The 72089-nt window shown below is 39.9% G+C and overlaps 1 long non-coding RNA gene across 3 annotated transcripts; it reads left to right on the plus strand.

The window, feature by feature from the left end:
* Window positions 1-27110: 27110 nt before the first annotated feature.
* LOC111930989 (uncharacterized) lies at window positions 27111-33986 on the plus strand. 3 transcript variants are annotated; one of them, XR_015289846.1, is made up of 6 exons: window positions 27111-27209; window positions 27380-27489; window positions 30329-30430; window positions 30546-30611; window positions 32249-32292; window positions 32456-33986. It is a non-coding gene; the product is annotated as an uncharacterized LOC111930989 (long non-coding RNA). The 3 variants fall into 3 exon arrangements; XR_015289844.1 differs by lacking the exon at window positions 27111-27209 and having other exon boundaries at window positions 27233-27489; XR_015289845.1 differs by lacking the exons at window positions 27111-27209; window positions 30329-30430 and having other exon boundaries at window positions 27237-27489; window positions 32456-33497.
* The last annotated feature ends 38103 nt before the right edge of the window (window positions 33987-72089 follow it).

Raw genomic sequence — 72089 nt, forward strand, 5'->3', positions numbered from 1 at the left:
AAGAAAATACAGCAAATACTCTTTTCTTTGACTTGGACAGGCTTCTGCAGTACACTGAGGCCCATTTGCAATAATAGGAATGGACAAAGCTTGCCAAAATCTTGTAGCCTAATTAGGCTGACATTCAAATGAGAGAGGTCCAGCTGCTAAAAGGAAAACTGTGAAGCTGAAGAGCTAGAAACAATCACAGGTAAGTTAGAGATCCCTGTATATATTGCTGAAAGCAAATCTGGCTGGCTGGCAGACCTGAAAGAGAATTGCTCAGTGAGTGTTCATCCTACTGAAAGATTTTACCCTGGGCTGTAACGCTTCCAGAATCTGCAGCAACAGATCCAGGGCCCTGGGGCAAGCGTGTCTTGTATGCTTGATGGGACAGAAAGTTTGAATTTTACCCCAGACTTTCATTCTCTCTTGGTCAACTTCATTTCATTTTTTCACGTTTTCAAGTTTTCTTTCCACCCTCCAGTCTTTGCTCTAACCCTGAAAATAGATTGGGTGTTTATGCTCCAACAAACTCCAACTGATTCAGAGCTACAGGGAAAAGTCTTCCCATCAGCCATGAAATCTCTCTGCCTATTGTCTAGTGTTTCATCTAGTTCTCCAAAGTTAATGTCTGTTCATATGTACATATTTGTGTAAATAAATATGTATACAAGCATATAAAGTTCACATAATAAATATCATCAATTACGCCTTTAAAAATTTAATACATAAAATTCACAATAATTTAATATACTTGAATATTTTTCATTTTCATAATCTGAGAAAGGAGTGCAGAAATATCAAGTTTACCTTGCACTGGGACATTAGTTCCATTACATATCTGCACATGTTGGTTCTTATTATTTTCCTAATCCTAGAATGCTCTCTTATGGAGATTTATGGATTATTTATAACAATATTTACTTTAATCATCCACCTGTGGAGGAGCTAATATTGCCAACATCCGCTTTCAACAGTCATGCTGTTGGTCCCTTAAATACAAATATGTCAAAAAATCGGTAGGTTTAGTTAGGTTTTCTTCTTCATCTGATTTGCACTGCTCTAAGGCTGTTGTAATAGAACAGAAATAATGGCAGGAAATTCTAACCTGGCAGTGTTGGTTTTATGGCTAAGAAAAAGTTGGAGATTTTGAGCAGATTTTTTTAAGCAATTCACAAGGCACAAATCTCTTAAAAAATGAGGGTAACCTCTGTCAGGATCTTATAGGAAGAAAGCTCTGAGCTTAGGAATGCTGTGAGAAAGTTTACCAAGAGCATAAAATAAATCTTTGCCAAAGTCTTGCATGTGACCATTAATTTGGCAGTTTTACTGAGTGGGTGATGGAAACCTTTCACTCTATGAAATAGCAATAAATATTGAATGGATTATCTGATCTTCAGTGTGACATCAAGTGTATCTTGTAGCCAAGACCTGCAGGGATGCAGCACAGATTTACTGTTTTTTTCTTGGATTTTTTTTTTGTCCTGCAGTTACTCCTCAAAAATTCCTTTAAAATCTGTCAAGCTGTTATGAATACAGTTTGATTAGCATCTTAGGAATTATGCATTCAGGGCCTATGTCCTTAGGCCAAGTTGCAGCAGCTGATTCTTACCACTTTTACTCTACTCAACCAGCAAAAATCATAGGTCAGTTAATTAAAAAAAAAGTCCTATAAAAGATAAAAATGTAAAGATCTGATCCAGTCTTATATCTGTGCACTGCTGAAGAGAACTTACTGATAGCTGATAACAGAACCAACTCCCATGAACTGGTTCTAGTCTGCTAGAACTTGATTAAAACCAGGAGTGTTATCCCTTGGCTTTTGCTATGGGCATTAGAAGCAAATTTTAGTTTTTCCATGTATCTACAGGCACCCTGCACAATTCCTATAATCACAGCTTTGATTTCTCAGTTCTAGACACAGACCAGATTGGCTTTCAAGGAGTACCCTTGCATCCTTCTAGTGCATTGCTGGCCACCACCTTGCTTAAAACTCTCTTTTCTGCCTTACATTTTTACTGGTTGTTTGTTACTGGCTTCCCTTTCCACATGGTCTCTGGTCCTAAAACATTGACCATGAAGTTGTTTTTCTCTTTTTCACTTTTAAAGTTTCTCTAGTAACCCTGTAAATGTAACATTTGTTCCAGTGATGTGGCACAGCATGGATTTTTGTAAAAGCTGATAGTGGTAAAGCAGGGAGGTGGGTCACCATCCTATCTCACTTTCTGGTGTGAAGCTGATTGTGAAGGTGGAAAATCAATATACAATAAAGGTGATGCATGTTGAAACTAAATTGGAATGATTGATTTTTTCTCCCAGGATCATTAGATTCTCCCCCAAAATATTTCTTTCTGGTTGTGGAGAAATATTTACTCTTCACTTTAAGTTCATGGTGTAATTCATTTATTTTGTGGGGAGTAAGATATTACTTGTACAGGAAAAAAAAATGCAGGAAATCACTGTACTTCCAAAGCATTCCCACAAGTCCCTGTAAACACAGAGCACTTAAAGGGATAGATATCTTCCTAATCCATGAACATCTTTAGCTGTTGCAAATCCCCATTCCATCCCTTGGAAAGTAAATTATGCAGTGCATTAGTGCAGCATCATTTGCTTTCAGAAGACTTTGGGTATCCTTCTGACGTGAGGCAGAGTTGGCCTGGGGCTTATTGTCAGCTTAATTGCAGGATGAGAAAAGAACTGTATTCATATTATGGCACCTGGCCTTGCTCAGGTGCTTGTCTCATGCTACATATGTGTGTGCCAGGCAAAATTTATAAATAAATCATGTTCTGTGTTCACACCCCTGGTGAGACTGCAATAAAGCCAATAAAGCCACAATGACTCTGCTATAGGGTAATTCAAAGAGCCTTGCTGATCTTCATGACACTGACATTTGAAGTCTCCCCATGTTTCAGGAAACTTGTGACTGGCAATTGAAATCATGCTATATGTGTCAAGTAGCCAAGTCCTTTTCTGTTTTGATTTAACGTATGTTTATGTACCACCTGTGGTGAATAAAAGATTTAGACTTCCTACATGTTACTTAAAGAAATGGGTCCTTCAGTGATCCTGATTAATATTTGTAGAAATTGACTATTGATATAAACTCTGCAAAGATTTTCAGCCCCCAAAGAAAAAATGGTTCTTCATGGGTAACAGAGCGAGCCACAGCTGGCCATGAAAAATCCCTCAGCTGATATCTGCCATGCCTGGTTCAGTCCTGTGCTCAGTGACCTTTGCTGTGAGGCTCTTAGAAATTCCCCACGTGCATGCTTCACTTTCTAATTAATTTCACCATCTGGAAGTGTTTCCTTCTATTCATTTCGTGTGGTCCTTTCTTAACGCTTTCCCATTGCTGATAATCACATTTCTGAGGCTAACCAGCTGCAAACTCAATTTTTTGAGAACATACACAGTGTGGTCACCATCAAAGCAGTGGCTGAACTTAGAAGCAAAGTGCTCACATCCCTGTCTGTGCTCATAATTATTTCCCCGAGGATTTTCCCATGGGATTCCATAAACTCTTTTTCATTTATTTTTAATTTACTTAGTTTCTCATCCTGCTTCTTTTTATACTATTTCAGTCTGAAAAGATCTTTCTGTCTCATTGACCCAGCCGTGATTGTTTTCTTAACTTAATATCCTATGATCTGCCTTAACTCTGACCACCACCCTCACTAAGCAAGTTATAACATTTTTACAGCTAAAAACTGATAATAAATCTCCAGGCCTACTTTCTCATGTGTAGGTCATGGTACTATTAAAACCAAAGATTCAAATAATCATCATTTCAATAGTCTCTAATGCTTCTATTTAAATTTATATATGACCTTTTTATCTTACTAATCTAAGATTTATGCTTGACAAAAGATTCCAATGCATTATCTATCGAATGTTTACCCTACAGCCATAGACATCAATGTCTGAAATGTCAAATTTTGAAGTACTCATTTAACATTTTTAGAGCTTCTTGCCCCCCCAAAGTAGCCTTTTTGCCTAGACTGTAAACTTTCAAAGAGCTCTCCCTTTCTTTTCCTGAGCATGTTCTCTGCATATTTTCTATCCCTTTTCTTTTGCTTTCAATGGAAAGATGAAAGATGACAGAGGAACTGGAGGAATTGGGGAGAAAAATGTATACCATATCTCTCTCCCTTCTCCTTGCTACCATAAAAAAAGAAAAAAAATGCACTTTCACAGGGGAATAATCAAGAGAATATCTGATTGAATTAATAACTAATACATTTCCCAGTGTCCATCCTGCAACATCGTTTGAAATGACAAGAACTCTATGTAAAAAACACTACAGTTTTTCAATCTCCCCTATTAGTAGTGCTTTGAAAAAATACAAATGCTTGCAAAAAAAGATATGGAGGCAACAAAGTTGCAACTTATCACAATTTTCTGACCACAGCAAAGAGTAATATTTAATTTTTTTTCCTCTGTTTTGTATGTGTTTCTCTAAAAACAAACAAGGTGTCTTCATCTGCTTGATCAGAGTATGAAGGGAAATGAGCTCAGAAGGGAAATACCACAAAAGCAATGCTCTGTTTCAGATCAGCTGTTGCTCAGCTCTAATGAATATCAGTGTTTGCAGCATGGGGCAGGCTCTCCCCATGGTCTGATCTAGCCCTGAAAATCTCAGAGTTCAGGTACAGATAATAAGACTGTCAGGACCAGTGTGAGAGCAGGTGCCTTTAAATCAAAAAATCAGACATTTTCCATTTCTGAACCAGGAAAACAATATGTAGACTAAAATCTGTAGGATGAATTATGCTGTTACAAACACCTACGAGTGCCCTCAGACAAATCATTATGAGGAAAACGGTGTTTGCTGTTACCTGTTTGACCTAATGAGCAACTTCTTCAAACTCTAGAGTTATTATTGTAAATCCTTACTTTACTGTGTACTTGCAAGAAGCACATGCCTTTCCTTGGAGGACTGGTGTAGGAAAGAACAGCTCCTGCTCCCAGCTCTGCTGCCTGTTGGCCCTGTCACTGCAGGCAAAGATAATGACTGTCCTCTTGCCCCCAGGGCACAAAATCTCTTTCTTTGTAATCAAAACATATATTTACCCTCTTGCAGCTTCCTGAATTATCAGATATCCAGTGGAGAATGTTAGCAGATGGAGAATCTTTTTCCTTCCTGTCACAGATGGAAATGACCATGTATTCCCTCAGAGGTTTGCACAGGCGTGTGACACTGGGGCTGTTCCCCTCAGGCAGTGCAGCTGAGTCCCCTTTTGCTGTCAAGAGGGGTCAGTTTCCAGCTGTTTTCAGGGTGTGATCTTCACTTTGAGAAGATCAAACATCTTCAGAGGCACCAGTTATAGATGAACCTTCACCTTCCCAAGTTGGAGTACCCTGCCATGGGGCCATCCTTGCTTCTGCCTCTATCTGTCTGACCAATTTCAAGTTTACAGGGGAACTTGGTTCCTCTCACTCAGAACAGGAGCTCAGAACAGGGATGTTAATATCTGGCTGCTCCTAGGGATATCTTTGATCTGCATCTAATTATAATTTTTAAAGTGCTTTCCAGTCCTCCAAAGAAAAGGCCTTGATGCTCCCCAGCAGAGCTGTTGGTTCATGCTGGGACACAGCTGGCAGGATGCCCTGCTCCAATGAGACTTCTTCATGGTTATTTTAAGATAATTAGCTGATCTGGTACCTAGTGTGCTTTCTGATTCCTATCTAACATGACTAATTTCCAAGTGCACACACGTGTGTGTGCACAGCTCTAACAGGAACATGTCCAGAGGGCTGGAGCCGCAGCGAATCTGTGGCCATGGCCAGAAATGGTACCAGGGGAGTAGTAAAATCCCCCTAAAAACATATCACTGTTCTGCCTAGGGCTAGGGAAGGCATCACCATGACCCAGGCAAGGGATGGGGAAGCTGTTACTCGATATTTTTTCCTTTAATATCATCTTGGATATACAAATGTCTGTGGAGGCTGTAGACAAAGTGCCCAGCTCTGGCTGGAGAAGGCTGTCACCTTCACACCTAGCCCTGTGCAGTGTGAGGCACAATTCAGATGGAATTTAGAAACAGCTGTTGCACCAGGGTTTATTTAAAGCTGTTTTTTTCTCTGGGATGACATTATTTGAAATAAATCTTGTCCATTAAATAGACACATTTGAGTAGTTACATAATGGAACACTGGGTTTGTTAAACTACAAAAGCATGTAGTATTCAAAAGCCTAATCTGGATTAAAAAAATATAGATATATAAAATTTTAAATGGAGTTCTTATGTATATGAAAAATAATTTTTTTTCTAATCCAAGTTTTAGTGCCTTGGAAGTATATTTTTCACTGTTGGGTACTCTCAAAAAGAGCAAACAAGCCATACAAGACCCCTGCCTCTTTCAGTATTTTAGACTGGGTTCCTCAAAAGAGATACTTCTCTGTTCAATGAGGATCTATTTTCTTATAAAATACCAGGTCTTCTTTTTATATGTTTATTAATTCACATTTTCACAACCAACTTCCCTCTGCATGAAGGCATGAATATGAAAGTAAGGCTATCTAAGTTTAGAGATAATGAATGAAAGAAACCCAGTCTGAAAATAATGACCAGAAATCTATGGAATTTGAATAAAGAAGAAACATTTTAATATTAGCATTACACAGAAAAGAAACTTGAAACCCTCTAGTTTGATGTCCTGACTCAGAGCAAACCCTCAACAGTAACAGGAGATTGAAACTAATTGTGGCTTATGTGTTTACCTTGGGGATTTGTTATAACCAGCTATATCCACCAAAAAATGATTGAAAGGCAAAAAAGCAGATGAAACTATAAAACTTTATTTATTAATATTTTTTTGTGTGTTAAGATGTCATGGTTCACATGTTCTTGATACAAGGATTGAAGTGCTCATTTTTAATTAAAGATGGAGTTTCATGTTTCTGCACTTTCAGAAACTCAGATTTTGTGGTGCAAATGCTCAGATTTGGTGGCATTTGATGCAGCAAGGTAGCATGGATTTGAATCATAAAGGTTATTTCACTAAAGGTTGCCTTGTGTTCCTGTTACACAGGGTGAGTTGGAGTGTCTCATGCTCTGCTCCCCACACTGTATTGTCAGGGCTGTATTTTCAGCTGGAACATGGCAAATTTAAGTGATGCACCTGAGATCAGAGCAAAAGTCTGTTGCAGTGGAGGAGCTCATGTAGAAACTGCCAAACTTCTTTTTAAGCTTCCTCTTGATTATATTCCCCATCCCACTGGAGCTACCTTCCATTAGTGGCACAACATATTATGTCTCGAGCAATACACTCCTGATTGTGTACTCCAGCAAAGTCTGAATATTATCTGGCAGATAGCTTATGATCAGTGCACATAAGCAGAGCCCAGAAGGATTGTTCTATTTTCAGCTGTGCTACCACTGCTTCTGATCCATGACAAGGTCGCCTGAGTCAATGAAATCCCTGGCTGGTTGTCTCCAATAATTAAGCAGTAAAACTTTTAAATGTGCACCCCAAATCGGGAGGTCGCTGTGCTGATTGTCTGTGTAAGTACTTTCGTGGGGAGAAAATACAAGATCCTAAAGGGCTCTTTAGTCCAGCCAAAAAAAATCTAATCAGAGAGCTGGCAGTTTAAAGTTGGGCATGTCTAGATGAGAGGCAAGATAAAGATTTTGAACACTGAAACTTGCACTGAAACAAAGTAAAAATTTGTAGAAATTATGGAGGGCATAGATTCTGCAGGTCTGGAAATCCTCTGAAGGATTATCTTTCCAGCAGAATTATCTCAACTGAGAGCTGGTTAGTGGGCTCAGTACAGGAACAACTCCATTTTAATGTCTATGGCTGTGGTGATCTAATAACCATGCTGACTTTGGCACAGGATTTTACTTTCACTTCAGATGTTTTTCTACTTAATGCATGGACTTCTGAAGAAAAGAACATGATTGCCTTTGATGAATGGCCTCTTGGAATAACAGTTGTGACTGGTAGTATATTTGTTGTTACTATTGATCCCAACAAGCTGAAGTACTTCTGCAAAGTGCAAAATGAGTAGAATCAATGACTTCAGATTTTTTCTGAACCGTAAAGTGACAGTGTTTTTCTCTCATCACCTCACAAATTATACAGCATTTATTTGTTTCCTGGTAGAGGCTTTTTATCCTTGAATCATCCCTGTATAATATCTCAGTCACTCGGTGATCTTCTGTCTTCCCTAATAATTTCATATCATAGTCTCTCTTTCACTTGTAGGCCTCCACAAAGAAGAATTTTGAAGAATTTTAAATCAGGAAAGGCAATGATTTGTAAAGGTGTTTGGTTAGAGGTTTGTCTTTATTTTTATAAAGCAGCAGCACAAAATGACTGAGAAGAGGACCTCATTTGTAGAGAGATGAACTGGGGAGAATCACTTAGGACAAAAAATGGACATGAATAAATAGTGTGTGCAAAAAGACAAATTGAATTAGGAAAAATAACAATCTGGTTCTGTTCACCAGGAATTTGGTAAATAATAATTTCTGTGATTACTTGATCTTTTAGTTTAATCGTTTGAGGACATCATCTTTCACTGTAAATGTGGTTTTTTTCATTCTCAGCTATTTGCCACTCAGCAATATGACAGTTTTATAAATGTTCCGACACCCCATGAAACATTAGCTAATAGGAAAAGACATGGTTTTTGAGGATAACATGGGAATTGAACAGCACCTGGAGAAGAACTAACATCATTTATCACCTCTTAAGACAGCTGAAGATCTCAATCAGCCACCTGTTACTTTGAAAATGATCATTAGGCATAAACAGGGGCAATTTGCAGCTTTTAAAGTTCATTTTCAAGCTTTTACTCACGGTTAATATTAATTCACTGTCAGCAAGTCATGAATATCAAGAAATTCTGAAAGGATCAGCTCTGCATTCTCTTTGAGTTTCTTCTTCTACATCTCAGAGGACAATCCCCATGAAAATAGCTTAATTGAATTAAGGATGGGAGGAGTTGCCTTAACTGGGCTTTCATCCTGTCTGTAGAAATATTTGAGAAGTCTGACTTCAGCTTCATTTGAACTTTTCACATTAACCCATTGCTTCAGGTAGACCATGGGGAAAGAATGTAGTTAAAGTGCAGAGAAGAGTGGACAACATCTTCCCAGGATCCTCCAAATACTGTACCTTAGCTGGGAATTGCTTAATTTTCATCAGATCTAAAAAAAGTCTAAGGGATTTTCTTACCATAAGGCAGAAATGCATCAGGATTGTTCTGGGTGAGGTCTTCTCTCACTCCGGATATTTTCCTGAATCTGTCCAAGTTTAGAAATATTAACAATTTTATGAACTCAAGAAGTCACTAAATATAGGAGTATAGGAAGAGGATCCACTACAGAGCACTAGAAAAGATTCTGTCTTTGAGGGTGTTTGGTATAACTTACTATGCATATTTCTTTTTTTTTTTTTTTATTCAAAGACCAATGTGGTGCATTTTTTGTTGGAGAGAAAGAAGAGTATTGTAATTGCATATAAAATTCAAACCATTTACAGAATCTGTTCCGATTACTAATTTCTTTGTAACTGGTCAGAGATGTAAATAACATTTTTGCCATAATTCCTTTATGATAGTTTGTGGGAGGAGAGTATAATAGGACCAAAAAAAAACCAGATACACACAAACACACACACACATACTGAAAGAAAGAAGGACCAGCTTCTTTTGAAGTGAAGGTCTGGGAAAAAAAAAAATCTAACTAAACATTAAATTTTACGTTCCAAATGATTTCTTTAAAAATCTATAAAAGGCAATAAAATTACAATCCATCAATTAAGTAATTTTAAAATCAAAATGTTCCAATCCAGAAATATCTGAATAGAATTGTGCAAAATTATCATGACTTTCTATTAGAGTTTATATAGATCAGATTTTGTTAGAATTGCCAAGTCTTTTTACGACCATTTTGCTGCTTAATAATAGCTTTTTTTAAAGGGCAATTAGGGAACTGTAAAATGGGGATTTTTAAAGGGCAATAGTCATTGCAGGAAATTCTTGGCCTGACATAAATAATAATCAGTCAGCACAGAAAACAAATGAGAGAACAGCACTGGTGGGGCAAGAAGTAGTGTAATATAAAGTAGATGGATTGAATATATATACTTTTTGATGAGTTATTCTACAGAAGTCAACAGCTACACAACTTAGAATTAAAGGCCTGGATGATTCAGGATTTCTTTAAAGAAGCAGGATGACATTTAACGAAAAAATTAAAACAAAACAAAACTCAAACCTAAAAATAATTTACTCCAAGGGATAAAAATTTGTAAACTCAAGCAGGTTTTGAAAAATGCAACAAATTCACAAAGTTCTCTGAAATCACTACCTGCACTTCCACTGCACATGTAAATAAAATAATTTTGCAAAGAAGGAGTTCCCAGGGGATGAGGAGGGTCATACTATGTCATTTAGGAGCCATAATAGCCTTGTTAATATGCAAAGCCACAGGAACTGTGACATTCTGCTTTATTGGCACCACTGGAGGGACTGCTCCAGAGGCAGCTCCAGCCTCAAGCAAAGCAGGCAGTGGCCTGGTGTAGCAGAAAACTGAGATAAAAAAATGGCTGTTCCCCCTTCTGCATACATTAAAACCCTACAGCCCAGGTTAGAGGTGCCAAGGGAAAAGTTGGGTTGTGCTGATAGTCTTCCCTTCTGAGAAAGAAGCACAGAAAAAGACAGGCATTTTTCCTTTGAAATACGGGTGGCCATCCTTGCAGCAGCAGTGTCTTCAGCTCCTCACTCCTGCCTTGTGGCAGAGGCAGCCCAGCCCTGGCTTGCTTGTTCCCACAAGTGAGGCTTTGGCTAAGTTTTTGAGAAGCACTGAGGCAGGATGTCCTGCACATTTGATTTTAGCAGCTGCTTCCCACACCATTTCTTGGTTCTTCTTCAGTTTCCAGAGCTGGATGTGACATCCCCCTCTCAGGGCCTCTCCACCTGTCCTCAGCCAAGGACAGCAGAGCATCCCAGAGCTAAAGGGAGTGAGCTACTCCAGCCCCATGGTGCAGCTGAGCCTCAGCCCCTGAACCTGCACTGTCCCTGATGCTCATCCAGCAGTGACAAGTGTGGCCACAGAGCAGTTCAGCTGGAGATGGCTGGGACTCTGCTCCCCCTGCTTTTCCTACCTGCCCTTTCCAGAACCACTGGGGGCAGGAGCAGCTTCATTCTGTGCATCTCTGAATGGTGGATATGTCACTAGGGAACACAGTCTTGAGTAAAGGCTGATGCAGATAATCTGTCACTGCCTTGACTGGTTCTTCATCCTCCACAAGTCTTCAAACTAGATTATTTGATCTAAACCTTGGTTCAGACATGGAAATCAAAACCAGTTGGTGCAAATGCTTATAATTAAGTGCAATAACCCCATATCCCATTCCCTATTATAGGTATCTTCCTCATGATACAGTACTGACAAAAAAGGAAGCTGGAAATGGAAGTGCTGGTAATTCCAATGAAATGTCACTGAGGATGAAAGCAAGCCCAGAGAACCATTTTGTTGCAATTTCAGTAGAGACTTCCTAAGTGACAGACAAAATCAATTTATGTTAGGCAATATAACAGTTTAGAGCAGATGGCAAATAGGCTTTATCCTTATCACAGGGAAAGCCCTGCGTTGGATTTTTTTTTTTTTGGCTACAGACTTCATTGGTTTCAGGTGGCCATGTGCAAAGGGAAAGCTGAAAGGAGGAAAAAGAGGACAATGAAGGAATGATGACTTGTGTAACACACTGGCTACTTCTCATACTCTTGGAGATAGAGTTTATTACCCACTATGCTTGACATTTATCGCTGCTGCCTGCTGCTAAGATTCAGCACCGTGTTCTTCTATTTGCAGCATAAAAAGCTGAGATTTTTTTCCTTTTGTTTCTCATCACTTGCTTCTCAGAACAAACCTCTCCTTCCTGAACTTTTTTGACAAGAATTTCAGGGAGTCCTGTACTCAACAGGTTTACAAGCCATATTGTTTTTAATGATTTACTGGGGAGGAGAGGAGGAAGTGAGGAGGGTGAGAAAACTGCAAGTGAAATTTTGTAGATGAGAATATAGTCATAAAATGTGGACATGCAGATTTTATCTTTCAGTATATTCTGGAAAATATTAAGTCAGGAATGGATATTGCTTTTATAAAAGGGAAGTGTCAGTTTTCCCTTAATATTTATATGGGCATATTGCTATTTCCTTTTATATCACCTTTTATATTTGGAAGGCCCATAAGGTGCTTTATGTACTCACTCAAAGGCAATATGAATAATATTTCACTCATAATGAGATACAACTCTGATGTGAGAGATGTTTCATAGTCCACAGTGAAGATAAAGCTCAAAGTCATACAATTTGCTAAGTTTTCATTCCAAAGAGGTGCAGCACCAGGAAAGGTTTTGGGGTTCAGTTGTAGCTGAATTGCCCACTACTGCTATTCCCATGAAGCAGCAACTCTCTCCCCCACACAATGTAACTCCATCCTGTGGCAAAATTTCAGATAATCACAGAGCTGGAGGGTTTTCCAAGGATCACCTTGCTGAAAGGAGGGTCAGCACTTAAATCAGTTCTGGATGGTGTCAAAATAATATTTTCCTGAAGATTCCCAACCACTGGGACTTGCTCCACTTTCTTTGGCGTGCACTTAATCTTCTGTGTCGTGCAGGGATTTTCAGGCATGAAAATGGAACTGTCAGAGTCAGCAGACAAGAGGGTGTTTGGCACCAGACTCCTAGTGCAGGAAAAAATAAACTTGTAAACAGCAAAGTTCATGCACCCAGCTTTCCTCTGACTTAAACAATCCTGGCTTTCTCCGGCATTGACTTCCCCAGGGCACTGCTTCACTAAATCCTCCCCATCAAAATTCCAGGCATTCTCAGGAGCATGTGGTAACTTTTTATAATTCATAATGTGGATTTATCTCTACTCTCCTGTTTAATTTAACCTTTTGAAATAAACATAAAGGAAAACAATGATGTGCCAGGAAGAGGACATTATTAAGAGATACCGTGTGTAATTGACTCAGTGTGATCTTTCAAGTATTTTTGGAAAGAATAAAAAGGGAAGACATAGTGGGCACTTAAAACTCTCAGGGTTACAATCTTCATGAGATAAGAATCCAGACAAACATCAACTATTAGCACTGATATGAGGCATTTTTAGAAGACATGTGTATATTTTTGAATATATTAAATGACTTTGAAACTTGTAACTATTTTGTGGGCACTCCATTTCCAAAGACACAGGGATTTCACCTGTGGCAAGGTAAATCTGGAGTAATTCTGCTTGGAGGGGTGTGTGAATAGTGGCAGAATAAGAATCAAATACTAGACTTTTTTTTTTTAACTCAAGGGTAAACCCCAGGTGGCATAAGTAAAGGTATTTTCCTGTAATTTGAAGGCTATCGTGGTCTAAAATATCAAAACCAGGTCAACTAAGGTAACTCCTGATTCACACAAATTCAGAAGAGCTCTGTCAATTTTACACCCTCTAAAGGAAAAAACCTCATATAAATTTTTCTCTTGTTTACATTGAATAGATCCTGCAAATAAATGGTGTCTGTCAATGTAAATGAGTAATTATTTTGCTGAGGGGTTATAAGTTGCCCTTTGGTGTAAATCAGAGTAGGGCTTAACCCTTTTAGACAGCTTTAAAAATAAATGAACCAACCTTTCATCTAAAGCTGCAGAGAAAATCCCTTCTTTCATTTTTCAGTCTCCTCTCACAAAGAGAAAAAGCAGAAGCATTAATGAGCTAGTCAAATATTCAAACCTTGCCAAGGGAGAAAGGATCCTTCAGTCATCATGAGCTCAACCTGATAAATCCTTTTTAATTAGTGTATATGCTAACATTGTATAAAGCAGCCATGAATCAAAGACCCCACAAAGCAAAAGTGAAGAAGAAATACATCATGAGCAAGAGGAATTGGAGCCCAAAATATTTCCATTCTGGCTTTGAGAGAGCAGAGAAAGCATGCTTATTAATTGGTTAAGTCTATCACTAATAAGCTCTCAGCTATGCTCAGTCTGCTCCCCAGCACTTTACACAATGTCTGTGCAGTAATATGCTGATAGAAAGGGCATTCTCTGGTAGCTGATAAAGGAGCAGCAAAATGAGAAAGTTGAAGGGGAGGAGAATAATAAATGTACTTTTCTTCTTATTCTGGGTGGCAATTCTTAGCTACTCAATTAAGGGATTGACCCTGTGGGGGGATTTCTCCATGGAGACCTTGTTCCTGCCCTCCAGGAATATTTTGGTGCCTTTGGGACTGTCAGACACTGAGGCAGTGAGCTACAATTGAGGTGTCTGCTTGCTGGAAAATCCCAGATTCCTCGTGTCAGCACTGAGTATACTGACACCCTTGAAACCTTTTGGATAATTGCTCCTTGACTCGGCTTCCCAGTCAGCCCAAGAGACCTCACTGGAAGCAGAAATATCAAATGGTGACTGAAAATAAAAAGCAAACACAAAAAAGGCTTAAATTTGCTATTTCATTATCTTTAAGAACTGCCTTTGGATGAATTTGATCGCTAACTGGGGCCCTTTTCAGTCAAATTTTCCCTGCTCTCTAGGTAAATCATTTGTTGAAAGGATGATCTCATAAAGTAAAAGAATTAAAACAACTAAATTCTAGGCAGAATACAGTCATGAAAGCAAGGTTCATAATAAAACTGTGAGCTGGCAATGCTGAAAATCCTGATGTACTTTATAGTGAGACACAGCCTGGCAAAAGAGGCAGATTTTTGGATGTTGTTAATTGATGTAGCTCTTCTGCTTTTGCAGAAAATACACAAGTTAAACCATGTCCTCAGCTGACATGTGAAACTGTGTAAGGATCATAAGTGATGAGGGCAGCCCACAGTGCCTAGAAAGGTCATTTCCTTTAAAATAAAACCCTCTCTCAAGCAGTGACACATCAGCTCAGTTGATGCAGTCTATCTCTCACCAAAGTTTAAAATCATCATTAAATTTTTTCCCTAATAATTAATGTGCTTGGCAACTCCTGCTTCTCTTTTAAGAAATCCAGTTCTGGCATAAAGCTCTTATTATTTTAGACATAGATGGTAGTTTCTACCAGAGTTGGGAAAAGCAGTTTCCAAGCATTTACTTTTTCTGAGCTTCACTAATATTCTTGCTGAGCTGTTAGAGTATTTTGCTGTTAGGCCTGGAAGAATATGTGAAAGGAGGTTTTGATGTGTTTGCCATATTTTAAAATAGTTTCTTTAGGATATAATCACATTCTGTTGGTGTCTTGCTCCCTGCCATCTGTTACATCATCACAATACTGTAACACGTTCAGCAGCCCTGGGTTTTAGAGGCTTGACTGACAAGGTTTGTGATCTTAGAGGCTGAGACTTAGAAAAGGGTTCTTCATAATTCCTCAACACTGATGTGTTAGGAGAGATAGATAAGACTTATTACGCTTTCATGTCTTTCTCTCACTTATTCATCACTCTTTTTCACCAGCACTGTGATGAAGTCGGTGTTGACAGACGCTAAACACACGGATTTTTCTGTATAAGATGGGGCATTGTCTGATGAAAGCAGATGAAAGCTGATATCTCCCAAACCCGAGAAGAAGCCACACAGAAAATTGGTGCTATGGATTCTTCTGGAGTTAAAACAATACATTTGTAGTCAGTTTTCAATCACTCAGGAGAAAGCAGGACCCAAACCTCTCCAGGCAGACAGCTCACAGAGCTCTTATCAAAGATGGCACATGGACCACCTTCTGTTTGTGAGGAATAGTTAGCAACTCATCAAAATCTGTATTCAAATCATACTCTAAGTGGAAGTTTCTCTTTGAAGCAGGGGAGTTGTGCATAGGATTTGCTTTATATGAGGCACAGATCTGTGCTGACCATCAGGGACAGCTGTGATGAGGTGTTTGTGAGTGCCAGTACCACTCCAGGGTAATCATCCAGAGCAAGACACACCTTGGGTTTCTCTTTTCTTCCATAATAAGTTGTGCACACAGAGGAAGAGAGGAAAAAGTAGACTGAAGCTTGGAGACAGGCAAGAGAAGAAGATGGAGGCACATGAGTGGAGACAAGATATTGGTGTGTAAGACTGTAAAGGAAACTGACTCAGGGGTTTGAGACATGGAAGGGCCACTCATGAAGTGCTAGAAAGGCTTTTCTGGTGCTGGGAAAGTAAGGAGCAAACGAGGGGTCCAGATGAGTAATTTACAGTGACACTGTGGCAGCACACAAAGGATACTGGTTCTTTGGAGCCTCCAGCCCTACATCTGGGCATCAGGAGGAGAATCCAGAGACTAAGAACTGTCTGAAGCAGTGGCTGGTAAAGGGACCTCCAGGAGCGCAGCAATGCAATAAGAGGGAATTTTAGATTATGTCAATGAAAATGTTTGATGACTTTGATATGAGAGAGTGGGGTATCAAGCAGAGTACTTGCAAAAAGCACACATTATTGTTCACATTAATAATGATGCTTTTAATCCATCTCTATACCACTCCACCCAGGTTTAAAAAAATGATGTAGAAGAGGTGAAGAGTGCTTTTTCCTGGAATCTAAATTATCTGGGATAATCTATATTGAGGGGGCATGGAATGGCTCATAAAAGGAAAAATATAACAGATATTGCTCAGCTAGTGAATTATATAGTGCTTGCAATATAACCTTGCAATATAGAAAATTCATAAAGAGGGTGATTAGGGGCACTGGACAGAAGTCATAGGAGAGATTAGCTTTACAGCTCTCATGCTATAAGAACCTGACATAGTGCTGACATAGTTTCCATCTCACAGATGGAAATATCATCCTTTATTTGGACACCCTGCTAAGCTGCAAAGTCCATAAGAAAAGTCAAGTTAGTCCATGTTTTGAAAACTGGATAAGAAATGTGGGTCTGCTCTCATTTATTCTAAAGCTTTTTTCCATGATGGCACTAAAGTGGGCTATAAAGAAAACATAAATGCAATTTATGTCCATTACATGTAAAGAAGGATGAGTTCAAATGGTAATCCAGCCATGTATCATCACATTCCAGAAGAGTAAATGGCATCCATTATGGGACCGTGACTCTGTCCAAGGTACTGACACCTCACTGTGCCTGAGAAATCTGTGAGAGAAGGTAATTTTTATTTTTTTTATCTCATACCTTCCCATTGACTAAGAAATCTTTTCCCCTCATGGTTATGTTCTATTATATTCCTGTAGAGGCACTTTAGATTAACAGCCCAGGTAATTAATATGGAATCCAAGTGAAAATGCTATAGAAGCACTTGTGACATTCACATTAATAATGGAGGGGTTCATCAAAATTAATGTTATTACAGTAAATACCAAGAAAATTAACTGTGATTGGCTCATTATTTTAAATCGTGCTCCCATCTGCAACTGACTCTTCTAGACGGCTGTATGGAATAGGTATGGTGATGATTCAGGACTTGGAACCAGAATGCAAACTGAAAGCACAATGAGCTGTGATCAGCCTCAGACAAAGTTCTTCATCATATCTCAGGTGCATTTTGCTGTGAGGCAGGTAAGACTTGAAAGCCTCCTTTCCTCACTTCCCCATCCAGTATATCTGGGATGTTCTGGAAGAACCATTACAAATATTTTGTTTTTTCAGTAAATCAGAGGAGGTTCTAATGTAGGAAAAGTCTCTCTTTGTGTGCAGTGCCATAGTTGCATCAGGAGACAACTTCTACATCCACCAGCTTTGAGCCTAAATTCATATGGTGATGATGTCTAAGAAAGAAAACTAAGATAGAGAGTGGTTATCACATGGACTGACTTGACAGAGCCACTTGGAAAAACAGACCTTATATTCAGGTCTTTTGTGTTGTTATCCAGTATACTGCCAATCTGAAAACACAGTCCATCACTGTGATAAATATGTAGAGAATATCTTTCTGGAGAGAAGTACTATTCCATCTCATTCTTTTCAAATGCCTAACATAGAAAGCTTGTGTCTGCTTGTTTTACAGAAACGTAAGTGAAGCATCTTAGTTTTTATCCACCAGTAAATATATATAATATATATATTATATATACCTAAATATTGAGTCAAACAGGTAAAATCAAAGAGGTCAGGTGTTCCAAAAATGGGACACCTGGGAAAGTGAGAGAAGAAAAAGAGTTTCAACTCAGAAAGCATAACAAAATATGAAAACATGCAGAAAGAAATCCATGTTGCAGCAGCAACACAATTGTTCAGAATCAGGAATGCCCAGATTTGTATTTAGCAAAAGTTTGTTTGTTGTTTTCCACCTCTCATTTTCATTCTGAGTAAAAGAATGTATTAGATAAACAGTTACCTGAAATAATTATTTATAACTTTACTTATCTGGGAAACTTATTTTTCTGTATGTTACAGAAGTTAAAGTGACAAGAGGGTTGGAACTACATGACCCTCAAGGTTCTCTTCTGACCCATTCTGTGTTCTGAGCCATTCTGTATTTCTATGTAGGAAATTAAACACTTGGTGTAGATAAAAGTAATGGTAATTAAATAGGGAAAACATGCTAATAATGGAGGAAGTAACAACCTATGTACTTATTGAAGACATTGCAGAAATGACCACTGCAGTGCTTTCTCATCAGGTTGGGGGCTTTGTTGTTAAAAGAAAAAAGCCAGACTAAGATACACCCCAATTTATTGGCACCATCATGAACTTCAGTGGAGCTGTTCTGATTTCTGCCATTTTAGATCTCACTGAGAAGCTGGGGTGTTGAAAACTGAACTGAAAATCCACAGCAGTTTGGTTCAGTGATGTCTGTGTTCTTTCTCAGGTGGGAATTTTTCCCTAATGCCCCTGAGGTGTCATTAGTCCTCTCCCCATTGACACTTGCTGAAAAGTGCCTCCAATCTGCATATAAATGATGCAGAAAAAAAATAATAGAAAGAAATCATAGTCGCTCCTGAATTAACTTTGGGTTTCATTTTAACATTCAGATTTAACAAAATGCCTCTCTTTGTAAGAAAGTTTGCTCTTTTTCTTGTTTTAAATTACATTTTTTCAAAGAGAGAAATGAGTTTTCTGCTTCTGTTGAAGTCGAGGCAGAGATGACAAAATGAACTGCCTAGCCTTTTAGGAGGAAACCTTACACTTGAAAATACCATTCTGAATAGAAGCTGGGAATTTGTACACACTCATCTCTCATAGAGGCCATGAAAGCAGCACCCTCCATTCCTGTCTGAAGAGAAGGAATGAGCTATCCCAGCAGTGATATTGCTGCAAATTGCAACTAAACATGGGGTATTTTGGAAGTTTATTACCATGGTCCATTTCAAAGACAAATAAATATTTCTTCTCTAAAGCCTGCTCTGGAACAGGAGGATTTGGATTCGTGTCACTTCGGTGGAAGAAGGATCCTTCATTTTGTCTGTTGCCTCTCAGCTTGTTTTGCATCTTTAGGGGAACCAACAAAACTGACCAAGAAAGGCATTAAGATTAAATCTGATCTTCTGCAATCACTGTTCTGCTGGAAAATATTTAGGGGTCTGAAGACAGAAAGATGAAAGTGTGGTAGATGGGGCCATAGCCTGGTGCTGTGGGTAACACACAAGCTGGATAAAATCACATGTGCTGGGGGTTGCAGTTGTCTGGGTGTGACAGGGACAGCTCAGTTTGCCTTTGCCATTGCTCATCCTGTGATAATTATGTTTTATCAGTGGCTGCTGAAAGGCCCTGGTTAGTTCACTAGTGCACATGAAGACTCCTCAGCATCTCCTGAAAGCATGACTGTCATTTACAAGGCACACAATTCTTGGTGTCAAATTAACCTGAAATGAAGGACCAGGCCGCAGACCTCTGACATAATGTATCTGTAAGCCTAAGAGCAGAGACTGCACATCTTTTGTGGAAAAAATCTCAAACACTTCAAACCTCTGTAGCTTCATCTATTGATTAATTTTATTTTTTTTTAAAAGGATTCAGAAACCATATAACAAGCAAAACAGGAAACTTTTAGTTCTCTATTCTGATTAAAATCTGCCTCGGCCTCTAATAATCCAGGGTAAAAGGGATGATAGTAGTGAGCTTCTGTGTTATTATTTACCACAGAAAACCGATTTTTGAGGGGGAAAATAAAAGTTTTTATTAAATAACTCTTCAATAAACAAAACCTGTCTTCTACATCTATGTATGCACACATTTGTGAAAGAGAAAAGGTGAAAAGGAATCTGCAAAAGATAGTTCAGATGGTCAGGAGGATTATTAATATCAGAAGCCTCTTCATATGTTGATATTGTGCTAATTGTGATGCTTGCAGCATTGTAAATCATCTTGCTTCATCAAGCCAAATGGAAGAATTACAAGGAAGCAAAGACAGGAGAAATGGGATTTGTTCCTTAAAAAGCAACTTTCAAAGAAGCATAAGGGCAATGTGCTAAATCACTAAGATTATTCTCAATCAGCTGAACTATGCTGATGTACAGCAGGTGTATTTGGTCCTTAAAATTAGGAAAGTGGGATTGTGACAGTCTTTCCTTTTACAGAGTCCTGTTAGTGAGCCTACAGCTGGCTCCTGGGTCTGCCCTCAGCATTTTCAGCGGTGGGCTCAGGGTTGAGCCACAAGCTCAAGGCTTGGCAGAGTTCCCTGCAAAGGCACAAGGATGATCCACTTGAAAAAATCAACATTTTCTGCTGCTAACCGTGGGATTAAATGCTTCCTTTGGGGAGGAGGTCAAGGCAGACACCTCCTGCCTTGCTGATCCTGTGATCTGTGTCTGATGAAGGCCAGGCCTGTGCAAGGAAAATCACCCAGACACGCAGATCCACATACCATGGATAGCTGTGCCTCTGTGGAACTGCCAGGGAAGGTCAGAATGAGAACCTGCATCCTTTTCCCTCAAACATACCATCATCATTCATTTGAAGGAGAATTGACACCTTCTGAGGTAAAGAGCCTCTCACCCTAGTGAGCCCAACCATCAGCAGTACAGCCATTTATAGTTTGCCTTCACAGAATCATATCTAAAAGAAGAAAATAATTACATATACTTTCTCATTTTCAAAGAAAAATATTAGGATAAAATCTCATCCTTCTTTCTTCCATCCTCTTCAGGTCCAAAGATGATGGGGGTGAAGTATCAATTTATCAAAATCCCTCAACTACAGCACAATTAACTTGAACTGAACAAGAGAGATTTTTCCTGTGATTTTGTATTACAGTCAACCTAAGTATGAAAGGAAACACTGTAAGGAGATTCCACAATGTGATGAAAGTTGATATTCTCGAAGATAATGAGATGTAAATTGCTAGCTGGAACAATACCTACAGGCTCAACTCTTCATATTTTTTTTTTTTTAGCCAAAGATAGGGGTATCTTTATGTATTAATAATTTTCAGTTCTTGAGCTCTTTATAAAAGAGATCAGTAACAAAATACCTTTGCTTTTCAAAGGAAGAAACTGAACCCAAAAGAGATATGATATGCAGAACTCCTTAGCAGACCAGATACTCATCATAATACCACAGATTTCCTGAGTTTCCTTTTAAGTTCTGAAGTATGATGGTTCTTACACAATGGGGGGGTTCAGCCTGGAGAACAAAAGGCTCTAGGGAGACCTTGGAACCCCTTTCAGTGCCTGAAGGGGCTCCAGGAGAGCTGGAGAGGGACTTTGGACAATGGCCTGGAGCGACAGAGCAAGGAGGAATGGCTTAACAGTGAGGGTTAGATAGGATATTGGGAAAAATTGTTCCCTGTGTGGGTGGTGAGGCCCCAGCACAGATTACCCAGAGAATCCATTTCAAAAATCCATTTCAATCATTTAAAAAAAATGGATTCAGAATAATAAATTAAAAATTAAAAATTAAAAAAGGGTTGTTTTTTTTTCAGGGGAAGATGGGAGAACACAAAAGTAATAAAGTTAAACACAACTTTTTACAGGTGCTAGAAGAGGAGATCTTCACATTTGCCATCTCTTCAGGATGTTTTAGGCAAGGAAAACACCTTGAGGAAAATCAAGTAGTGTTTGGGAAGAGCTGGTATCGGTCCAAAATTGAGATGCAAATAAAATGCAAGAAGCAGTCTCTGATGCTTGTAATATGCTGACTCCAAAGTCCAATCCTGATGGAATTTACTTCTTCCATTGGTCATTTACTCCTCTTTGTGCACTTCATATTTATATTAAAATAACACATGAGACAATAAATGAGGCTAGTGTGGCATGAAGTCATGTAAACCCAGTGAAACCAGAATAATTCTATTTATGACATTCATCTGGATGATTTACCAGACATCCCACCCCACACACATCCTTTACAGAGAAAATCAGTTGAAGTGAGACACATTCTGCTAGCAAAGACAGTCAAACCAAACCCTTTTTCTGATGAGAGCATGCCCACAGAAGGAGGTGGAACACATCTTTTCCAATCAGGCTTCTCAAAATTTCTTTGCTTGCAAAGGCCAATTTGTCTTGACATGGAAAGCAGTTTTGAGGGTGGCTGGTATATTAATTGCCTTTGAAAAATTAAAATTGAATGCATGATAGGGCAAGAAGTGAGTTTTGATTTGAGATCATTATCTGTCCTTTCAGTCTGCACTACACATCTTTTATACTTCGGATTTTAGTCTTATGTGGTCATGAATACACTATCCTTGACCATCACATCAAATCAAAGAGTAGGATGCTTAACATCCTACTCTTTGAGCATGACAAATTTCCCTAAATTTAGCAGTACAACCATGAATCTCATCAGAATTAGCACAACTCAGTGATCCCAGTGATCCCATTTCAAACCCAAAATCAGTCAGAAAGCAAATAAACTATCCAAGTGCACTCTTTCATATGCATACTCATCCTGCACAGGTCATTTCCTCCAGTTTAAGCTCACAAAAAATACAGATACAGGATGTTTCCACAGCTTGTTGCTGTTTCCACCTCATCTTTCCTCTATATTTTTCAGTTCCTTCTCACATCAAAATGCAATGTGTTGGGGCTCAGCCTGCCTGCCTGCCCCTCTCCACCTGGTCTTATTCAGCACTGAAAGCTCTCTCACTTTTCATTTATGATAACTGATTTCTGATATCACATCTTACAAATATCTCTTTGTACTTTCTCTCCCAATGCCCCTTGTGCTAGGAACAATCTCATAATGCCTGCAAAGAAGTCACTATGTCTTCCTTCAAATTATTATTTTAAAAACTGCACTTACATTAAAATACTAAATGATGGAGTTATAGCTGGGAGTGTAGCAGGATATCAGAACAGGAATGTGAAAGTCATCTTAAATGAGCTGATTCAGAAAATAAATTGAGGAAGACGTGCACAGGAATAATGAACTGCAAAAGCTGCAAAATAAGGAACACTTGCATCCTTCTGCAGAAAAGAAACTTGATTTATGTAAACTATAAATATTAATATTCATGAAGGGTGCTCAGCTGTGGAGATGCAGGTAGGTATCATTTCACTGTAGTTGTTAAAAATACATCTGGAATATACCTAATTTTGAACACCACAGTTTAAAAAATAGGGAAGACTGGAGGAACTCTACAAACAAAAAGGGGCTCATCAGAGATCTAAAACATAGGAAAGGCTGGAATAATGGGGATCAGAAGGGAAGCCTGAGGAAAGTGTTTCATCCTTCAAATGTGCCTAGGAGGCTGCTGCAGAGAGGTAAGTTAGTGTTCCCTAGGCACAAGGAAAATCTTCCAGGCTGGAAGTTTTGTTAAACAATGGGAGAGACTGAAGTTTTTGACTGAGGTTGTTTATTAACCACTGCTCCCAGAACTGGCACTGGTGTGTGAGGTGATGGGCAAAATGGGATCAGCTCTATTTGTTCTAACACCATATTTCTGGAGAAACCCCAAATGGAGGCTGAAGGATTCCTTTAACCAATTCAATGAGATGTCTCTTGGTAATAAAAAGAGCATATTTCCTCAAGTGCCTACATAACAGCACTCCATTTTGGGGCCACAAGAGGAGAACTGCAGTGGGAAATTTCCTGGGAAGTGCCCAGCACTCACCATACCTGGAACATGGGACTGCATGTGAAGAACTATTTCAGTGATCTGGCAACTAAAGCCCCATCTGCCTTTTATGCTGGAGTGTTTAAGTCATAAGCTGTTAACCCAAAGTTTGCAACACCAAGGTCCACACAACACTTCCACAGGAACTGGAAACAAATGCTCCCTTTTTCCCACTAAAACCAAGGAAATTCTCCTGACATTGAGCACCTGAGGGTACAGAAGGCCAGATTCAGGAATTACCTACTCACATCTAAAAATACAGCCGAGCTCCAAGCTGCATGTTTTCTTCTTTCAGCCCTCTCACATGTTTATCTGCTCTGGCACAAATTCTCAGTCCAGCATTTGCATCTCCCTGCTACTACCCAGAGCTGAGCACTGACTGCTCTTCCTCTTCCACCTCTTCTTCCTCTTCCTCTTCTACTTTTTTCTTCCTCTTCTTCTGATAACAGTGCCTTGCTGTCTGGAGAAAATTAAAATTCCCAGTTATAGCAGCAGCAGCAGCAGCAGCAAGCCCATTGCAGAGTTTAGGGTGTTCACCCACCTAAACCATCTTTTAGTGTCAGACACAATTTTAGGTAGCAGGCCACACAAATAAATCTTGTAGCTAAAATGGCAAAATTTAGTTATTTTCTTGTCATTTCAAAACATGGGGAAAAAGAGATAGTGTTTGCTGAAATAAGTAGTTTTCTTACAAATTGTTAACTATGTGAAAGAATATATTAATTTTCCTTACTGCTCCAGACACTATGCTGGTATGAAAACTAACACAGATATGTGGAAAATAAAAACCTTCAATGTTTATTATGTCCTGAAGTTTGATTAAAAGAGAGAAAAACTGTAGTCATCTCCCATTTCAGGTCAAATTTCTGGCAACTATTATGACCTGTTTTTTCTTTTTTAGTTACTTTAGGGTGATCTTTGAAGGTCCACATATCTCTGATTTCTCTAAGTCCCTGCTAGCCTGGATGCATGGGTCAGTGCTAAGTTTGGACTCGATAAGCAGTGGCCTCTCTTCTCATCTCTGCTGACACCCTGCATGTAATTTCCTTGACTTCCTGCCTGGAACATGTTATTGGTGATATTTACTCCTGTCTGTTTTGGCACAGAGTGTCAGCAGCAGAGCTGGTACAGGGATTTATAGTGAATTTAAGAGCATGAGGTCAAGCTGAGCTGTGTCCTGAGATGCAGCTGATCCTTTTCTCCTCTTCCCTTCCCTTGTCCAGAGAGCCACTTGGGGTCCAGAGAGGAGGGGAGGTCAGAAGCTGGAGGCCATATCTAGGTAAAGCTCCTTATCCTTCAACTTTTCTTTCCCCAGAAGGTATCTTTTGGATATGTCTTCTGATACTCATTTTCCCATCCATGTGAACAGCACTTTGACCTCATCTGTAGCCTGCTGACATAAATCAGACACCGAGACAGAGCCCAGCCCTTGCTGCATGCAGGGCTCTGCTGCCACGGTGCCTCTCTGCCTGCATCGATTCATCATCTGCCCATCTCCAGCTCAGAACAGCCAGAGCTGCTGATAGCCTCTGTTTCTGCCTGTGGCTGTATTTCTGCAGGCTGTGATCATCCCAGATCACACACACAGAGGTCAGGAGGCAGAGCAGCAGACCCTCCCAAAGCCCAGGGGTGCTGCAGGTGTCAGCAGTGACAAGCCCGTAGGCTCCAGGATGGCCCCTGTGCCTCAGCGGGATGCAGAGGAGAGCTCTACTGTCAATATTTCTCTGATGAGAGCAGAAATCCACCTCTTGCTGCTACTAAATATTGCAAACCCCACATGCTCACTTTCCAAAGAAGAAATATGGAGGTGGTGAAGGATCTGGAGCACAAATCTGATGAGGACTGGCTGAGAGAGCTGGGGATGCTTAGCCTGGAGAAAAGGAGGCTCAGGAGTGACCTTTCACTCCCTGAAAGAAGGTTTCAGACAGGTGGGGTTCAATCTCTTCTCCCAGGTAACAAGTGAGAGGTCAAGGCAAAATGGCTTCAGTTGCTTCAGGGGAGGTTAAGATTGGATATTAGGAAACATGTTTTCACAGAAAGGGCTGTCAAGCACTGGAACAGGATTCTCAAAGAAGTGCTTAAATCACCATCTCTGGAGATATTTAAAAGAGATGTAGGTGTGGCACTTAGGGAGGTGCTTTAGTGATTGGCCTCAATGACCTTAGGGGTCTGCTCTTACCTAAACGAGTCCATCAGTTTATATGTCCCACCCATATTCACCAGCTTGCTTTTTCCTAGATGATGTTATGAAAGAGGAAAGACTTTATGTGACGTGACTGTGGTTCAGAGAAGGAGGCTGGAGCCCTCTGTTCTACCTCATGACTCAGTTCAGGCAAAAAATCACCTTTCCTCCAGAATTACTGCATACAAAGTCAGATTTTTCCTGATTGCTTCCAAAGCTACAATTCCAAAACCTCTGAATCTAAACATTTAGGCAACTGACTCAGAGGCTAAAAAGAGCAGTTTCTGGAAGGTTTTCTTGTGATGGAAAAGGAGCAGGGATTATTGCCCCCAGCTGTGAGCTGGGACATTAAACAGTCTTTGAAGGGGGCTTCACCACAGTTCTGCACAGGCAACAGCTCAGTACTGCCAAGTTCTCAGATGTTCCATCTAGATGGTTTGGGGTTTTATTTTGTTTTGTTTTGTTTTTAGAAATGGGTAAAGCACCTTCTGAGCAATTCCTGCAGCCATGGGAAAGGGGCTGCTCCCCATTTCAGGGAAGAGAGTAGAAGCACCAACTAAACAAATGCATTGCCCATAGAAATGTGAAATTAGGTTGCTTCTGCATGTACAGAGTTGGCTTTTGCTCTCTGAAGTAGTTCAGAATCGTAGAAGACTCAAACTACAAACAGACATTGCAGCCTGGCTTCCCTACTTTACCACAGCAGCTAAAAGTTCCCAGGTCTTATTTTTCATTAACCTGCCATCCTGTCTCAGTATGTGTCATCTATCTGTTGCACAAGAAGGAGGGCTTCCTAATAAATTCCCATTTCTTGTCACTTGTGTGTCACATAAAAGGGGAATCCACAACCTGCAAGCCAGCAGCTCCATCCTGCATCCCATCAAATGCCCTCAGTGCCTCAGTGTCACCCTGAGTGCTATCCCAGGGACAAAGCATCCCTGAAAGGGGAGACTGGATTTATATAAGCATAGAGAATCTTAAACTATTGGCTCACATCCCTCAAAAATGGCAAATCAGTGATTTTCCTAGACTATTAACAGACAGAGGCACTCAGAGTTTAGCTCATGCTGCTCAGCTGAGCCTGCTCTCAGCTGAAGTTTGCCAAGGGCAGGCAATGTTCTTAAAGGTAGGTGTATCAGGCACAAATACAGCTGAGGTGGTTCTGAATATTTTGGAGCAAAGAGCACACATTTAGCCCAAAACAGCAGTGCTGGAATTCAGCTCTGTCTGCACAGATATAAAGAGGTGCCTTTTAAAGACCATTATCTCATAATTTTCTAAAATTATTTTCCAAAGGATTCATTTTACTGGTGATATGCAGTATAAGGCAAGGACACATGAAGGCTCATCATAATTATTCCTACCAAATCTGTGAAACTTCCTGAGGAAGAAGTGTAAAGCAAGAGGTAAGAAACAAAACTTGCTGAAGTTTGAGATCAGACATGCAAAAATCATCCTGCCATTGCATTTTAGTGATTTAATTCACAGAAAAAAAGGTGAAGGTGGAGATATTAGAAATATCAGAAGCTGAGCTTGTTGGAAATTAATATAGAAGGCATCGAGGTATACATACATGTTTTATACATATATATATATATGTATGTATGTATATATGTGTATAGATATGTGTGTATATGTGTACATGTGTGTGGGATTTTAGATATGTATATGTACCTGACAAGGTTACTTGGGAAGCTGTCCCTCTCATTCAGTCCCTGCTCTCCCTGTACTGTTGTTTTTTGCATCAATATGAAGTGGGGCAGAGCACTCAAATTTGTTCCAGCTTGGGATTCATTTAGCTGGCCTCATTGCTGGGGGAGTAGCAAGCATTGCATTTCAAATTGTCCTCAGTGGCAAACCCCTGCATTAAAGAAATCACACAGGGACTTGAACTAAACAAGGAAAATTAAGAGGAAAAGCGGTAAATCTTCTTTATATGAAGGGTTTACACAATGCTCAAACAATGTTGTACATGAGATTTTAACGAGCAAAATCATGTTTCCGTTGTACAGCAGCCACACAAATATTCAAGCTAGTAAGAAAATTACTTTCTCAACTCTAGGATTAGTTTCTGATAAACAAAGATCCCTGAAAAGGCTGGTGTCCCCTTTTCTGCCTGTAAAATTTGGGCAGGCTCAGGGCCAGTCAGCTCACAGATACCAGAATAGCTCTGAAAGCTCTGAAACTGTTAGAGGGGAAAAACCACTTTGTACAGTGAATGCCAATGGCAGCACATAACTGGGTGTGCATGTGTGATGGGGTGGATGACCAAGGCTGAATTATGTTGCTGTTCCTCTTCTGTGGTGTACTGCTCTGCATGTTGACTGTTTAGGTCAGGAAAAGAGTGGGCTTAGGGGATTGGGAAAAAAAAAGAGACTCCAAAAAAGGGTTTCTCAAAAAGAATCGGTTTCCAAAGGAGGAAGTGAGAAAGAAGATGAAGATTTGCTGGGGAAAAGATATCAGATGTGGGGAACATCAAGGAGATCAGGAAGATAAATGCTGAGGGTCAGACAGCAGCCTGGGCTGGCAGTGGGGAGGTAATCCGAGACCTGGTGAGTGCAGTGCAGGGGAACAGTGAGTGGATGTGTGAGATAATTCAGTAAGTTCTAATTAAAAAAGCTCTGATATGACTTGTTCTTAAGTAAATGTCAGATTTAAGGTGGGTGGTGGTTTACTCTGTCTCATCCATGTCAAAGACCCCATCCCAACCAGTCTCCACAATTTTATTGTCCCTTACATAGCTTAGATAACTTGCTTTCCCTCCAGACCATCCCACTCCCTGTGAAAAGGATGAGCTTAACTGATAATGCAGCTCACAGCACAATATTGAACTACACAGTCAATCAGAAACACACCAGTTAAGTCTTTTTCTTTCCTTGTGTGTCCTCTTCGGGTGGCTTCACGCTGATACAATTCATTGAAAATCAAAATAAGTACAATCCTACACAGGGAAAATTGCATTTGAAGGTTTCCCAGAGACTCAGTGGTGACCAGCACTGATAGATTACTTTATCAGCCTTGAAAGAAATATTCAGCACTGTTTTGGCAGCTTTGTCATTCAAGTGGCAGGAAGAATTCAGTTTTCCATTCAGCAGGTGTTAATGCAGTTATATCAAATCCTAAGCATGGGAAAATACAGACACATGCACTTTGCTCCCAACCTTCCCCTCCCCTCTTCAAGGCTCAGCAGCAGAAGGGATCTGACCTGAGATGCCACAGCCAAGTTGTTATTTCATGCCCTGTAAGCCTGTGCCAGATGATTGCATCTTTCCCTCAGGCAGAAGGATGGATAGAACGTACTGGGTCCTTGCTTGCTAACAAACCTTGGGATTTAGTGAGTTTCTCTCTTCAAGCACCAAATCTGTGGCTTTGTTTTGTGAGGCTTTTCACAGCTTTCCTTCAGCCCTGCTGAACGTGTGTCTTTAGACTCAAAATGTTGGCACTACTGTGAAGAGTTCAAATTTCTTTAGGAGGGAGAAGAACCAAACTGAGCAGGGCTTACCAGAGAAAATGACGCTTAATGCAGGAACATTTGTTCTTTTCAGGCTTAGCCCTTTATTTGTCAAGAAAATGGGAGATTGTTGGAGAAGGAAAAGGTTTCCTGCAGATAAAGGGATGTCTTTTTCAATGAGAGACCAGAACATCTTTATTATACGAGCCCAAACCATTTGGGAGTTTGTACCATGAGTGGTGAAAATGTATAAACACTTTTGAAGGCCCCTTTGGAATTCCCTCAGCTCAGCTCCAATACTGAGAAACCATTGCTGTTTATGTATGATTATTTTAAAGTGAACTAAGAGAAGATTTAGCTCTCTTGGTCTGTAGGGTAGCAGCTGAAGCAGAGGAGCCATCTGAGTGTCTGGGATGGCCAAAGGAGAACAGGAGAAATGAGAGCCTTCCCAAGAGAAGCTGTTCCTTGCTGTGAGCCAGGGGAAAAGTCTTTTAGCTGCAGAGGAGGAAAAAAGAAAGACATTTCTAACAAACTCAGTAAAAAAACTTGAATAAGCCTGATTTCTTACAGCAAAGTGAAAAAATCTCTGCTTAACTATAGCAGCTGTGGGGCTGGGGCCTGTAATCGGGGTTCTGATAGCCTCAGTATTGATCACAGAAATAACAGAGGACAAAGGAACCCTCCAGCTGAGAGACACAGAGCAATGCTCAAGTTTAAATGTTCCTATTTCTCACAGAGTTCTGACAGCCTGTACAAAACTCCCTCATCACCTTTTCTTGTTGTTATTTCTGAAGGCCCCACTCCACACTCTGTGTATCCATGCTGCTTTTCCTGCTGAAGATACCAACCCGAGGGAAACTGAGCCCATGAAACTTCGAAAGACCCTTCTGTCTTGGGTGAGAGAGGCTCAAGCAAGGCCAGAAATCAATATAATAGAGTTGAAGAAATGAAAGCTGGAGATTCATATACCTGATATCATGATTTTTGTACTCAAGTGTATCTCTTCTACAGATGACCCCAATCCACCTACCTTCATGCCCTCTTGAAAATGCTACCCAAATGCAGAACAAGCTGGAGGTCAGTTTTCCTACCCCCTTTATATTGTACACATAATTGATATTTTTGTGATTTGTGCCTGCTTCTGAAATTGTCCATGAAAGTATTTTGAAATGCTTGACTTTATTTCATCCAAAATTGAACTGTAAATCTCTTTTATCAAAAGATACTGTACTAGAACAGGCTGCTTATGCGTGTGACTGAAATATTCCAAATTTTTGTTGAGCTGATCAGCTGCGACAATCAATTATTATCATTAATTTTATTGTTGTACATGCTGAAACATAGAAATCTAAGCTTTAGGTTAAGGAATAAATCTGAAAATACCCACAATTTCTATATTAGTGAAATTTTACTACTTCACTTTTTTAGTAAGAGTTCTTAATATTCTTTTTAAAATAATTTTTCCATTAAAATGTTGAAAGAAAAGGAAACAGTTCAAGAAAATGTAATTTATATCTGAAATATAACAAGATGTATATTGCTCATTTTAAAATCAAATTCCAGCTAAACATGCATTTTAGGAAAGATGACATCTTCTAGATGTTTTAGCATAACTCTGATCTTCTATACTGCTCTTTCACCTTCATGAAAGAGAGTTGGTTTCTGCATTTCTGATTGTATTTTACCAGAACAGTCAGGAATAATATGATCTAGCATGTTGTTTCTGAGCTGATTTCCATACAAAGTAAATGATCTTTGCAGCAGAGGATATTCAATAACATTATAACATAATAAGATAACCTTAGCATAATAAGGAGATATGGCTAGATTCTCCAAAAATATAAATTAGTGTACCTCCACTGAATAAAAAGAACTATGTCATTTTATATTGGCAAAGAAGCTGTGTGATAGACAGTCAAGTTGGTTAAATAACTATTTTCTTGAATTATTTGCTGTATCTTAAGAAAATGAATAAATTAATTCCTTGTGAATACCTTTTCAGTATTACTCTTAAACAAAATATTTATGAAAGGTTTAAGGGACTCTTGTCGTATTCTGATCGGATAGAGCAGAGTGATCTGACACTGTGAGCCAGGCAGTAACACTCCCAACACAATCTGTGCTTGCCTCCTGAGGTGACAAACATCACTAGCAGAGCCTAAGTGTAGTGATGGGAGAAGCTTTTGTTTTAGCAGCCAAACTGTGACAGAGGGCAGCAGGCACAAACTTAATTCTGTCACATCTCCTACTTGCTGTTTAGAAGGGCTTAGCAGAGCACACAGGGTGTGATGTGATCTCACTAAAATTCAAAGATGACTTAGTCGCGTTTCTTTTCTAGCATTTTAACCTCTGAAACATAAATTATACAGCAGAAAAGCAACAGTTGTTTCAAATGCAGGTGCTAAAGCACAGGCAGCAAGGAGCAGATGGCAGGCAGTGTTACAAACATCCAGAGATTTAAGTGTCAGGGACTGTGGCTAGCAGCATTCTCTTATGGACCAACATATTATATTGTGTTAAAGGGTGCATTACTTACAGCCTGTGAAGGTCTGGAAAGCCCTGCCACAATGTCAGGGGCACTTGCTTAGACAAATGGCCTTGTTATATGTTATTGGCTTTCAAAAGGTTAAAAAATGCACCTGCTGTACAAAACAGACAGCTGTTCAACCCTTTTGATCATCAAGTAGTCTCTGTTTCATTTTCATTTCATACAGATCCAAAAAAGATCAATCCAGAGCTAAATGAGCTCACAGGACACGTAAGTAATTGTGGTATCTATACCCAAAAGCACATAAGAAAATGCTCTCAACACCATAATGTTACTGATGTCCTTAGGGCACATTCTGAAAAAAATCTGGGGTGCAACTTGTGGCATCAAACCCATGATGGAGCAATGCATTAGAGTTCTTTCCTTCTTTTAGCACTTTTGATTTCAGCCACGAATCTCAGGCTAACTCTGCAGCTACCACAGGATTCTGCAAGATGAAGTTTACATGAAATCTCTTTTTTTTAACAAAAAAAAAGAGGATAATTTTCAAAACCCCTTCTATCTGATAAAAGCAAGTGCTATACAGGAAAATCAGCCTTCTTTAACAGAGAAAAGGAAGAATATTCAAAAGAAGATTCTTATCTGATAAAAATAAATGTTATAAAACTTTAAGGCAGGATCTGAGCTCTGGGCAGATGAATGTTCAGACAGATAAGAAGTTGGTGAGAAAAACAAGTTCAACCAGGGAATTCCCTTTGACTTGGTATTGATAGTATTATTGTCAGGAAAACAAGAAATAATAAGTCAAAAGCACAGAGTTAAGAAGCACATTCCCCTAAGCTAGAAGTCTGCTTCCTTTTAAACCTCTCTAAATAGTCTCTGAGACCCAAATATGATATGAATTCTAAAAAAAAAATACTAGTTAAATAGAGACACTCAAACCGCCTCTTGCAGCAAATGAGCAAGATGAAGTCAGATGTGAAATCTTGGCCAGGGTCAGAAGGGAGTTAAGAAAAAAACATTAGATTTAACCCACAGAAGTCAAATCTCATGGTCAATTGAGTCCCCTGGCTCTGCTTCTACGAAGCATTTTCAGCTGGCGAGATCAGGCCAAGCAATGCCTTTCAGTATTATCTTTGCTTCAAGTTACAGAAACCCTGTGAGTAAAGAGATGAAATTTTAACTGTGCTTACTGAAATGGGGAATGTGAAGACAGGTCAACAATATTACCAAGAATAAATAGTTTAAAAAGCAGATGGTTCTATAAGAGGGACAAAAAAAAAACAAACTGTGTTACTGTGACAGGAACTGCATAGAGACAGGGTTTGAGGTGAGAAAAACCTCCAAAAATTTTGAAATTTCCCATGAAGGAGAGCTCTACCCAGTGACCAAGAAGAGCAAGAGTGGATTGTGTGGAGTCTTCAGAGACATTTAATTCCAACAAAACCACAAACCCTTTATGTCTTTATTGCTATTTGAAGTATTACATATTTATCTATAGGAAAAAAAAAAACAGCAAAGTAGGCAAACAGTGACTTCCAAATGAATAAAAAAAGTTTCAAAAATTTTAAGAAGAGACAATGTCAACTTCTTAGAATCATGATCTTTCCTTTTTAGAGTGAAAATTAAAATGAGTCAAGGTACCTAAATTTCAGTGGTGTAAAAAACATTCCCATGCACTCCTTGTGGCTCCATTGCATTTCTTACAAGTAGCTTTATGAGTAATGCACATTAGATCCAGAGGTTGTCATATATATTGACAGCTTCCAGAAGTCTTATCTGTAAAGAAGAGAAGGAATATTTAGCTATTTTTGGAAGGCACTGGGTGCAGGTCTATTTCTGTAACTAAGTTTATATCCATGTCACTGGTACATATGCTAAAGAGAACCCTAGCTATGTGCATAATGAGACATACACAAGAATACTGAAAAATATTAATAAAACCTTTGAATTTTGCTTTGTGAGTGAGAATTACAGCATCCTTGATATAAGCCCAGTGTATTGCAGTGACTGATTTCCAGGAAGAACTTTAAATCACAAGGTAAAATATAGCCAACACAGAATGAGGAAGTAGTATGCAAGCTCAGTAAAAGAGGAGATATTAAGGGTAAGACGACCTAATTGCCCCAAAGAGTTTGTGATTCAGTGGCAGGTCTAATTTTGTCAGTGACACATGTATTTGAGCGGAAGACACCTTCATTGAAAGAACCACTATTTAATAGTGAAAGGATTTTAGACATTTTATCATGTTCCTTGCTATCCTTCAGGCCCAGCTCGTCTCTATCACTAGCTCTTACAAGGAGCTAAAGACAGCTTTATAAAACAAATTGGGTCCCTTTCATTATAAAGAGACTCAGAGAAAACTAGCATTTCATTCCAGGGGAATTTAAGAGTCCAGCTTTTTTTCTGGAAAACTACCCACTTCTGCACAGGAGAAATTAGGAGGCCAAATGAGTTTCATTGCATTCTCACACACTCGGCAGTAGGAGTCAACTATAGACCATGAGACAAAACAATAATTAAAAAAATATATATATTGAGGAGATCGAAAAGAAATTCATAGGAAAATACAGAGTGTATCATGCTACACTCTGGGAGAACAGACTAAAGTGAGGGCAAAAATAAGATGAATTTACATTCCCTTTAGGCCCACTCCATTTCAACAGATATTGAGCAGCAAAAGGGCCCTGAGGTATAAATTAGAGCAACAGCTGTTCTTAGCTTGCAACACCTCATGTTCAGCTGCCTGCAGACTCTGTGAAACTCAAGACACCTGAATAACTATTTCAGAAATCTTAGAATTCATTTTTTCTGGGTAATGTGCATCCCAAATCCCGATCAATCTCTTTTGGGTTCAAACCCTGTGCCACTGAACCTCACTAATTAGACACTTCACCCCCTCCTTGGCTGTCTAGGTGAAGCTACCTCTCACTGCTCAGCAAGGAAAGGGATTGCTTTCGTTAATTGTTCCCCTAATGACTCTATCCCCAGGACAGAAGTAAATGTCTCTCTCCTAACAATAACATTCAATGGGGAATTTGGACAGAATGCAAGCCTGCTTTAGCTTCTCTGACAGAGAAGAATCGACTAGTTTTGTATCAATAACCAGCATTACAGGACACCAGGATCACAGGCATCAGATAACACTGAAATTAAGTAGCACAGTTGCCACTCTTTATCTCTGCGTGGTTTGCTTCTGATCAGTCACACAAAGATTATTAGGGAAAGCAGCAGGCTTGCTTAAGCAAAAATCAGGAAACAGAGTTAAAAATTTTGGCATATTTCCAACATCAAAGCAATTCTGCACCTTGTTTACCTGAGCACAACCTGCCAGATGTGGGGTGCTCTGACACCTAGAAATATTGTCCTGTGGAAAACAGCCACCCCCTCAGGCTTGCCTTTCCTACTTTATTGCAGCTCTTTTGCATATTCACTTCCTAAGCATCTCTTACCCACATTAGGACATAACTCTTGCTGGCTACCCAGAAGACTTCTGCTGTGCTTAGCTCAGCACTTATCCTGCTTGGTCTCCTGGTTACTACAGCCTGACTTCATAGTTCTCTGTACTTCATGATAAAACAACTCAAACTTTCTAACTAAGCAAAAATATTGTGTCTTTGTTTTCCTTTTCAAAACCACCAGATCCTCACTATTGGCTGTGAAGCTGATAGGACAGCTTCTGTACATCATCTGACCCACAATGTAATTTATTTATATCAAGCAAACAATACAGGTATTAACTAACAAGGTTTTTATCAAGCAGACAATGAGGTATAAATAAGGTATAAACCTTATCTGCTTGTGCTTTCTGCTAAGCAAAAACATCTTGGGAAGATCAACAAGACCTCAGCTCTTGCCCCATGGTATAATCCACACTTTGAGGAATGATTTGAAAGATGTGTATGAGGAAATGTCTGTGCGTCTTCCCTGGGATGTCACGGATGGTTTGGAGCAATCCATCACATTGCCAAGGTCAGCTATAGGCCTGTCAACAGCAACCCCTTCAAGAATTGTTTCACAGCAGCCTGGACCATCTTTTTCTTTTTTTCTCCTTACAATATCTCAGGAAATCTCAGATCAGGTCTTAAGACAGAGGAGAGAAAAGAAAGGAAATTGTCCCCTTTGAAACCTCAGGAAGGCTCAAACTATGGCTGGTTTGAGACCATGCAGCCTGGCCAGGCTGAGAACATGGCTAAACATGACTTAGCTCACATTTACAACAGCAAGATTTTCTTTCTGGTTTGTAGTTGTTTATTTAGGATGGGATAGGGCTGGGACAGTAGGTCCTGAGGTGCTGCAGCAGACCTGCAAGCAGAGGGAAAAGAAGGGGCAGATCTGGAATGACAGCAGATGATGCATTTCAGAATCAGCAGTAACTCAGTGGAAGACATGTATATCATCCCAGAAGGGAGATTACAGCACTGAGCTCCCCTGAAGTTCAAAACTGGAGCAGAAAGGATGCATTGCAGCTTTAATTACGCTATTAAGGTTTCTTTTCAGGGGAATTACCATCCATTCTCAGGTACTCACAGAAATGGTAAAATCAAGGAATATTTTAGGGAGTGGAAGAGTTTTAATACTGGGTAGCAGAACTCTTACAGGCTCTAATTTTATTCTGAATAATAGAAATTGTTCCCAAGAGACAGTTTCTCAACATCTGAGAAGTATAATATTAATTGCTTCTCCCCAGTTCTAACTTTCAGGATACTCTTGAGTAAAGCAAGCAACCAGGATCACTATTTTATACTGGCAAAAAGTTAAACGCACCTGATGTAGTTCCTGGTTGCTCTCTAAATTACCACCATTAGCAGAAGCTATTACTATCTGTGCTGATTCTCCCAGCTTTATTCTTCCTACAGCCTGAGGCTTTGTCTATAGATTGTGTAAAGCCACATGTGCAGAATCCAGACACCTCAATCTCATGCACGTGCCCATTCATGCATGTGCACAAAGTACACCTGAGCAGACACAAAAGTCCCCAATAAAAGAATAGCACAGATAGTGTGATCAGTCTGTGACATCTTGAAGTAAATGAGAAAATCAAGGGGGAAAGCAAACATGCCTCTTAATGAGTAGGCTCAACCATGTCTCGTGGCCTTTGAAACTTCAGTGTTCTTAGACACAAAATAATGTCTACTAAGTCCTTCCTTTCTTCATCCATCTTGACAGCTCTGTGTGGATGAAAATCTCATTATTTTAAGAAGGGAGCACAGACCAGAGGGGGCTTATAGCTGCTTTATAGGGTTCTGCTCTTTGAAAGCCCCTCTTCACCAAACTTTGTGTCCCTTAAAAGTAGAACAGAGATGAAGAACATCCTTTTCTGCTTCCTCTGTCCATAATCTTCTGAGGCCCTTCAGCTGAGTGCTTGACCCTGGCTGGCTTCTAGGAGATTCTCCCCTGTAACCCAGGACATGTCTGCAGTTCCTTTCAGCACAGCTCTGGTGTATTGTCCCTCCTGCACCTTTATGAAGTAAATAAGTGCTAATCCATGAGCAAAGAACAGAGGAGCACTGGGAATATCTGGACTAGTGGTGGTAGTTTAAACTACTTGTCCTGCACCCATTTTCCTGCTTCTCAGCTATTTCCAGTCCTGGCGTTGTCCTTCTCTATCTGGTTAACTCTGCCCAATCCCTGCTGCTGCTGGGGACTCAGGGAAGCTGCCAGGGAGCTGAGTGCACCAATGCTTTAACACATTATCTTCCCTTGGCTGAGCAGCAGACCTTGGCCTTATCTCTATTTGCAGCATCTTTGAGATAGCACCTGTACCCAAGCCCCTGGAAACCAAAAATTTGGCCTCAGATGAGGTGCTCTGGCTCAGATTCTGAAGGAGGTGGACGTAATTTTTTCTGAAAAAAAGTGATTTTTATTTGTAACTGGGTGCCTCTGCACTTGTAAGGATCTGAGTTTTTGAGTTGCATAATGAATCCTCACAGAAATCCAACCTTTCTTCATCACAAATAAGTCAGCACTAATCTTTCCATCAACTGTTTGCATCAATGCACAGAGTCAGAAATTAGATATTCTGAGGGGAATCTTTTTTCTGTCTAAAAAGAGACAGTTTTCTGCCATCTATTTTTCTTTTTTTTTTTTTTTATTTTTTTATTTTATTTTTTAGGAATTGTTTAGTATGCAAATGAATACATATGCATGTATAAACACGTGTGCAGATCTACAGGCATATGCAAATACCCAAGCCCTTAGTATTGATGCACACATCTTTTTCTGAATTGCAGTAATGTTAAACAGAATCCCTCCAGGGCTTTTCTCACCACTCCTTTTTACACATTTGACAGTTTTCCAGGGAATTAGTCTTAGTGCTTTATTAGGTATGTGTTCTAAATAATTAAATCTGACAATTATGTGGGAGAAATCTCAAGCAAAAAGAACTGAAATCTGAGTGCGAAAAGAAAAATAGTGGGAAGGCTTCTTTTCTTTCTTTCTAAGCTACTCTATCACTCCCTTTGACTATATCTCCTTTCCCATTAATTGCTCATCATGTTGATATGCAAAATATCAACTCAGCACGTACATTTCATTTATTGAAACATTATTTGAGAACAACTTTATTAAAGATTCAAGATGCCAATACAAGATGACACAGTGCATAGCAGCTTGTATCTTGGAAAGCTTTACAGAATTAAACAACACTCAGCAGCAGGCAGGATGTGGTGTGAATTACAGAAGGACTGGTGCTAAGCTGATTTGTGGAGAATAAAATAATTGTTCAGATACATGGTCAGAGCAGGGATATACAGATAATAAAGAAGAAACTGTGTTTGGGGAGAATTGGGGAGGGACAGAGAGAGGGGCAAGAAAACTTCTATTAGGTTACAGATGTGCAGGGAAGACCCTGGGATTTATGAGAAAGTGATACAAGGAAAGGCAAGGGAGTTCTGCTGCTGTAGCATTTTCTGTCTGACTGAACGTTATTGTGAAAGGAGAAAAACTTTCCTTTTAGATTTGGGTGTTGGCATCTACTGCAACAACTCCCAGCTCTGCCTTGAGGGCCAGAGCTCAGAGCACTCTGACAGTGACGTGTCCTGGGAAGGACCTGGCCCCCACAAATCACAAGATCTTCCCTCAGTTAAAGCTCTTGAGAAAGTTCATTGCATAATGCAGCAAAATGTGTACACCAACAACTGAGTACCAGCAAAGAAAACATGTGAACAATAGCTGGGGAGAAACATAATGTATAATATTACTTGTAAAGAAAATTTATCTGGAGCCAGAGCTGAGTTCTGGACAAACATTTGCAAATAACACATTGAAATACACCGAGAATGAATTTTTACATTGCATTAGTAAGCCAAGCTGAAAATTTATCCCCATATCAGTTTGAGATTTTTTAAATGCCCTTTTTAAAAAATGGGGATATCCACATTTAATTGCCAATTAAGGATTTCTCAAGTTTTTGTTTACTGTAGAAAAATATCTTTCAAAGGATGCTCAGCAAAACAAACCTGACTAATACCACTTCCTGACCTTTTGAAAATAATCCTTGTGAAGTATTTTTAAAGTCTGTTAACAGAAAATTCAAAACTTTGAAAAATACTGAATAAAGTATTTCCGCATTCTTCCAGAAACAGGGAATAATCCACAGTTGGCTCATGCTATTGGCATTTGTGCTTTGCTTTTCTACCACTGAAGATCCCTCTACGTCCCTTGATGCTGCTAGGAGAGATGTTGGCACTTCTCTAGAATGAAAAAAAAGTATCAGCATATTTTCTATGGTAAGTAAGATTCTGGTATGCTCAAATGTCACCTCCCTCTGCCTCAGCATGCCATCCCATAAATCCAAAGATTCCCCAATGCCATTTGATCTTTCAGTGTATGCCCTTCTAGCGCTTCTATCAACCATTCCATCATAAATCACAGCTTTTACTCTATGATTTTGTTTCTGGTCCAGTCATTTCTCTTACAGAGCCACCAGGCAGGGAAAGAATATCCAACAGGGCAGAGAAAGCTTAGGCTGAAGGAGAGGGTGGAAGTGAGTGTGGCCCAATGGGTGTTTGTAAGCCAGAACATATAGATCCTTTCCCTGGTTCTGTTTATGAATTTAATTTTCTTGTTTTAATTGGTTCTTGTGCTCAGCCTGAAGATCCTTAGGCACTTTCTCTCAAGTCCTCCTTGTAGCACACATGGTGCAGCAGACTGGCAACAATTGGATGCTTCCAATAGGAAAAAGTGTTAATAAAAAAGCTTGTGTGTGTAGGATGTAATGGCTGCTGCATTCACCACAAAATATTTCTTCAGAAAGAACTGAAGATTATTTTCTTAGGAACAGATTTCCTAATGTAGGAGCACTTTTTCCATGACAGTTTTCTGATAAGTTGCCATTCAGCTTCCTGCTACAAATGCCCACACTTGAGGACCTGAACTGAGAATGTGAAGAAGCCACGTGGCAAAGGCTGCTAAAAAGTGACCTGTGGGCACATTTGTTCTGAGCATGGGTCTCTGTGGGAGGTGCAGGGTTCTGCTCAGCTCTTTACTGCACTTTCACTCACAAGAAAGCAGAAATGAGTCACCACAGACTCATTGAGTCACCATGAGACTCTTATCTGAGCTGGAAATATAAATGGACAAAATGATTCATCAATTTACTTTCTAGGAAGTCCTTCATAAGAACACCTGGATGAACTCAGTCTACAAGTCTTGGACCAAGTTCATAATGAAACATCTGACTTGACAAAAGTTTCCAATAAACTTATGAGTATGCAAAACCCTTTTCTGTACTCATTGTACTTCATTGTTAGATGCACAGGTAACAAAATGACATGGGAGAACATGTTCTCCATATATAAATGCTCATTAACAGAGATGAGAAATCAAGAGAAAGCTCAGGAGAGAACTTTGTAATGATTTCCAATCTTTTCAGGAGACTTAAGGCAGGAGGTAAGCTGTATTCAGAAAAATATATCTTTATATCAGGAAAGTCCCCAATCATGAAATTTTAGAATTTGATGGTCCTTAGGAAAAATTAGGAGAAAGTTCAGATCCTGTTGGAATCAGTGCAATCAGTGCAATGTGCCAAAATCTCTTAAAAGTCTGGATCTTTGCTAGAAAAAATGGTGAATTCATCTCTGATCTCTTTCACACAGTCCCATGGATATGACTGAGACATTCATAGCTGCAAGTTATTTGCTCCTGTCTTGCTTGACATGCAGCAGATTGTCACAGAAGGAAATCCTAGAAGAGGTGGCCAGGACACAAATTGTAGAGACTTCTACACTCCTTATGCACTCCTGCAGCTCTGGGACCACGAAAACCCCAAAATAGCAACTCCTGGTCACTGACTGATAGTTTTCTGTCTTCCTGCAGCTATCTGAGTGGGGTGACTGTCCTGGGACATGAAATTACCTGCAGAAATGTCTGTTTTGGTGGCTGGATTGGGTGCAAGGGAGAGCTGGAGAAATTCTCTTTTAACAAGAGAGCAGCCAGCAGTCAGCATGTAGCTGTATTCCTGCTCCTGACCACAGCAAACTCCCAAACTGATCAAACAAACACCAACAAAGCTCAGCATCACTTCAGTTCCTTTCCTCACACCCATCCCTGCCTGCCCAGCACAAAGGGGTTATTTTCTGAAAAAAAGGGAAAAGCTAATTACACCATTCCTCCTGTTCTCTTCCGGATTACACTAGTGCAGTCTAGACTTGTAATTTAGAAAGCTGTTTATAGGCAGCTGCTTGGCAAAGAACAGACATCTTTCTTGTAGTCCAACACATTTAAATATTTAAAGGCCAGCTGCACAGAGCGATGTCCCACAGCACTGTCACTGGGACACGGTGACTCACCACAGCCGGAGGAACAGGAATTGGACTTTCTGCCACAAGATGGGGCTCTGCCTGCCCTCTTTCCCCATATACCCTATTTTATGTTTTGTTTCCTGCCCTGCATGAAAAATCATTGTTTCCTTGGTTAAAATGTGTCTCTCTTTTTTCTTTCCTGTATCGAAGGACATTAATTTTTCATGGCAAGCAACTTTTCTGTCTTGCCCCCAAACAGTCACACTAAACCGACAAAGCCTCTAGGATCCCCTTGGCTGAGACAGATGAGTTGTACTTACAGGATTAAAGCAAAACCTTTACTGCAGAGGGAAACTGTGCTATAACCAGGCCATCTGTTCCATTGCCTTCTAAAAGGGAGAGCATTCCTACAGGTTTCCTGCTTATTATTATTTGAGCGTTTTGCTCCTAACAAGCAAAGGATCAGTGACCAGATTCTGACATTTGGTGCTCGCTGGAGAAACAGGAACAGGCTGAAGTTCACAAAACTGTGCAGAATTTTTATGCAGGAATGCACAGGAACCTCTTTATATAGCAAAGTAATTATTAGTACTGTGGATGTGCCCGGGGGCTTTCACCGGCTCTTCACAATGGCTGGAATTTAACACACACATATAAAGGGAACTGGCTCCTGCAGGGTCACACTGCTCCTTTTCCCCACGGGAGGGGATGCCTTTGAACAGGATGCTGGTTTCCATCCATCAGGTGCCAAAGGGGTTAACAGAACTCCATCACTTACTGGTGCCTGGGCCTGAGCTCCCCACCAGCCTCTGTCTGTGTATCGCTGCAAGCCAAGACAACACAGCCACTACAGGAGGTGGTCACCCAGACTCAGCACTCAGGGAGGGACTTTCTCCCTCCCTTCCAGGTAATGGGGTCTCTGGATTGCACTTGTGAGGATGAGCACACGTGGCTCTGGCACTGCAGGGTGATCAGCTCTCTGTGCAGGGAACCAGCGTGCAGGGTTCCTGTCCATGTCCAGAAATGTATGCTGAAGGACTGAGCTGCCCCAGGAACCAGACTTGGTTCCTGCTGAGAGAGTGACTTTTTCTTCTTACTTAGCTATGGGAAGTTCCTTAGAGCAGTTGTGAGCCTTTTAGAATGGTTTTGCAGACCACCAGCAGCCTGTGAATCACTGGTCAATGCATGTTATCCTTACTATAAAAAATAGAGCCCTCTGAATAAGCCCAAATCTCATGTCTTTGCTTCCTTATCATTTTACTTCTGCTTCTTCTGCTGTTACTCACTTGTACTTTTTCTCAGTAAGTACAGAATGCTACTCATGTTTTAAAACCACCGAAACACCAGAAGAAAAAGGTATTCGCACATTACTAAATTTCATTAAAATATAAAACAGCCTTCAGCACATTTAAAACTTGGAACCAAAACATATTTATTGGATCAAGGCCAGTCCTCTGTGACCTGAGGTTGCTTCTTCATACAAGCTCATTATAAACTTGTCAAGGCTACTTTAAATGAGTTAGAACTTTCTCCCCCACTAGTCCAGTTGGAACATTGCTGGGATTTGCTGATAAAGGAATCTTCTCATTTTAAAGTTAAAATCCCTTCACAGCCCTGAGAAGAGGGATTTTATGTGCTATTCTTTGCAGAACAGCCTGAAGAAGAATATCAGAGGCTTTCCTCCTTTTCTTTTTTTTTTTTTTTTTTGACAAAAGGACTAGGAAGTAATGAAAAGTGATTAGTCAAGCAGTGGGCTCGGGGTGAAAGTGCAATTTTAGTGCTGGGTCTTAATGCTGGTTAGAAATGATGAAAAATCCTCTCTGTAGAGACTGGACAAAACCCATCAGCAATTCCCATCAATATTTTCTAAAGTTCAGTTCTCAAGTATTTGTGTGAATTAACATAATACAAGAGTAAATAGAAATCACTTTCCCTCTTACCTTAAACCACAGCTTTTTGAAATCACCTTTCTTTCTATGGTCACTGGGGATTTTAGTGGAAATTGTAATAGAAGCCCATGATGCTGGGCAGAGCTGCATACTAGGCTTCCTTCTGCTGTGCTCCTTAAGTCCACTGGGTTTGTAAAGTCTATTTTTACATCTTCTGTCACTATTTTGTCCTTCTTAGATAGAAGCTGTCAACTTTTTTTCACTGAAGATTTTTTTCTGGGAAACTTGAAATCATGCCATCCATGGATGGGAAACATCCTATGACTGTGCCTTGTACACTTTATTTACAAAGACTGAATACCAAGTCACCAAGGAAGCTGTACTCTGCTTCCAGGAATAGGGAAAATTCAATTCAGGTAACTCAGGAAAGTGGGAAGCTAGGATGGATTGAGATTTGGGACTGGATGCACAAAAAACTCAGAAGGAAAAACATAAACCCTGTCTACACTTCACATGAAGACCCTCCTCCTATTCCTCTTGTAGATATGAATCCCAGCTGTGGCTCTCCTATTTATTGGCAATAACAGGGGAAAAGCAGCCAGAGGCCAGTGCAGCCCATGCCTGGGATGCCAGGAAAGCTGCCAGGCTTGCCCTCTGCCAGCTGTGTCATTTTCACACATTCAGACAGCTTTACACAGCCACTGGGCTCATCACTTTGGTCAAGAAATACCACTGGTTCCTTCCACACTAAAATGTCCTCTCAGGATCCCAAGAGCTTTCAGAGAGGAAAACATTTTCACATCATTTTTTCCTCCAGCCTGCACTTTTTCCTCTTACTAGAATTTGTTTATTCTGTTAGTACTCACATTTCTGCAGAGTCATTTCCAAACTAGTTGTCATTAATTATTGGGTTTAGGGACTGTCACTTAATGAAGATAAACGAGCCAGCAGTCTCTGTAATATAAAGCCATTTGCACAGCAGCAAATGGTGGGTCAGGCTGGTGGGTCTGAATCCAGTTCAAAGCATCCAGCCAGATGTTCCCACCATACGTACTGTCATCAGAATTGTCACTAATCACCAGCCTCGTTAGTAGCTTCTCTAAACCCAAGCCAAGGAACAATGGGCCACAGAAGGCAAATTTCCCTTAGAGATTATTTTTGCCAACATGGTTTAAAAATGCATTTAGCAAGGGAATGTAGGAAACAGCTGCTTGTACTGTGAAAAGTGTGTGAAAAGATGGCATTTCTTCAGAGCAGTCAGTATGGCACTGCTCACTAGCAGCCCTCAGTGCTGGAGGACATATCAGTGGTTGTGCTTTCGGAAAGGAGTTGCTCATGCATCTCAGTATGGCAGAAAGGAGGTTGGGGAGCAGGGCTTCCTTTTTTCCAGGTGACAGTGATGGCCCAACCACCATGAGGGCAGCTGCTGCCTTTGTAACAAAGTTCTCTTGACATACAAGGATTGAAAGGAAAAGAAAACCAAATCCCAGGAAATTCAGATGAACAATGGCAGGATTCTTTTTTTTTTTCACATGAACATTTTTCATGTAGTTGGAAAGACTATGACAAAATGGAACACAAACATTTTAATTCCATCTCTCATGCAGTTCTACTGAAATTTTAGGGAATAAACATACTCAATATCCTCAGCCAACACAGCAATCTCATCACAAAGAATTAGTGAAATAACAACAAGGGAGCTCATAAAGGTGAAGTTTCAAGGCATCTTATCTCTAGACAACTTAGTTTTTACATCCTCTCCTTCTCACATAGTATCACTACTCTGCTTTGTTGTACTGATCTCTTTTTTCTCTATTATTCCCTTTTTGAATAATACTGAAATGAGATCTTTTCTTCTCTCTCTTCCTATCTCTTCTAAATAGAAGCAAACCTTATAATCAAAGAAGTGCAAATCTAGTTTTCCTCCCAGTGATGTCTGAGTGGATTTGAAACTTAAAATATAACCATTTGTTGCATTCTGGCAAAATGATCTGATAATAAAGGAGCTTTGTGCCTTCCCTTGGAGGGCTGGTCTTCTGTACAAAAAGTACAGATGCAAACCAGTAACTGCATGTGGTATATGGTGTATGGAGCTGTGTATTTCTGTATGACTCCCTGCTCTCTTCCTTTTACATAATCCGTATGTAAAAACATTAGTGAGATGGAGGGTTAGCGATGTGCATTGTTATTCGAGGTAATTAAGGAAAGTACACAAATCATTATCATTAGTGGTTCATAATACAGCAATCAAAACATGATTGCAGCCTAGCCCTAACTCTTAGCCGACTGAGCAGGGCCAGTACAGCAGGACTGTGGAGAAATGCTCCACGACAAGAGGTTTGTAATGATTTACAGGGTGCTCCTTAATTGCACAATCAGTTGTTTGTTTCAGTTAATTGAGTTCCCCTCCCACTAATTACTCTTTGCAGCTCTTCATGCCACAGTACCACAAGCTTAACTTTTTATACAGCTACCTTAGCTCAGTTTCCTGCCAGGACTTTTTTCCTTCACTGAACTGAATTAGTGCTGCCTCTGCAGTGGCTCACCAGGAGTGATGTATTCACTTCCTGTATTAATTCCCTATATATTGTACATGTGTCTTTAAGGTGCAAAGGGGATAAGGCTGTTTTCTTCCAGGTGTACTACACGTGGAGTCTTGATCTTTCCTCCAGAAGTCCCTGCTACACCCATGTCCAGGAGGATACAGTTCAAATCCTTGCCATATCCTTGACTTTTTAATGTTTATTTCTGTCACAAAGCTAAAAACAGCCTATGTTTAGTGGAATTTGACACTGCTAAGGAAAATCTGTGTTTCTGTATGTCACCATAAAGCTAAGCAGGTAATACATCATGAGCATATAAAAATGAACATGCAGGCAGAAAAGGATGAGTGGAAGGGATGGTGGCTGTCTCACTCACTGCCAAAATTTGCACACAAACTTGTATTTCTTCCATCACTCATGAAATGTTAACTGCTCTTCATTGTCTGCTGCTATTTGTTTTTAAACTGGTTTATTGTTGGTTTATGTTAAACAATATTTTATATATACAAAAGTCACTGTTTTAACTTGGGTGTTTATGAAAGTCTTTTCCTAACTATGAACTATGGGAAGTTGGAAAGTCTTCTCTCCATGCTTGTTTGCACATATATTGAGGCACTCAATTTTCCAAGATTCTTTCAGTCTGGAAAAAAAAACAAGAAGACATTTAGAATTTGTTTATAAAGTCCTTTTCCTCCACACACATTTGTATTAGTTGTAAATGATTACGATGTACTTTTATTTTTTTTAATGTTTCTGCTTTTAGCATTGCCAGATGCTTACTAGTAATGATAATTCATGTGTTTCATACACATTGATATTTCTGGTGCTTCTGCTTCTAAGATAAGCAGATGGAGGATGGCTGAATTTCAGCAAGCTGTGTTATTACAAACAGGTAGGATGCTAGGAAGGGAGAATGAAACAACGTGCTGAGCTGCCCCTTATTTTCAGCTCCTCTGTTGACACCACAGACCGAATATCAATGTGTGTTTTATGTCAATGCTTTCTTGTCTTTCATAGCCTTCAACAATAAACCAGCAGGCAGTGGAATCTCAGTACTCTGCTGGGATTTTGCACTGTTTATACACAGTTAATTCTCGGCATCTCTTCTCCTTTGTGATGCTTTGTTTTCTGTTGAAATCCAGCAAGGATTAAAAATTCTTCTGCACAAATTCACCCATTCAAGATATGGATTATCTGGATTAAACTGATATCCAGAACAGCTGCCATTTTGATTTGAAATATCTAAATGGAATATTGGGAAGTAATAATTGCTTATAGCTGAGCAAAAAGAGTGTGTGTATGAAAGAGAAAAACACCTTTGGTACACCAATCTGAGAAGCTGTTATCAAATAGCATAACTATGCCATGTTTTGCTTCAAATGTCAGGTGGTTTTCAACTTTGATTCAGCCTTTTAATTTTATTGTAGTTAAGCTTTAACTTCTCTCAAAAGCCACCTGCTACCAGCACCTTGCCATGCAAAACCAATACATTTTATAAATTGTTGTAAACTTCTTAAACTGCTCCATTCCTCCCCTTCCCCCCCTCCCAAAATCACTATAAAATGAGAAGAAAAGAGGTTAAAATTTGTATTTTAAGATATTTTAAAAATCAACTTCTTCATTGGACATTTTTCATAGGACATTCAGCTTGGTAGCCTGAGGGAACTTGGAAAGATGTTTGATGTCCTCTACCAAACAGATAAACCCTAGCCCTGTCACTGGTAGAAAAGAGAATATACCAAATAAGAAAAAGTAAATTGGCAGCAGTAGAGTGTAACTTCTGAAGTGGTTAACTTTGGTGGTTTTGGGTTCTTTTGAAGGGGACTTTAGTGCAGTTGAAAAAAAAAAAAATCCTTGATTATAAAAGAAGAAAAATAAAAATTGACTGCACCAGATTCTTTTCCAGTAAGTTTAATTTCCTAATTATTTGTAGGGTCATTCCTGAGAGCTGCCAAGGTGTGACTCATTTTTATTAAACACTGTGCCATCCAACACTGTTCATCAATATCTTTCAGCCATTCATTCCTCTCAGCCAGTGTCCCTTTTAAGAAGAACTCACAGCACTGGATTCAATTGCTTCAGCTCTAGTGAAAAGCTCACATCAAATATGCTGAAGAGCATGTAACCTTTATCACAGAGCTAGTTAGGGGACTAGGATGGAGTCTCTCCCAATAGAAGTGGTCCTGTTGAGCCTTGGACGATGGTTTAACATACAGATCCATACTGAGTCAATATCCAAAGACTAGGCCACATCTTTTGAGCTTATTACCTTTCAGAGAAGCCTTTAAAAAAGAATTTTTGATTCATGTCATTAAAAAGCTCATGTCAATTTTCTTCAAGAACAGTGATTTATGCTAAATAGCTGAGCAAATTCTCTTCTGCAGTTCTGGTTGTGACCCAGAATGTTTTACATCCTATTCTGTTCTTCTGTGATATCTGCATCAAAAATAAATAGGTACTGATAAATCCTGCTCCAGTAATTGTTCTAATTCCTGCCATGGCTGATGTTTCCTTTTGCTAGAATGAGGGCTTGAGGACTGTTCGGAGGGCTGTTAATCCTTTTGATTAATTCTGGATAAAAAAAGAACTTTCTAAATATAACAGGATTTATTGTTATTCTTTCCATAAAGGCAATGGAAAGAGAGAGAGGAATTATGCAATGGTAGCTCAAGAATACTAAGACTGATTTGGCAGTGTTCATTAAGGCTGTTGCATTATAAATGATCATGAAATGCACTATTTAGAATTCTAACTACCCCAGTAAAGGCGGCACATTTATTTTTAGAGAATTGTTAGGAACAATTGCTTGGTTTTCCTTAAAAACACTGGCAGCCACAAGTAGAAATTAGCTGATGTGTAAACACAGTTGGGAGGTAAATGTGTCTGCGTTAGAGCGAATGAGCTGCGTTGCGTGACACACAAATATCAGCCAGCAAACTGCTCAGTTCTCTGCTTCAACAAATCCTGCAGGAAACGCTCTGCTGGCTGGTGTGGTCAGATAAACACCAAACCTCCACTGCTGTTTTCTTGTGGCTGGACCTTCACCATCAAAACCACAGCAAACCCAGCAACTATTCTGCCCAGCACTGGCCCTGAAATAGCCTACAGATGAAAAAGCTGTAGACAAAAGGCTTCATTTTGGGAAAGAACATCATCCAGGTGCTCTCCAAGAACACCTACTGCTGCTGTCGTGATGGGGAAGTTCAAGCCATGACATTAGAGGAACTTCTCTCAGAGGAGCAAAACGTTGTAGGTAGATTACTTGCCTAAGTTATCTAGCAGATATTCTAGCAGACTAGAATTAATTTTGGATTATTATCACTTAATCATTTATAAAGTTAGCTTGGGCTCATTTCCAGTGCCTTTCCTTAATTTTCCCCTTTGTTTAAATTGGGAAATAGTGTGTACTTTGCTTCAGCACAGACATGTCCTGGATCCCCACACATTTTCATAACAGCCTCTCTACAGTTTCAAAAAGGCTTTCTTTCAGGTGCTCTTGTTTATGCACAGTATTTCTGGAGACTTCCTACTCTTTTTGATGCATTTTGTTTTCAGTCCTCAGTCCTTTTGATGAATTTACAAAACCCCCAAAATTTATAGATACATGTCTCACTAAAAAGGGGCCTCCTAAAACTATTTACATATTTGGAATCTAAGGTGCACAAACACATTTACCATTGAGACCACTGCTCTTTCCTAGAGGTCTCCTGAAGTATATTCTACCTTAGAAAAGAAATCACTTTAACTAGGATGTAAATGCATATCCAAATATGCAAAAGTATTCTCAATTTTGCATAGCTGTGAGGCTGTGATGTGTGGAGGCCATTTTAAAAAACTTACAATGAAAATGAGGAGATATTTTGAAATAGTAAAGTTTTTTTGTTTATTTAGCCATCTCCCAAGTGAACAGGACAGGGAAAATTGAGTCAGGAAAACAAAATTTCATCTCTGAAGAAAACCAAACTCAAAATTCTATTTGAAATGCCGCCTTAAACCTGAAAATTGTAAACCACAGATTCTTCCCCATACTTGTCACACTGAAATGTATTCTGCCAGGGCCCACTGAAAAGGCTCAAATGAAAATCATAAAATAATCATTTAGATATTCACTTCAAAAAAAAAGACTTGACTAAAATTGGCTTAATGTTTAAATACAAAGTCACTTCAAATTAAACCACTTTTTTCTTCCTTTTATGAGTGTCAAAGCAATCTTTTGGACAACATTGGCCCATTTCCAGCTTAAAAATTCATCCAAAATAACTCTTCTGTTAAAAGTACAGTTACAATAAAATTCTATTTTAAAATGAGAGAAAATTCTTTAGAGAGAAAATTTTAAGAGAAAATTCTTAACCATGTCATGTCATGTCATGTCATGTCATGTCATGTCATGTCATGTCATCTGACTCTTAATAGTGAAACAATTTGGACAAAGATATTTTAGTGACAAAAATAATATGGAAAATTATTCATGACTGTCAGAAATATCTAGTTTGAAATATGGTCTGAAGTATCACTTTGTCTTATGGGAATGTGATAAGGATGCACATATTGTGGGGATGTTCAGATGGCTTTTTGATGTGGAGACTTGATTAAATAGATCAGCCAAAAGCAAGAGTAGGGTTCTGTGGTCCATGAGCACTTCTTGACCCTCAGTTACGTCTCAGACACCCCTGTTGGGCACCTGGGGGAGTGCCAGTTCATGCACGTGAATGCAGTCCATGGAAACGACATGTCCACACTAGATCCTCATTTCTAGAGACTTTTGGGAGTTTAAAAGCAATTAAAAATCACTGCATTTAGCCACTGAGAAAAGTTTCCAGTTTTTCTGAAGAGTCTTGAAGGGTAATTTTTTTCCTGCACTAAAGCTTTTCGAGGCTCTGTCCATTACTGATGTGTGAACAGCTCTTTTCTTTTATAAACCCGAATATCCTGTTCACAGTGATGCCAGTTAAGGCATTTTGTGTGTGTTTTGTTTTTCCTGCTGCTGAAGATAAGTTTTAATTACTTTTGGAAAGTTTGCTGCCATTTCCCTGCCAGAAGGGTCTGAAGGGAACACATCACCCCTCAGCCCCTTGGCTGGCAGAGATCCACCAGCTTTACCAATTAGGAAGAGTGAAACTGTCCCCCCTCACCAAGGTTTGTTTTTGGCACGTTTGCTGGGCACAATCCTTCTCTTCTACCCTCAGGTTTTTCAAGGAGATACTGCACACTAATAAAAGGGATGCCTGCAACCACATGGATATCTGGAGGACAAACCTCTCAGGGTGATCACAGAACTGTTTTAATTTTAGAGCCATGCAGCTAGAGAGGGGCTGAGCTTTAGCACATCCCCTCAGCTCATCCTGCAGTGCAACACACAGCTCCTGTGATTCACAAAAAGCATCATAAAACCAGAGCTTGCTGCCTGCCCAAATCTATTAACCCTGTGTGAAGGCCTGCTACAGAGTCAAGGGGCCTTCATGGAACTTTTAATTCTTACAGAAGTTGTAATATTTTCCCTCATTAGGATTACCCATGTCTGCTTTTAATCAGGCCCTCCAGAGCTTCACAGGGAAGACTTATTGCTGATTAGAGAGTGATGCTAGCCCAGAGTTCTCTTTTTTCTGTCCCTTAGAGGCTCAGTTGGAGGGAGAATGTCTTTTTGCTGTTGTGAAGAGAATTAGAAATTATGAGATTGAGAATTTTTTAGTTATGAAATTTCCAACCATTTTGCAGGAGCCAGCAAAGATGTATAGTGGAGGTGGCTGCCATTCAGCTTGTGGCTCAGAAAGAAGCACTTTGCCTTTCCCAGGCCAGTAATTCTTACATCTCAGAGGCATACGGGGTCCACAGCATGGCACATTGTGCTTTCTGCCAAGGAAAGATTAGCCAAATTTGTGGGGGATGGTTTATGGGAAGTTCTGCCTCAGGGCACTAGCCTCACATGTGAGGCAGAGGTGAAGGTTCTGGGTTGGGTTGCTTACATCTTGCTTCTTCATCTCTGTCCCTGCTGTTCTACACTTGGAGAATCTCAGTGCTTCTGGTCCAGCAAAGGAATCCGAGCTGCTCTGTAACTATCAAGAATATTTTTGGTAAAGCACTGTGTGACACCATCCATCCAAGAGGGGTCAGCTGCAGCTATACTGAGAAAAGCACCTACTGATAGTGAAGAAAGTAAAAAAACCTGAGCAATGAGTTTGTACAGAAGAAAGTAGAAAAATGTCTTTCTAGTTTAAGTTTCTGGCAGGCTGAGTAGTAAGGAATGTATTTATAGTCCACAGATTTTTCCCTCCTTTAGAGAATTAATCCCTCCCTACCAGGGAATTGCCAACAGGTTCAAGCAGCAGATGCCCCAGCCAGCCAAGTACACAGCAACTTATCAGCAGCTTCACTGTGACACACAAATCTGAGTGGGAAAACTGAGCAGCTGCCAAGGTAAACAGCCTGGAGGAAGGGGGAATGCAGGGATGTTCACAACACCCTGGGCTCGAGGAGCAAAACTACTTTGGAGCTCTTTGTTTTCTAATTTCAGGAACAGATTTATGAAGGGGGCTAAGAGTCCTCAGCCCTAAAGGTAGTGGATGTAAAACATGATTATTCTTGTGTCACGGCTATGTAGCAACATGGTCTTATTAAATACAAATCGTACTGCCTTTTTTCACTTTTTTCTTCCTTCTTCAGTCTTGAAGAAGAATTGCATCTTTATTCTATGAGTTTCTTCACCTCTGCTCATGTTTCTTCTTTTTTCCCTTTTTTTTTTTCACCAGACAATATTACAGTTTTACCACTTCATTGCAGTAATACTCTTCCAACTGTCTTAATATCTTTTGTTATTTTCACAAAATACGTTTGCCCCTCACATGTAGATGAGGGACATATATGTCTGTAAATACAACACTTTGAGTTGAAAGTGCAATCATGAACAAAACAATGTTCATGAAGATTTTTCTTTTTCTAGTATTTTTTTTTTTTTTGTCATGGAATTGAGATATCTTCAGACAAATTCATATCTCTTTCAGTGGAATGCAATGAACTTCCTGAAAACTGTTGTTTGGTTGGTTCCTTAATTTTTGTGCCAAGTTTTCCTGCCATGCTTCCTTCTCTAAAGAATTTTGTTCAGTCTGAATATACCATACGAAAGGTTGTGTCCTTATTTTATAGTACATATAGATACTGGGAAAATGGTGCTTTCAATAACACAATTCAAAGGAGTCACAATATTTGGATATGACACAACCTGTTAAAATACTCTTAATCAGTACTGGAATTTTATGAAAACTTCCATTGCATTTCCTTTCACATCTATACTTCTCCTCTATTTGTCATTTAATTTTGCCATTTAATGCCATTTCTATTTACATTTAATTTTTCAGTCTTTCCTGAACAAGTCATGCCAAAAGAAACATGGAAACCTTCCAATCATGGTAAAAAATAAGAAGAATCTGAAAAGGCTAATAGATGGGCTGAAAAAATCTGCTGTTGTCACAGTGTCAGTGATAAGCTGAGTGCACCATACAGCCTTGGGAATGTCAGGAGATGTGGAGGTGTCATTGGGAGCTCCTGGGCAGAGCTGTACAGAGCAGGTGCTAAAAGGAATGTCACCTCCCTCCTTTCTGTTGTGCCCCTTGGCCCAAACCATCAGCCTCTTTGTGTATAATATGGTTGTGGTGTGGGTGAAGTTTGTTTTCATTCTTCCTTGAAGACACATCTCTGTGGAATAATTTTGTCTTCAGATCCTCAGTTCTGTCTGAGAACTTTTTAGGCTTATCTTTTTGTATACTTGAATACAATATATTTCAATATAAAAATACAGCCACACTCTTTTGCAGGCTATGGTTTTATTTGTAAGTCTTCTTATTGACATCTTCTGGACCAAGCAGCTCTTAAGGTTTGACCTTTTACCATTAATTACTTTGATTCAGCCAGACTTCTATGTGTGTTACAAGCAAATAAACAAACAAAAAAATCAGGTCATTCCTTCACAAACAGAACAGTTCATAATTCCAGGGGACAGGTGGTGCTGCTGCTATAAATGTCTGCAACACACAAAGGAATATTCCTTACCTTTGCCATTATTACTGAAACAATTGCCTCCTATGTTAGAATAGTTAACAAGCCTGCTGGAAGGTGTTAGTTTTGCTTACAGTGTGACATGACTGATCTATTGTGACAGCAGCTAAAACGAAATGTCCAATTAACCTTCAAAGTCAGTCTGTGGCTCAGCAGCATTTGTTTTTTCACTCTGCAGAGAGCCTTTTCACATCTCTCACAAGTTGTAATGTGCTACTGGGCGTCCAACTTCACAAAAGCTACTCTGGACTAACGTGACTGATCAGGGAGATCACTGTCACCTGCACTAGGGCTGAGGCCTCCTTCCATGCTTAGCTGATCAGGGAGTGTTGGCTTGTCCATGAGAATTGTCCTTGTTTTTTTGGAGCTCTTGCTGATCACAAGAAGCCATCAGACTTTAGCCTGACTGGGTGAGGTCAGCTGTCTTTGGCACAGTGAGTGACCCAAAGGGTGTCCTGTATCTACATCCTGTGGAAGTGGTCCCACAACCAAGCCCCATGGCATCAGCCTTCTCTTTGAGCACCTCCTAGATCCAGAATTGATGCCAATATGCAAAATCAAAGACGGTTTTTCCCATAAAGCAATCTTGGTGATGAGTTTGTAGGGTAAATACCTGCAGTGTTTCCATCTCCAGGTGATAACAAATCCTGTCTTGTTGGATGAGGTCCTGATCCCCAAAATATGTCTGAGATAATAAAACCCCTGCCAAAGATTCATATCTAAAAGGACACTCCTCTGTTTGAGGCAGTGATTTTTAGAGGGGGAAAATAACATTTTGGAAGAGATTTCTTTCTTCCACCACACGTTTTATTTCATAAACTATTACAGAGAATTGAGAAATGGATCATATAATAGCCCTGGATAAATCTTTTCCAGCTGGAGTCATCAGTATGCTGTACACCCATTCTCCATTTTCATACACAGTAACAAGAAAGTTTGCCAAGGGACAACCAAATTTAACACATTTCACTCAGTCACCAGATGCTGGACATCTTTGTACTTTTAGAAATAATCTTTTACACTTTTAGAAGCCATTGAAAGCAATCGAGCAGTCAAGGCTCTCAAGCTTTAATTTGACAGGAGGTTTTTACATAAGATACATCCTGAAGGAAGCTCAAATGCCCCAGATATTGACATTCCCTTTTTTGAACTTTGGGGAAGAAATCTGTAGAATCAAGTATATCTTGTCAGAAGAGTATTCTCACTTCTAGCTCCTTTTACACTTTTTATCCTGGTTTTGGTCTATTTTGTCAAGAACAAGCTCAGAAAAGCAAAGCTGATCAACTGCTTGCTAAATCACCCCTATCATTCAGTCTATTTTAATTCATACACTGGCACTGCACACCCAGATTTACACTTTGAAGAATCTGTTCTCATATTCTGGATGACAGAAAGATACTCCAGAGGTTGCAAAAAGGAAAGAGCTGAGGGAGCTCATTTCTCTTGTGACTTAAGTACAAGATTCAATCATCAGTTTTAGACTCTTTTTTTCATTAACATTCTAAATTGTGTAGCCCTGCATATTACAGATTATTTTTCATCTGAATCTCCTAAGAAAAATACTATTTTTTTTATTGTAATCCCACATGAATATGCCTAAATTACTGTCAGTAGCCCCCTCCTTAAAAAAAATTCAGCTACATGTTAATGATCTTGATACCTCTCTCCAAAGAGCTATGGTGCCCGGGGTTTCCTCTCACTGTCACTGGTATTTCTGACATTCAAATGATTTCTTGTGCTTTCTGTTTTTAACAGCTTGCCCCAAAGCTTGCTCATGCCTTCACTAAAGACAATGAGATTAGGTAACCTCAAGTGGGAAAAACAAATGTACTCTGCCATAAAAAGGGCTGAGATGGTTCCAGTCACTTCTGAAACATTATTCTATTGAATTCTGACATTCTGAAGAGTTCAGGTTCCCAGCAGGGGGACTGTTCCTTCCACCTTTTGCATAAACACTTGTTGACATACAAGAGATTAACATACTAATATTTGGCAGGAGAAGATGCAACTGTTCAGAACCAAACTTTTTTAGACTTCAGTGGCAAATTCTTCTGGTTTAAGAGTCATGATGATCATGATGACACCATGGAAATATTGCTGAAATAAATGTAAATTATTCCATCTTCTGCCATGAACATCATCTTTGTCCCCTATTGACGCACTATGGACTTTCAATACTGGAAAGACAAGATCTTACCAGAGTCTATGACAGCACCCAGGGTCACATAAACACAGTAGGCCTTATTTATGAATTTTCAAATGTAAAAAATGGTTGAATCTGTCAGTTTATGTTCTGGACATTAAAAGACCTCCACATGGAGCAGGAAAATCATTATTTTCTGTAACTATTAGTGCTGCTAAGATTACTTCAATCATCCAGCTGCTACCCCATAACTGTTCATTGACTCCCAGAATTTAATCCTCCCAAGATACACCTGCTCTATCATTACCTGAACTTCTTGCATGTTTAGATTGACAATTTTATAAATCCCTGCACAGATAGTGAAAGATAAGGAGAGCTACTAGTGAGGAAGAGTTTTGTTAATGACTGTTCCTTACTGTAAGAAGTACATGTTCCATCTCAAAAATAAAGTGCACCACCATCTCATTATGATGCACAGCCAGTAAATCTGATTAAAAAGGAGAAAAAAAATTTAAAAATAAAGCTTTTTCCCCCCTCCAGATTTGTGAAGATTTAAAAAACTCTTCTTTCCCACTCCCTCATTTACCTGTGGAATAGTAGATGAATAGTGATCTCACTTGGTATTTATTTGTCTCCCAAAATTATCACTAGTTTAGTTTGAGCCCCAAAACCTTTGTTTCATCCTTTTGTTTTTTTTTCAAAAAACCAAAAAAAGGACAGTAATGAACAGAGAACTCAAACTTGGTGCAAATTCATGAAGCCTGTGAATCACAAGCTGCATTTTCATCACTACCCATTAGTTGTTTGAATAGAACCAGTAAGCAAAGGCTTAGGTAGCAGCAAATGACACTTGAGATGTTGGTCCATAAATGTGCCAGTGAACATGTTTGTTCCCTATTCAGACAGTTTCATCAAATCCTGATTCATTACCCAGCTACATTCTATGTATTATTAATTTTAGCCATGGTGTCTCTTTATACAACTTCTATAAAACCTCCAAAACACTCTGGCCATGGCCAGATGAAGCCCACGAGTCTGTCAGGAGTTGGAGCAGGAGTTTGGATGAAGAGGACATGGTGGTTATTTGTCCCCAGCTGTGACCCACTGTCCAAACTGGACCTGCACATACAGCTCAGGGTGATCCTGTGTGGGCTCCTTGTGTACCTGTGCATGGATGTAATGTGTGTGGAGCACAGACTTCTTCATGCTAGGTGACTTCAGGTGTCACTGCCACCTCTCCCCTCGACAGTTATTTGTCTCCTTTTAAGGTCAGCCAGCAGAGCCCCATTTAGCATAGATTAGACATGCCAGTCACAATGAGAAATGTATTGCAGCTGTATCTGCATCTTGTTTTGTTTTTAAATCCATATCATTTCACTGCCTTTAGAAAATACAACACTCCCCCCATGGTTTCAATTTCCTGCAATGTTTCAGATTCTAAATTCAACAGTGTGGGAGACCCTGCTGGTCTACTCAGTACTAAAGCAGCTGCAAATCTGAGAAACAGAGAGGGCTCCAAACTTTATTTCATTCCAGGTATTCAGGTGCAACCCTTTCCTGGGTCCTCTGAAACTATGCAGAACACCAAGTGAGGGAATGGGGAGAGGCAAGGAGATGAAGCCTAATTGTGATATTCAACCAAAAATTAATTCTCTCTTATAATTTTTCAGCTATGTAGCAGACATTGCTTCTTTAAGACAAAAAATAATAAACTTGACAGCTCTTGCTCACTCCTCTCACAGGAGGTTGCTTGGCAACCCCGTAAGGTGGGAGAGGGGAAGCTGTGGGAGTCAAGCAGAGGGAGAGGAGTGGGTCTGGCACTTCTCTGGATGCCAAGGAAGGCCTTGGAGGAGCTGCACTGCTATAGATGGTGAGCATAAGATCCACCCTGTATTTCCTTTAAAGATCCATAGGACTATTTGTCCTTCTAGCGAAAGTCAAGGAAAGTGCCTTGGGCAGCAGAAGCAATGCAGTTTATTTCACAGCTTAATGGTTTAAGAGATTTCCTGCTTAAGAGGGAAAAGAAGAGTTCAGTGAAGGCAGCTGCTTCCCTGAGACACATTTGTGTATGTTGTTACGGCTGTATAGGAGGAAACTGAAGAGAGCTAACCCTTGCCTCCTGAGTTCAAGTACTACCCACTGCTCTGTTGGTTCCCTTGCTGTGTTGATGGGCTGTGAGATCCTTCCTTCCTCAGGTCCTCTGAGCCTGACATTGCAACACTACATACCCACTCATAGGTCAAGTCATCCATCCCAGAGAAAGCTGCTTTTCAGAGTACCCCAAAGCCTTCTTTTCCACCCATCACATTGCTGGTGGTCTGGGTATTAAAAAAAAAAAGAATAAGAGAGCCCATCTAGCATATCTGGAATGCAGCTGCAGATCCATACTCCTATCCTCTGCTCCAAGATCTCATCACAGCCATTTATAAAGTTTTCAGAGTGTTTGGGGTCCTTCTGAGCAGGGCTCAGTGTGTGTCTGGAAAGCAAACTCAAGGAACCTTGTGCTAAGGCAATGCTGCAGTTTCAGTACCTGAGGATGTGAGAAGCTGCCAGTGTGCATGTGGCTGTTTGTGCACAGCAGCAAGGAGGGAAACAGCTGCTGTAATCCACCCAGATTACTTTGCAATGTGAGGAGCTGGAAATGCACACATGATCAGAGATTGTGCTTCAAGTGATGGGGAAATTCAGCTTCTAGCTGGGGACCAGTGGCTTTCTAAACCACTCTGACATAACCATGCACAGCACATCTGTCATACTTATAATTTGTCTCTCCCTTCTTATAAAACCAATCTGTTTTTCAGGCCAATTCCTGTTTTCCCCACCAAATCTTGACTTCCTATGAGGTGCCATAAACCACTGAAATGATTCTCAGGTATTACTGTGCATGAAGGATGGCTCCCACTGTGCTGCTGCTCAAAGAACAACACATCACCTGTCTTAGCTGAGATAAAACAGATTATAACATAGATACCCCTCTCCTCAGCACGTATCTTCAGTGCTGCTGACAGCACTGCATCACACAGAGGAGTTAATGTCTACCCACCTGTAGCAACATGCTTTTGTCCTTGACCTTTTAGAATCGTATATCGCAGCCTCTGCGTGTCAAAATGCCAGGCAAACAGGGATCCTCGTGCTCCCAAGTGCTCCATCCACAGGAGGAGCTGATGGGCATCTCAGCTTGGACAGAGTAAGGTTCTGAACCACACACAGTGTCAAAGTCTCAAGCAGCCCACACATGAGGAGGGCACTCACCTGTTTTTATCAAGGCAGATGCTGTTTGTTCAGTCCTTCAGCAGCACTAAGGGGATGCCAGTGAAACACAGAACTCTAGAGGAGAAAGCCAAAGAGAGCAGGATGATGGCCAGAGGGTGCATGGTTGCCATCCTCTGTAGGAGATCAGAACTGCCTAACTTCTTGGTATAAATGTCACCAGGCTCCTGTTTGATCACTGCATAGATTTGGTCCTTCAAGTTCTGATGGACCACCCAAAAGTTGATGCATATGAGTAATACCTGCCCCAGCTATGATTAGTATGATTGCAAACAGCGAATTCCCTCTCTTATGGCCTTCTTTAAAGAGTTTTCCTCCTAAAGTAAAAGGAGGAACTGCTAAATCATAGAAATCTGCAAGAACACACAAGGTCCTTTGCCATGTCTCTAGTTCAGTTCCATGAAAACAAATCCCTGCAAAACAGATTTTTCTTTTTTTTTCCCCACTAAATTTTGTCACTAATCATTTGATATAAGAAAGCTGATTTCTGATGTAGCCTAAGTAGGCTATCGCAGTAAGAGCCAGGCAACTTCTTGGAAACACTGGTGATCATGGGGCTTACCACGCCTCTCCTGGCTTTAGTGGACTTCTCACACTTAGAGATTTAAATAAAACATTGCAGATGTTACATTTTTCTCCTGTGCCTCCTAAAGGCTATTCCAAGTATCTTTCTGAAATAGCTTCTTTTTATAAAACTGCTTAAGATCATTTTCAATGTCTCTGTTACCCCAGAGTACTCGCTGTAATCAGCTATTAAAAGCATTTCTTTCTGCCTTCTCCAAATCTACCTTCTTCCTACATGTTTTCACCATTCAGTAATCCCAGCTGGTTCACATACATGGAAAACCCATTTGTAGTAATTAGACAAAATTACTTACACCTGCTCAGCAATGCACTGCATTTTTATCTGCAGTAAGTGACATTTTCCCCAAAGAGTACATTTTAAATGAAAAAGGGTTCTGAGATGTTTTCCTCTCCTTGCCCTCTTCTGATTCTGTCCCAGTTCCACTTATTTCTTGTGGCCTTTTAACAGCACTAAAGTTTTTAGAACTAAATCCAGGAGAGTGCTGAGCTGACAGGTCCCCAGCTTTTGTGTGAACACAGGTTTGTTAAACTGGGTTTGGGTGTGGAAGGCACCAGCCAATCTCAGCCTTGCAACTGCACACTTTGAACAGCTGTGTCCTTCAGCACCAACTGGGCAAGCAGGATTCCTCTCCTGCATGGACAGGTAATACTTCCTCAGCAGTACAGCTTGGTTTCTGGAGCACTAGAGGTTGAAGGGTGTTTAAGCAATTTAAGGCCTGAAGTTGCAGGGAGCAAAAAACTTAGAAACAAAATAATATAATAAGCCAAGTTTCCCAGATACAGCAGCTAGAATCAAACTATACACAGCCCATTAAGTGTTTATATAAATTTAATAACAACTTAATTTTTCACTGGAAATCATCCATTTCCATTAAATCCAGTGGCAGCTTCTGGAAGAATGATGCTCACATAGACCCTTTTAAAATAGGAGATGAACATACTGTAAAGTTTAATGTATTTTTCCCCACAACATCTACTCCTAAGTCAGGAAGTACTTCTAGCACCATTTAATAGATGAGGAACTTCACAGAGCAATTCCTTCATTTGTCTGAGGTTATATAAGTGACTGGATGCCAAGACAGTAACTAAACTTGGCTTTCTCATATCCCAGTCTCGTAACATAAAAACTGGATTAATCAGTGGTTGGTTTGAATCTCTTTTCAGCCATTCCTTTCTGAAGAGGTGAGACAGCATCCCTGCAGTATATCTCCATTGGACTGTGCACAATAAAATCTCCAGCATGTCATGCAATAAATGTCCATAAAAACACTTTCCATCTCTTCCTTTCCTTTCCTTGTAACTTGTTACAACTCTTCCTGTCCCAAGCCAGGAGAACAGGCATGGAAAATCAGCACATGTTCAGTCCCAGGCAGAAAATGAACTTATTTCTGTCCTAACTTTGCATTTCTCACTTTGTCTGCATCATAACCAAATGCTGCTGGCATCAGTCATGGCAGGACTTCGTGCCCAGGTTGTCAAGGGCAACACAAAAGAGAATAATCATTTAGGATTTTTTATCTTAGTCTCTCTACCATTTCTATCTAAAAAAACCCCAAATAAACAGAACCTCAAAGCCATTCACTAATTAAAAATAACAGAAAAGCATCAGGTTTGCCCAGTTTCAATTTTCTATTGAAAAACACATTGTGCATTTTGTCTCCATTCCCACTAATGTATATGTCTCTCTGTCTCCTCTGTCAAGGTTTGATCCATCTCTTTTGTACACTGTTATAAATGAATCAGCACACAATTTGCTGACTAATCTGCTCCAGAAAATGACAATCTGGAGACCAGCAGTGGAGCAAGTTCCAGGAGATGCCTTTTGGAACCAACATATTGCAGGCTACAGTAGAAGGCTGCTTTTTGAAAAGGCTGGCAATGATTTTCTTTCAAAGCCAGGCCAGCAAGTCCTATAGGAAGAACAGATTTTTTCAGAGATTTAGAAGCTCTGATCTTCTGAGATTAGTCATGATAATTTTGATAGTATGTGTGAATTTGTTATTGACTTTGCTTGGAAAAAATGAGCCCTTTTTAGGTCATCTGAGAAATTTGCTTATAATAAGTTTTTCTACCTCTTTTTTTGGTGTTACTTTAATAGATGTGGTGTTTCCCCACAGAGGGGATAGGTACTACAGAGACAAAGTACATGCCATAAGCATTCAATACAAAAAACCAATTAAAACTCTGTAATATAATCAGCAGTTAGGTCCTTAATTATTGTTATTGTACCTTGCAGCTGTAATAGGTTTTCTTTTATTTTTTGCATTCTCTTCAACGGTTTCAATGTTTTCCTTTGGTATTTCTTTTCTACATAGTATCTAACAACAAATAATGACAAAAGTCTCATTCTGAATGTCAAAAATACCCCCCAAATTCCTGAGATGTTATACCCAGAAACAGGGAAATATAAGGAGCCTAAAAATTAATTTTCAAATATTAGGTTCTCTGAGCACAACCCTGACTTGGAAATAGAAGCCAGGTTACTGTGGGGCTACTTGTGAGTGCTGAATTTGTTTTTATTTGTGCTTCAATTTGTTTATGTTGCTTTTGGGTTCTTTCAGTTAATGCCTCTGAGAGCTGAACTGGCATACTCTATATTTAAAAGAAATGCAATAAAAGCAATTTAACATGTTTCCCCTGTGTCTGAATTTATTATTTCCTACTCTTAGGAGAGAATAGATTGTTAATATAAATATATATGTTTATATTTTTATGCATATATACATACATGGAGGGGGTTTCTGTTGGGAGCTCTTGGGTTGTTGTGCTCCAACAATGGATGTTTTATCATGGAAGAAAAGTTATACACAATATTCAGGAACAGAATTTTAGAGGAACAGTTCAAAAAATAGCTCAAAGAGGGAACATCAGGAAATAAGAGACAACATTGTTCCTAATTGACCCATGCCTGCTCCTGTGGGTCTTGATCAGACGTGGATCAGATCAAATGGATGTGGGTCTTGATCAGACAATCCAAGTGTACAGGGAAATTCCCATCACTCAGGATTTTCTTTAAATTATGTACCACACATCCTCAGGACTGTTCTTAGGTCCCCATGGACCAGAAAGTAGTACTTTTTTTACTATATTAAGAATTTAGCTGAGTACAAAAGATTTAACCAGAGTTTCTGGGTTTTCTATTAGCTGCTGGCATGAAGCCAGAGAATCACTGCACCACTCTGCTTCCTGAAATAGGGACAGGGGGATTTGCTGTCAAAAACTGGAACAAAAGACGCATCTTACAATTTAAAAAAATAGCTAATGGTCTGGAAAACATTCCTGGCTGTTTATACCAGTAATGATTACACATGGTGGAGTTAATGTTTTATGTTTTGCTATCCCCAGTAATGTCTGCAGCCCCTGATTAATTGTTTCTGTTCCATGGAATGGAAGCAGATAGCTGAGGCCAGCCCATGTGGGGAAAGCAGCTGTTGAGCTCCAGTGATCTGAACCCATAGCACTGGCATCATTCAAACCCTGTCACTTGAGGTGACCACACCATGGTAGTTACTGCACAACCCTTAGCCCATGTCTGTTTCAAAGACTTTGCACTCCCAGAATTCACACACATCTTTTAACTATATGAATTTAAACTCACAAGGTTGGTCCAGAAAACAGGTTACTGATAAGTATATTTATACAGTAAAGCCAGGCTGAAGAAACCAAAGCAGTCTGCACAAAAGCATATTAATAAGCTAACCCTGTGCATGTGTGTATTCCAGAATATATATTTCTTCTTAAAGAAGGATCTTATGGGATTTATTAAATTGCTGATAGCATTTCATTATATTTTCTGAAGAAAAAGTATGTTCCTCCATGGTTGAGGAAAATCTAAATGGGGAGCTGAGAAGCCATGAAAGGACTGCAATAAAACATTCAGTGGTTTAGACTTGCTGGCTAATTTACTTCGTGATGAAAAGTTTCTTAATAAACAAAGTTAGGAATATCTCTGGGTTCTTTAGAACATTCAGTATCAGTGGCTTAGGAGAAGAGTGCACCAAAACTTTGGGAGCCACAGAGTGCAGTCACCCTGTCTACTGTGTGCTGCTGAATGTATCTTTTTTTTGTACCTGGCTGTACAACCTGGCACAGCATTCCCAGCACTGTGCTTGAGTTCACCCAGGCAGTGATGTTGTGATGTCTGTCTCGTGATAATAATGCACACAAAATAAAGTCCCTTTGGTGTCACCCCTCTCCACATGCTAGTAGGACACTGGGAATGATAACAGCGGTAGAAAAGCTGTGAACCGATTTACTTTTCTGCTTCATTTCTTATAATCACACAAGTCTACATGTAATCAAGTGTGCAATAATAACTTGCCACGGATTAACCTAAAAATATACCAAAAATTTCACATAAATAAGCAAAATAAACCAGTGCCAGGAGGGGCTGGAGTGAGAAGTAAAGAGAACGTGAAGAAGAGGAAATCACATCGGATCTCCTCAGAGTTAGTGCCACAGAAAATGAAAATGTGACCTTTGCTGGAAAATACAATAAAGGCTTAAGGAATCAGAGTGCCAAATGGAGTGCCTTTGAGCAAGAATGGGGGGATCCAGGGTTACTGTGCTGTGCTTATGCCAATCTGCTTCCAGGGAAATTGTTCCTTCTCTTCCATCACATCGTAGTCACACACTGAAACTGAAGACACATTCCCATTGTTTGGGAAGTGACAAAGGAATGATTCTCTGCATGTTCTTATGAAAAACTAAAGCCATTTTCAGTGCAGGGCATATCATCTCCCTTTGTGTTTCAGAAAGAATCCCTTCTAAATGATCTGAAGATATTGCTTAATAGATTGAATGATGGGGGTGGTGAAGCATCTAATAGTGAGGTAAACTGCCTCGTCACCTCTAACAAATTCAAGACAATATCTAGATGACATTTCTGTGTGATGGATGCATAAAGCTTGTTTTCAATCCTCCACCTAGTAAAACCTCTGGGATGTTTTAGTCTCGCTGCTTTTTTAAAATGTTAATAAAACTGTGAAGGGAGTATAGGAAATAATTCCAGAGAATAATGAGAAATTTTGTGGACAGACAGTAAACAGGAAGGACCTATTTAGTTTGTGAATCGTATGATGGAGAGGCACCTTGTTTACAATAAGTGAACAATTTTGTCAGAAGAAAGTACCAGACAATAAAAAGCTCTTTGTCTTGGTGGAGAAGAACTAATGGTTGCAAACACATTCAGTGAGAATCAGGGTCTAAATATTTATCACTGATGGTGGTAAAATACTGGAATAACTGTAAAAGCACCAGGAGATTTTCAATTTCTAGATGACTTCAGTAGTGTGGTGCTGCTGCCAAGGACTGGCTTTAACAGCCTGTCACAAGTTCTGGTAGCATGGGTGAGATGTGTTAAAACTTCTGTGGTCATACTGCATGAGCTAATGGTCCCTCCCGGCTTCAGAGTCTATCAACCTATTAATTAGCAGCTAATTAGCAGCTGGTAGCAATAATAGGCTATTATCTTGTAGCAAATCAGCCAGTAGAGGAACAAGTAATACACACGCTGGCACATTATATGACTAACACTCATTTTTAACAGTCTTCTGCTATTTAGAATGAATTGACACAAGTCCTCTGAGTCATACAGATGAATAAACAGATTTAGCCACACTGTCGAGTTATCCTAACCTTAGGGACCTCATCTGCCCTTCCTTTGTCTTCAAATCCTAACACAGACTTGAAGGAAAAAAACTGTAATAGTCTTTCCATTAGAAAGCTTTTGGGTTCTTTTTTGGAACACAAAATCCATTTTAGTACTTTAATAATTATGAGAGGGTATGGGCTATGCAAAAGTTTACATTTAAACAAATATTTTAAATTTTTTGTGTTATTTTTTGTAACCTAAAACCATTCTAGGTGTATTGTAACTTAAAAAATTAGGTTAAAGTTCTGAGTTTCCATGTTCTCCTTGGAAACATTAGCAAAAACACTTTTTTAAGTTTTCTCAAAATTATTTGGGGGAGAGCACCATATTGTTCACCCACGCCTGATAACACTTTCTTCCTGTTTGCTTTCTTTAATTAAAGTTAGCTTCTTGATACATCCTGTCAATTGTCATTCTGGAAATCTAGGAACCGAGCCAGGAAAAGAAATCTTGTCTCAGGTTGCTCCCAAAATTTCCTTTGTCAAAAGGAAGATAGAAACTTCCTGAAAAAGTCACCCTGAAAACCCACGCTGGGATATGCTCTGAACAATAAAACAGATTAGTATTACCCTTGTGAGAGTAGCCTTTATGAATGCCCACATTAACAGTCACTTTTCCCATCTGTGGAGAGCAGCATGAATATTTTCCTCACTGGCAGGAGTAACTCCTCACTCATTAACAGACTGCAAGGCAGATGTCCTCCAGAAGCATCAAACTAAATCCACAGTACTGATGGACATTCATTAGCCCCAAGATTTTTATTTTTTTTTTTATTCTTCATTTATAGTCTAAATATTCCTACCACAAAAGCCTGGGATTTGTATACACAATAGCCCTGAATTTTGTGCATGGACCAAGCCAGACACATTGATGTCTCTTCATCCTTTATTCTGTACACCAACCTTTTTCTATATGAAAAAGGAAAGAAACAATGAAAAGATAAGAAACAAAGTCATTTGTTCTGGGTCCTGGACCTATTGCTTTCTTATATATATTATAGATAGTACACCTTTGCAATCCTCCTGTTAGTAGGAAGAGGAAATGTTAAAAATAAAACAAAAAAAAAATACATTGCAGAGGCCACAAAGAGATTTATAAAGGGATTAAAACACAATAGAAAATGTTCTGAGCACAAGGAGGGTTGCCTCGGGTCAGATAAGGTCTCTGACCTACAGCAATAGTGACAAGGCAGTAAGAAAACCTCTTTGGTGGGAATTGCTTTTGATCTCTCACATTTGTTACCTGGAAGATGTGGTAGAAGTTTATTGCTTTGTCCCATGTAGTTATAAATACTTAAGACAGCAGAAAGTTATTCTTCATTGAGTGCATATTCTGCATCGTTAATGTGCCTTTCCTCAGAATATTTTGTCTCTCCTATGACCTCAAACGTGCAAGTTCCAGGAGGCTCCATCCTCTCCATGGTTAGACAAAAAAGGTTGAGACATTCTGGTGATTTCTTGGCTGCTTGTACAGATTTCTCAGTTCCTTTCAAGCACATAAGACAGCAAAAAGAATAGGTAGTTGCTTTAGCTGTGTGCTGTGTCTGTTAGGTGTTTTACTGGATTTGTCCAATAGAATACCCATAATGAAGACTTTGATTTCTTCTTTGTTGTCTGAAAAGAAAAAAATAAATATGTGAACAACCACAATGCATAGTCTTTCATTAATCCGTATTCTACTCAGATGTGGAAGGTTCTAATTAAAGGCTCTAGGCAGTCCTGTCTGTCTCCCTATTAATGCTCCTACTCAGCCTGATGTTTTGTATCTTACAGTGAGAGAGTAAAGGTGAAGTGTGGGAGGAAAAAAGGCAGGGTAGAATGAGGTGATTCATTTCTCTCAGATAAGGACTAAATAAAGGAAAAGAGAATATTTCAAAAACAAAAGAGATGGAAGAAATGAAGAGAGAGATGAAAAATGAGACATGATATGACAGTAAAGAAGCAAATGTATTATTACTGCACGTCCATTTTTATTACGTGTAGTTGCCATCATCAGAGTGATTTAAGGAAGGAGAAAACCAAATATCTAACTTTAGCTAAGAAAGATTGCCTTGCACTATTGTTAATACCAATAGTGTTCAGCTCCAGTTGTGCTGAAAAACTGTGTGAGGGGAATATAAAGAGTGAAGTTCTGCAAAAAAAACCACAACACACATAGAAGCCTCACAAAATTAATTGCTGCACAGCATGAAAATCTTGGGCTAGAATATCTAGGAGATAGACTGGAGAGATACCAAATTTGTGAACACAATTACTCCAGGGTGAAAATGTCAGAGCCTATTGCACTAAAATAAAAATTCCATTGGTTATGACAAATAACCACCAATTGAATCAGAAATATTCTATTATCCTACTGTATAAACATTACATTTATTCCATCACTTGAATGTATAATCACTGCTCTTGTTTACATAGCTTGTGTTGGGCAGAATGTGATTTATTTTTTTTTTTTCCCAAAATATAAAGCTCTACAGACTTATTAAATCCTAGCTATAAACACTTTCTTGAGGAATAAGAACAAGCTGCTTTGAAAGGCTGAGATGGCTGTTGGCTCACCCCAAGTGATTTGTAGGGCACAGGGAACAGGCACAGAATGCGGCGCTGCACAGAGAGCAGCTCCTGTCTCACAGCTGAGCCAGGGCTGAGCGCTGGGAGCTGCAGATCTCCCCGTGGGGACACTCTCCTGCTTCCTCCCGAAACTTCAGTGCTGAGCTCTACCTGAGCAACAGCCTTGCTGCCTGGTCATGAGTCACTGCTTCCCTGCAAGTGTGAACAGCCATTTCTATTTGTGCAGGACTTCATTAATCCCAGCAAATACATCATTTTGATTATTTATTTTTGCGGCAGTGGCTGGTGGCTGGGAGCTGAGCAGGTTGCTATTTCAAAGTAGGCAACATAAACTTACACAATGAGAGAGAAGGTCTGCACTATTTCTGCCTCTTTCCCAATAACCGGGACAGCCTACGCTTTGGGTGGCGTGACAGGGAAAAGGCCATTTTCTGGCTTTCAATCATATTATAATTTCATCTGACTCTGATTCACTCCTCTTCTGGTAATGCAAAAGGTAGTAAAGGAAACAAGAAGAACTATTCCCAAGGTCAAACTATAAATCCATGACAGACTTTGGAATAGCAAGCAGCCTCCAGCCTGTTGATTTGTGCTCACAAAGCAAGACTGTGCAGGACATTTATATTTTCCTTTCATCATGAGCTTCCTAGAATATTCAGTTTCCTGCCCTTACAGTGTTGTATATCTTAACAAAGAGACCTTCTGTGGTTACTGTCAATTTTGTCAAGCATCAGCATCTGTCTGAGCACACATGGATTACCATGACTGAGTGATCTCTGTCAGGAGTGTGGTCCATCCCTGGCATTGAGATGTAAGTTCTTTGCCCCCTACTTTGTGCTCTCTCTCTAGACTTTGCAGTTAAAAAGTGAAAACAGAGAGATGGACGAGGAGATCATTTATGCAATTATTTTACATTCTAACACCTCATTATTACGTACAATATAAATTGAGATTGTTAATGTAATTTAATATTCAAGTGGTTTTGCCTTAGGAATATCATAAATTTCCTTTGATCATGGCAAGTTCCGCACCTTTACCGTGAACATTTGCACTAACACAAATCATGTAGTGCTATGTGAAAGCTGTGTAAAATGCAGAGTGTCACATCAACAGGCTTTGATAAAGCTGTGTTTTCTTGTTACTGCTGAAGCCTGGGGAGTGACACACCCCTGTTCTCAGTCCTGGCCTGTCAATTACCTGCAGGGCTTGCTCTAAGGCTTGGTGCTCTTATCTCCAAGAAGTGATAATAATGCTAGTGGATCAGGACTTAATGAATTTAGAAGTCCTTTGGAGCCTCTTGGATAACAGAGACCACAGTTCAAAGTGTTGCAAAATCCCCTAGTGCCAGCTCCACTGGGGAGATCATTTGAAAAACCTTTTTTCCTGCCCCAGTCTGTTGCAGAGTAAGTGACTGAGGCAGAGCTTTCAAAGGGGGGATTCAGCAGGTGAAAGAACTAGAGAAGGCCTTTGCAGTGAGACTGAAGAAAGGAAAGTGCCCTACTAGCTCAGCAGCCTTTGCAGCCTCTTCAAAGAAGAGCAGGAGTCGTCTCAGACACATGGATATGTCCCTATCCCCCTGACTGGTGCAGTGTCAAGAGAGAAATACAAAATGATTAGCCTCTTTGGAAGAGGCAAATTAAAGCAGTGAGTTGGGACTAGAGACTGGTGGAGAAGGCAGAAATGTTACAAAAAGGGTTTGTAATGCTGTTACATTGGCCACAAACTCTCTCTCCCCTAAAAACTAACAAACAAACAAAAAGAATTAGAGGAAACAGACAACCCCCTTTCTCAGAAACTCATGTACACCCTTGCCTTGGAGCCTCCAGTCTGACTGAGGTTACCTGGCTCACTCTTTTTCCAGATGGCAGACGACTTTGCACGGGCTGTGCACTTTGATCAGAGCACATAAACCACAACCTCCTGAGGAAACATCTTCCTGGCAAGGCACGAGCAACTCCCTGTCCCCTCCAGAAGCAGTGGGGGAAATGAGCCATCTGCCCAGCACACAAGAAACAACTCGTCTCCCAGTGACTGATGGAGGCAGTCAGGTCACTGCATTGGGAAATCTCCGTTTTAGAGCTTTAAAGAATATTTTAACCTTATGAGCTGGTTTATGCCATATTATTCCCTGATCATTTACTAGGCTGTGGTATGCTCTTGATAGAGTTATTCAACAGCTTTATTAATAGATTCCTTGGGTCAGATATCACTTCAATAGGTGCAAAAACTTGACTAATTCACATGAAAGGAATGACAATAAAGCATCCACCTTATAGCATTTTAGCTGCAATTAGAATCAGGGCTTTTCTGTTTGTTTGCCCTCTGAAGGATAGTTAAAACTTTGTGAGCAGAAATAAACATTTGTAATGTACCAATAATGTTTTCCTTTTGACTTTTTTTTGCCCCCTGGAAGGTTAATTCTTTGAACCCCACAGGAATACAACAATCTCCAACAGAGCACAGTGTTGCAGAGTCTAAAAGTAGACAGATCTTTAGCTGAAGCTGCAGGGGATATTTTAAACTAGCAAAGGACTTGTACTCAAGCGTGCCTAGGGCCCTGGGAGTAGCCCAGGATCTTTACTGATCACTAAGGTAAAGGGACTTTCATTTTGCTCCTCTCCCCTCCAGCAGCAGAGATGTTTCTAATGATAGGCTAGAGACCCAAGGTAGGGCTTTTACATGTCTCTTTGGGTCAGATCCACAAAGAAGTTTAGATTTCACAGTCCTACACTACTTTTGTCACTTACTGTGAATTGCTCTGGGCTGTCCATCATATAAATAATGGCCTTATTAAACCCTTAACACGTGGAGTTTGTCACATACTCAGCAGAAGGCTGTCGGCTTCTTTTGATGAACTGGAAAACAGAAACCAGTTGTTCTCTGTGTGCAAGTCTTCCTGATGGAAAACATTCCTTACCCCCCTCTCTCTTCCACACCCAGATGATGGAAAATTGTCTATCCCAAGGTAACTGACTCTGTAGACGAGGGGGGACTGGTGACCACAGTTCATCTGAGCTTGGTTCCTTGGAGACAGACTGGGGAGAGAGGGACTGCACGGGTGGGCTACAAAGTGGGTGGAAACCTGGCTGAACTGTTGAAATGGTACAACAATTTGAAGTCTAAATGATGTGGTGTATTTCCTCGGGTGTCATGGGACAATGAGATTTCATATCTTCATTAACAACATGCTCGACAGGAGAGGACACACCCTCAGCCAAGTGCCAGGTGATATTTCACTGGGCAGGGGAGAGGGAGCTGCTGAAAGCCTGGATGGCAGGGCTGCTGCTCAGAGAGGGCACAGAAAAGTAGGGAATTTCAGGAAGTTGAAAAATTTCAAGCACAACGTCCTGCACCAAGAGCTAAAACCTCCAGGTGTAAGCAGGTTATTGGGATGGACAAGGAACAGTTCTGCAACAAAGGGTGCAGCAATGGCTGTGAGCAGCAAAACGAATCCTTTCTCAGCAAGGCATCCTTATGGCAGCAAAGGCTGAGTACTGGTCTGGGTTAAAAGTGGACATAAAGAGCAAATCCCAGGAATTAATTTTTTCTGCTACTTGGCACTTGGTTAAATTGGCCTCTGGAGTAGCATCTGGTTGTGGGCTACCCATGTAAATGAGACATGGAC

This window comes from Cyanistes caeruleus, chromosome 8 (genome assembly GCF_971803275.1).
Source record: "Cyanistes caeruleus chromosome 8, bCyaCae1.hap1.1, whole genome shotgun sequence".
In the NCBI taxonomy this organism is placed as follows: Eukaryota; Metazoa; Chordata; class Aves; order Passeriformes; family Paridae; genus Cyanistes; species Cyanistes caeruleus.